This window comes from Lytechinus variegatus, chromosome 17 (genome assembly GCF_018143015.1).
Source record: "Lytechinus variegatus isolate NC3 chromosome 17, Lvar_3.0, whole genome shotgun sequence".
Taxonomy (NCBI): domain Eukaryota; kingdom Metazoa; phylum Echinodermata; class Echinoidea; order Temnopleuroida; family Toxopneustidae; genus Lytechinus; species Lytechinus variegatus.
The window spans coordinates 2,275,998-2,348,086 of record NC_054756.1 but is presented as its reverse complement, the minus strand read 5'-3'; the positions used below and the strand labels follow the sequence as shown (position 1 = coordinate 2,348,086).

Below are 72,089 nucleotides of genomic sequence, written 5' to 3'. Positions count from 1 at the left end.
GCGACTAGTGAAGAGTCTACACACGTCGCTGGTTGCATGCAGCGTGCGACCAAATAGATATGATATCTCCTTGGTGCGACACAGGCGAGTCCACCACCGCATGCAATTTGCACAGTTACTGATCAGAGCACAGAGTTCCTCGGCACTTCATGTACAGAGAGATCTAGAGCGGCAGTCAGAAGTGAAATCCAGTGAAATCCGAACATGCTATTAGATAGATAGATAGAAATAGAGAGAGGGACAGAGAGAGGGAGAGAGGTGGATAGATAGATAGAAAGAGAGAGAAAGGGGAGAGATGGATGAATGGATAGAGAGAGGGGGAGAGACAGAGAGGTCGATATATAGAGGGAGAGGGGGGGGGGGGGGGGGGAGAGATGTTATAGGTAGAAATATGGACGGACAAAGAGAGAGAGAAAAAAGACAGACATATGCTAGAGAAGGAGAGCCTATAGAGAATTTGAGAGACAGATAGTTAGATAGATAGAAAGATAAAGAATGAGAGAGAGAAGATAGACGAATTAACAGATAGATAGATACATAGATATATATATAGAGAAATAGAGAAAGACAGACAGATGGATAGATAGAGGATTTGAGAGATAGATAGATGAGAGATAGCTCAGATGTTAGATAGCCTAAAGAGGGAGAGAGACAAAGAATATTAACAAATTAACAGATAGATAGTTAAAAAATAGATAGATAAATAGATAGAGAGAAATAGAGAAAGACAGACAGATGGATGGATAGATAGAGAGAGTGAGAGAATTTGAGATGTTAGATAAAGAATGAGAGAGAGAGAGAAGATTATTAGATAGATAGATACTGCAGTTGCATAGATAGATAGAGATAGAATTTGAGAGATAGATATATAGACAGAGAGAAAGACAGACATCAGCAAATCGGCAAGGCAAATCAAGGCAAACATTCGTATTGAACCTGGAAAGTATAAAGCTCAGCTGCATTTACGGTATGTTCTGCGGATAACTTCGGTGCGGACTTTGGATCGCGCGCCCAGCTGATAATGTAAACAAACGTAGACGTAGACTCTTCACTAGTCGCTTTTTGGCTACTTTTCAGGAAAATGCCTTCGCCAGGGTGTAAAACGGAAACGCGCTGCCCGCGCCCGCTCATACTCAGCGCAGCACGCTGGCAAATTTCCATGATTGCGTTCAACGAAACCCAAAACTGAGTATGAGTATGTGAGTATTCTGGAAAAATTATCAACATGTATGACGATAGATATTACTTTTATACTATTCTTATACTTATATTTAACAGGGTTTCCATCAATCCCTCATTGTTATGTCATTTTAATTGTATGTTTGTTCAAACTACCAAAATAAAATCATTAATACCATGGGAAATAGGTGGCGATAAGGGGGTTCAATTTCTCTGACTATATTTATAGTTTGAACACGTTTGATTTTTTTTCTTCACAAAATTGCCGGTCAGCATCTTTCGGACTACGTAAAATAGTTAAAGTCACACTTTCTTGGGTCAAGACAGCTGATTAATGCTTAAATCATGCTTTCGTTATGTGCCATTTTTATTTTTGTAATATCTTGATTATTTGGGCTTACTTCTTCATGTAACAACAACAAAGAAACATGAAACAATCTCACCAGTCTTAAAAAATTACAGTGGCTTCCTATCCAATCCCATATGTATATATATATATATATATATATTGTAACAAAATTAAATGTTTATTTAATGTTCAGCGTTTGAAATCGACTATGTAGATATTTTCTTTAAAATGTATATAAGCACTATTAGCTTATGAATAAAGATGCTTACAACTCTATGGTTATGTTCGATATTTATCTTAAATTGTTCTTCACTGATCGGATATAGTAAGTAGTGACAATTACCACTGCTGTTGTTGAATAGATTAATTTCATGACCCTAACTGTTTTCAAAAGAAGATCAAAGCTTACGGCCTTACAATCTCCCTTCTTATTTGTATTAATAATTTTTATTGACAACTTCGGTTCATATACAAATAAAATACATATAAGTAGTAGAAGTTTGATGTCTTTACAAATAGATAAATACCATGACAACTCATAAATTAAACACTATATTTGTTCCTGAAGTAACACTTAAACAACATATCAGACATCTTCCAATACATAGTTATAAATAACATTGATGATAATAATATGCATTAAGAATAAACTTCTACAATAAATTCAACATATTAATTTTCCCCAGTGTCAAATATTAAATTAAAAAAGAGATTTTCCAAATACACAAAAATTAATCATTAATAAAACCTACTAATTGAAGCCATCAGCAGTTTTTGTTGAACATAATCGAGCCCCATGCTCGATTAAAAGCCATGCAATATTCTTGGCAGTTGGTGGTCTGTACAAATTTCTGTCCAATTTTGAATGGAACCTGCTGCGACAGGATAAGCATGGTTTCTTTAGTAAAGTGATGAGAAATTCATACTTTGCCTCCATGCTTGTTCGTTATTTCGTTGAAACATTTTGGGTTTCTCCTCATTGCCATGCGAATCAATTTTCTGTTCCTCCATGAACACTACTGTTACAACATGTTGTGGTTCGTAAAATCTACTGAATGGTACTGGAAGTATACACATTTAAAGGGGAATCCAGCCTTGGCCATAAAATGTTGTGTTGGGAAGGAGAAAAATAAATTGAACTGAATGGTGAAAGTTTGTAAGAAATTGGACAAGCAATAAGAAAGTTATAGCTGCTTTAAAATTGAGATCACTAATACTATGTAGATTTCAAATTGGCAACTGGGTAAGTAAATTATGACAAGGGGCAAGGACAACTTTCCCATAGGCCATGTACTTTATTATCAGGGATTTGTGGTTTTCTCCTAAGTACCCATTCCCCTGGGGCAGTAATCTAAATATAACCCATGTAGTATATTGTTTTATGTCCTCATGAAAGAAAATATAATTTGAAATAAAACTTTTGGGAAAAATGACATTTTAGCCATAATATGTACTGGAGTACATGGAAGAGTAGTCCTTGCCTTACATCACTATGACATCCCATATGTGGCCAATTTGAAATCTCCATGGGTATAGTGATTACCAATATTTACAACTTTTAAAAATTCATATCTTTCTTTTTGTTTGTCCAATATTGTTCAAACTTTCACCTATCAACTTGTCTAATTTTTCTTTTCCTTATAAAAACAAGTTTTTATTTGGGTTGGATTCCCCTTTAAAATGTTTGGCAACATATACTGTCCACTGTGTTGGGTAATGTATATCGGCAAAACAATATTTATATATTTGAGCAATTATTATTCAATTAAGAAAATTTATTACCCAATTATTAGATTTTATTGCCCAATGTGGACAGATGTTAACCAATAGTTATGTCGACATGTTTATGGCTAAACATCGGGCTTTTTTCCCAACCTATTTAAGAGTGTACTAGAAGGTGAAAAGATGTCAAATGATAAACGTATTCAGAATCATATGCAATGAATTAATACCTTCTCATATTTCTTTGATTCCAAACGCGCACTTTTTATCATTCTTTTGTTTATCTGTTTGTTACATATATTATGTTTCTTGCACGCACCTATTACTATGTTATGTTTACATTATGCTTTATGTAACACCTTATCTTGCTTTCTAAGAGTGTTTATTTTTGTTAATATCATTATATGAATTATCAATAAAGAGGGGTTTTATGGGGAAAAAAACAACATGGACAGTAACTATCCCCTTGAAAAACTATAAACTTGAAATATAATAAATTCCCGCCTATTATGCTTGCTTACTACAAATTCTTGTATAAATTTGTACCTGGGGTTCAACTGCCTCCATTTGAACAATGCAAGTGAATTATACAGCTGCGCGTAAGTTTTGAATTCAATAGCACTTTTTCGCCGTCTGTTCATTTGTAACATTGTTTCATATACCGGTAATCGAATATTTGAAGGACGGCCGCTGCATTTGAAACAATAAAACTGTTGTTTTTCATAATGCCAAAGGGTGTCATTTACGTCAACGAAATAGACAAGGAAAAGGGGCGGTCCGGAAGCTGGATGGTTCTGGAACAATCTGAGACGATATTGAATAATTATCATTACTTATTAATTCATAAATGTTGATTTCATTTCTTAACAAAAGAAATACATAGAGCAGAATATAATATAAATACATATGGCCTAAAATTTCCCCCAAAAAACATCTCTTCGACAAAAGTGGATGCATTAAAAGTTGTAATCCAAGAAAACTATTGACATACTTAAATTTACGTTGTCAGAAGTACATTGATTCTGCATTACTACATATATATATATATATATATATATATATATATATATATATATATATATATATATATATATATATATATATATATATGAACACATACACACACACACACACCCACACACACACACACACATATATATATATATATATTGTTCAAAACCCACCTACATCCATCAAAGGAAATTATAATTGGTATAGTGTCGAAAATCTGTCTATCTGACGGTCAATCGGATCGGGGTCGCCCTAGCCACTGACCCGTCTATGTGGTCTAGTGGTTAAAGGACAAGTCCACCCCAATAAAAAGTTGATTTGAATAAAAAGAGAAAAATACAACAAGCATAACACTGAAAATTTCAACAAAATCGGATGTAAAATAAGAGAGTTATGACATTTCAAAGTTTTGCTTTATTTCTCAAGAACAGTTATATGAACGAGCCAGCTACATCAAAATGAGAGAGTCGATGATGTCATTCACTCACTATTTCTTTTGTTTTTTTAATTGTTTGAAATATGAAATATTTTCATTTTCTCGTCATTGCCATGTGAAATGAAGTTTCATTCCTCCCTGAACACGTGGAATTCCATTATTTTTAACATTTTGTGCTTCAGGCAAGGAGGTCCCAATCGTCAAATTCGTAAAAAATGAAATATTGTATAATTCAAACAATAAAAAAAAGAAATAGTGAGTGAGTGACATCATCAACTCTCTCATTTGGATGTAACTGGCTCGTTCATATAACTATTTTGTTAAAAATAAGCGAAACTTTGAAATGTCATAACTTTCTTATTTTACATCCGATTTTAATGAAATCTTCAGCATTGTACTTGTCTGATTTTTCTCTATTGATTCAAATCAACATTTTTTTCTGAGGTGGACTTGACCTTTAAGGCATCACCAATTTTTCCAAAAAGGTAAATAGCTCTGGTGAACCTCGATTTAAGCTATACGCCTACCATTGTTCTCTTCATCCATTTCTTTCTCAAAATATTTGAATAAAAGAGTTGCCAAAGCTGCTGTACATGTATAACTTCACACATTTACATGTATATGAATATATATATATATATATATATATATATATATATATATATATATATATATATATATATATATATATATATATATATACACACACACACACACACACACACAGCAAAAAAGTTCTTGGACACTTATAAAAGTTAAAATATTCCATATAGATATTTGATTAAAGGCAAATTATTGTATGTCAACATGACCAGGCAATATTCCTCTTCCAGTATGACATGACATTTTCATGTGAACAGTCATGCATGGGTGGTTAAATGCTTTCAAAATAGCAATTCCACTGGAATTTTAAGTCAAAGTTAGTCGATGAACAAAATGTCAAATGTCAGTATCTTGGCATAAGCAAAAGAAAACTATCATTATCCTATCTACTGCAGGGGTGGTGGCCCTAAGTAGACCACTCCTAGGACCATCTCTAACTTCATTAGTAGCCAAAGACCGCTGGTTCAAATTTAAAATTGTTGTTGGGGAAACTTGGAAATATCGAGCCACTTGTCTAAATGACTGCCCAGACTGCAACATTCCTATTGCTCTTGCATGCTCTTGGTTGGAAAACTTCATATTGAAAGTGAGTGTCCAAATGATCCATCTCATTATGCAGCTCATGATAAGCATTCAATTCAAATGATAAACGCATGTTGAAATTGCTGAATGTATGCCTACAGGATGGCCATAATTATTAGTATTTGAATAGTCCATTTTTTACATTTTTTTACTGACATTGCTTTTGTTTTAAGCATTTAACCGTTTTATGCATGACTGTTCACATGAAAATGTCATATCATACTGGAAGAGGAATATTTTCTGGTCATGTTGACATACAATAATTTGCCTTTAATCAAAGATCTATATGGAATATTTAAACTTTTATAAGTGCCAAAGATTTTTTTTTGCCGAGTGTATATATATATATATATATATATATACATGTATATATATATATATACAACCTTAACCCTTCTTATCTCTCTCAAAGTGTCAAAGAATTTTTTTTGCCGAGTGTATATATATATATATATATATATATATATATATATATATATATATATATATATATTTATATATATATATACACAACCCTAACCCTTCTTATCTCTCTCAAAGAAATATAAATCTTTACGTGTAGCGTAAGTAGACTTGATATGCGAGTAAGGCATTCATTGACATTATGTTTTTTCTTTCCCCGTCATGGCTGTAAACCTACTAAAAAGATGCGTATTCGTGCGATTGGTGTTTTCATTACTATTTTAAAGAAAAATTTAGGAAACGAAATGGAGGGTGGACATTTATTTTGGAGTCAGTTCAAGGTCTTACATTATGTGAAAATATTAAGATATGAGTTCCACGCCCTATTATTTGACTTTCATAGTTGATTAAGTTGGCATTAGACATGCGGGGTTATTGCCATACCGATGAGGTTTTTCAATAAGAAATGGGGCGTATATACTCTTAAAATGTCGGGCAACATACTGTAAACACATTAATTGGTTGAAAAATTCATCCAACTCATGGTAGTTTTCAACCAATACTGTTTTCACCTAAAGCACACATTATTGGTTAAAAACCACGCAGAATAGGATAAAATTTTAACTAATTGTTGTGTGGACAGTATGTTGCCCAATATTTTTAAGAGTGTATATGTGATCACAATTTTCGACTTCTTTGACGCTTTATCGAACGTATAGCCCTTCTTTTTTAACATCACGTTGAAAGTGACATCTCAGGCACATAGTTATGAGAATGAGATCGTCATTCGATATATTTTTCCTTTGCCTTGTAAAGGAATCACCTTGTTTGCTGTAATAATTCATAATTCTATTTATCTTTCATGTGTTTTTGTCCCTCTTTCACCAACATTTTCCTACCTTATTTTCCTTTCTTTATCTAAACCCTTTTATCAATATGATGAGCTACACCTTCAAGAATAAAAATGATTTGATAAAATTTATGACCCTATTATTTTATCAAACTCCTGTAGATAGCAAACACTATTTATATTGAGCCGTGTTGATATATGGGTTTCTGCATTTGTCGAGATAATTAAAATTACAATATTCCGCTGCTAATCCGAAGTCGAAAGATTACTGTTTTACATAGAAACATTACAGCGGTACCCATACTGATATATGACAGTGGCGGACCGTGACCTCGAGGAGACAAAGCATTGGGGGGGGGGGGCACTGCATTGTTCACAAACAATGAAGTGCCCCCCATGCTTTGTCTTCTCCGGGTCGCGTATTTTTTTATTTACACCACTGCTCCGCCAAAATATTGAAAAACCCCACAGAAACGGCTCGTTCGAGAGTCTAACACGTTGACCACACACGTTTCGAATCGTCGTGCACTGTGACATCTTGATTTCGTTCACAATAACTTATTAGTCATTATTTCAATGTATAGATTTTTTTAAAGCGTTTAGTTTGTTAGGACCTTATCCGATTACATTTCATATCAATTCTACAATTGTGTTGGAATCGTATGAGCATTTTGACTTTTGTTCGTAGTTATTGCACCTCCAGACATTCAGATGTATGAAACAATAGGGTTCTTAGCTGCAGCTAGACTGGATTTCTTTTCTTCGTCTAAAATTTTCACTTCTCTGATCTTCAGCACTCACCTGGCTCTCTCTCTCTCTCGATCTCCTTTCTGTTTCGGGGCGACAGTGGTCTCCGCATTGCTCTCTTGCTTTTTGCTCAACTCAAAAGACCTTTATTTTGTTGTCATTAAATTAGGCACATTTTGTCGATGAATTTTGTCTGTATAGGCCTATTGATATGCACACCTTGATATTTTTGTTTTTCTCTAGCTATTTATTATTAATAACATTATTACTATTATCATTAATATTATTGTTATTATCATTATATCATCATTATTACTATTACTACCATTATTATTATTATTATTATCATCATTATTTTTATTTGGCAAATAAGATCTTCTCTCTATACCTCTCTTTTCTTTCTTTCTTTTTTCTTTCAGATGAGGGAAATCGGACAACTAATGAGAATGTTTTGAATTTTAATGAAATTAATATCACTTGGCAATTGCCAACTTGCCGACATCATATAGGTGCACGACCAACCATTTATTTTATACTACAAAATTTAACTTTTTCCGAAATTTTGATTTCCTCAAAACTTTTTCCATCTAGGATATCTAGATAATAGATATTTTTCATGTTTCCTTTATTACAGACTTTATAGTTCTAGCCCTTATTTAACAACCTTGAAAATATGAATTTATGATTCAATATTTATAATGATTATTGAGTGATTAAAGGTATAAAAATATAGTAAAGCTCAATATTTTGAGTTCATTCGATAGTTTAAGAAGGCCTATGACATAACAATGAAACTTGATTCGAGTCATGTCTGAAACAAAATCATGTGATTGATCAAATAATGATTTTTTTGCAGTATAAATACATTTGTAAACAAAATAAATGGTTAGTGGTGCATCCATGACCTCATAAAATCGGCAATTTATCTTGTGATTTCCCCATTTTTTCATAATTTTATTATGATTAAAATTTCACAACTTTCTTTTCTGAGTTGTCCAACTTTCCTCAAATGTTTTTTATTTTGTTAATCTGATTTTTCTGCTTGGGTAGACTCGATCTTCTTTTATTCTCCCTCTTGCTTAAGGCCCATTTTTTTCTTCACAATATAATTTTTTGTTTCCAAATCAATCTCCTTGTATCTCATTTCACCCTTTCTCTATATTCCTTCAAACTCCTCATCCCCTTCCCCTCTCTTTTCGGGCTCTTTTGAAATTTCTCGGTCATTTATCACAGCTACTACTGAACTTTGTCTAAAAGGTGCACTGCCAAGCAATGCTGCAAATATATACTCTGTGATTTCTAAAGTACTTCAGGTTGGGAAAACCTCAGAACAAGACAATACTAGAAGGCTTATACTGTAGGCAAAATACTATGAATACCCGCACACCTTCTCTCAGCACTTAATAATTGGCTCAATATCAATTCGTATAGACAATATCTTTTACATATTCATTTTCAATACAAAATCGCATATCATCTCTGTAACAAACTCAAATGGTTTTAGAACCCTTTTCCGTAGTATCAACAATAACCCTAAGAAAATAAGGTGGTAACTGGATGACTTCATAACGCGAGAATTCCGAGAGCTTTGCTTGAGCGCGCAGATTAGACTTGCCAGCCAGCCGTTTCTTTCGCATTTCTAGGAACTTTGGCGGAGCAGTGGTGCAAATACAAAATACGCCTCCGGGTCACGGTCCGCTACTGATTGTATTATTTTGACAGCATTACAAGGGGCGACGGATGAGAGAGTTAACGATGCCATATCGTTTCTTACATGTTATCATAGAATATGTATAATATTCAATTCGTTTGCACATTTGATTCCTCTTGATTCAATCGCAAGTTTCTAAGTTACAGCAATGGCAGTTCTCAATGAAAAAAATAGTTTTACATTATAATGAGGAAAAATATATTCAATTTGTTGCAGTATTGGCACTAAAAATCCTCTTGATTTGATCACAATATGTTGTATATAAAGCAATGGTAATTCCACATTTTAAATTGGAGAACAAATCTGTTATGATTAGGAATTAAATAATTTAACAGTATTACAGATTTCATGTATCAAAATACAAAAGAAATAGTGAAATTTGACTTCATTTGCTCCCTTATCTGAATAGCATCTGTGAATATACAGTGCGCCCCACAAATAGGAAACCCATTTTCAGATATACATTTCATACTAAGTATGTTTTACTACAAATTTGATACTTGTGGTAAGAGTGGAATCCTGTCATAAATAAGAGGCCAATATCTTAATAAATCGTTCACACATGCATATTACAAAAACAAAATATTGAGGCATATATATCAGAAACGATCAGCGCAAAAAGTCACACAATCTGATAGTCGGGGAGATATGATCAAAATTATTGCATGACCGTTCAGTTTGGTATGACTGCGAGTTTTTTGCTGGAAGTTGTAGTATGGGGGTGTCTACTTCAAGAATCCGACGAGTGCTACCTGGGCATCTTCGGGCCTTTTTTACGTCATAGCCCACGCCCACCTTTCCACATACCTCTTACTAACCCTGGACAATGCGTAGCGATTTATATTGGATCTTAGTTTGCATTTTATTTGATGTGATTTCAAATATAATATGTTTATTCCACTATATAGAAATATTGAAGTCATATTCGAGAGGAATGTTACTGAAAATTGGTTTGGTTTATGACGTCAGAAAAATAAAATCCATCAAGATGCCAAGGTAGCATCCATCGGGTTCTTGATATCCACACTCTCAAACTTAACCTTTGCAAAAAAAATGCACATGATACCTAACGTGGTTGTATTCTAAGCGTGGTATGTTCCGCATTATATGTCTTACTTACATTTTGTAAGGCAATTTCACCTTAAATGACCTTTAACCCTAATTCTCCCGGGGGGGGGGCATAATGGCCCCCCCAACAATTTTCGCGATATATCTGCTGCGCGAAATTTTTTCACCTCGCAGCTCACTGACTTTTTACATTCAAGTCTCGCGCAAATTTTGAGACCAAAGTTGTGACTCCCGGGTACGCGGTTACGACATTACGCAACATTATGCAAGTGCATGTCAGACCAAAAATTGCTCATAAACGTGATTTCATGTACAAATCCAATGCAAATTGCGTATTTAGCCAAAATTCATAAATGTATCATTATTTCTACTTTTACTGATTAAACTTAATTAATTTTGCCTTGTTTATGATCAGAATTATGTCTGGAACAATTTCCATTGAAAAAACAATAAAAAACAAAAAGTAAAAAAACAAAGAAATACATAAGAAATTCATAAAACAATAAAATACATAAGAAATTTATTTCCAAACCAAAGTTTTTTTTGAATTACGATTGTTAAGAATGCTACAAAGAAAATTTTTACCAAAAATTAGCATTCTAGGAGCTTTATTTAGTGAATTAGAGCAAAAAGTATGATTTATGCATAAATTAGCATAATTAATTCATATAAAATAAAATCTCATTATTTTGGAAAATTTTACCTTACAGCCTTGTAGATTACATCGCACACTACCAGCGTGCAAATTTTTGCGTCGCTCACGCGATCGGCGGCCGAGATCTTAAGGGGGCCATAATGCCCCCCCGGAATGACAAGAATCAAAATACCCCGGGAGATTGAGGGTTAACTGACCTATGCGAGAATTAAATGCCTAGTAATACATTAATTTGCATTTGACTTTTCATTAGCTTAAATTTGATACCAAACATAACATGAAAATCATGTTTAAGAGGTATGTGAAAAAGTGGTCGTGGCCAATGACGGCAATAAAAAAAATATGCCCAAGGGTTCCCGGGTGGCACCCGTCGGATTCTTGGAGTAGACACCCTATACTACAACTCTGAGCAAATAGTTGCAGTCATACCCAACTTAACGGTTATGTTAGGGTTCTACTTGACTATGATTTTACTCTCATTTCAGAGATCAGTCAAAGAAAATTTAACAAAGAATACCAAAAAATGCTAATGAGGCGCGTTCCTCGTATTATCAATCAATCTTGTCCATTTATCTCCGCAACCTGATTGCATGAAGTGTTCCTTTCAATTTATCAAAATATAGAGGAATAATTGTATTACGATGTAAATGAAATGTCCTAATTCATTTGCCCTTGAAGAAAAAAGACATAGGAATCCCGGTTTCTTTTTTTCTGGGATTGCGCTGTACCGTAGGTCCTATATGTATCCCGAGGGGGTCACTTCCATTCACGAGTGGATACCATGCGCGACCATGGGGTCTCGAAAAGCACCCTAAACACGTAATTTCCATATTCTGAAAATGCACCCCTTAACAAGTATTGGCGTGTGAAACCCTACCCTTAACATGTATTGGAAAGAAAACCATACTCTTGGCAAATATTCCCTGAAATGAACCCCTTAACAAGTACAGGAATGTTTTATTGTTACGGGTCCTTTGGTTGTCGGCTTTACCTTTTTGGTTTAGTACGACCCCACCTTCTACACCTCGCGCAAATAGGACTCTAAACACGTAGTGTTGGGGCAAAAAGAACATCCTTTATAAAACATAATTTTGTTTTATCATCCCCGTAAATTCGACCCTAAACACGTAATTTTCCTAGCGAAATAGATACCCTATTTTCATTATTTTTGTGTTTTTGACACCCTTTTCACGTTACGTACGTAACGTGCCCTATCGTGAAAAGGACATCCTTTTTACTTGTATTTTGGGTCGCGCATGGTATCCACTCGTCAATGTAAGTGCCCCCCCCCCCCCCCGGATATGTATCTAGGGGCCCGTAACAAGAAGCATAGCAATCATCGTAGAAAATATCTTTATGATTGATTGCATTGTGTACAATATACAAAATAATTTGTTAAAATCAAGCATACGATCAATCGCTAACCTTAGTTTTACAGGACAGAGAAACTGTTTTGTGAAAATCCGCGAACCTTAATTATGTTTTATCTGAATTTTTTAATGAAATGTTAGCATTGTTTGATTTCTCCTTCAATTGATTCAAATCATTTTAAGGGTGGACTTTCATTTGAAATTTGGTCATTGTTCTTTCATTATTATTATTATTGTTATTATCATTATTATTATCATCATCATTACTATCATTCTTATTATGTGTAACTTTTATCTTTCAGGCCTTGTTTTATTACTCTCATGGACACCAAGGAAACCAAGTCAGGCAAAGATATTCTAGATGCTTTTATAAGGACTAAACTGCATCCTTGGACAGATAATAAAGGGACTTTTCATAAGGTACAGTGGCCGAAATATACTATAAGCGTTTGCCGTATAACCAATCTTGACGGTACATGGTATGTTCTAATAACAAAGAATAAGAGATCTCCAAAGATCCATTCAGAGATCTTGTTGTTTAATGAAACCGAGACGATGGCAATTGATCCAGACATTTCAGAAATAAAGTTTTTTCTAACGTATTCGCCATGTACACAGTGCATCACTGAACTCTTTGGACGCCTACCGGCACTACAACGGAGATTTTCAAAGGCCAAGGTAGTACTTAAATTCAGTGGTCTATATTACATCCGATTACCAAGTTGTGAATGGAAGGTGTGTAGATGCAGAAAAGATAAATATAAAACATCAGAAAAACTGATGGATATGGGTGTCTCACCAATGAAGAAAGAAGACTGGGATGAGTTGATAGAGCTTCTGACCAAGTACGACAAAGAGAAGCAGAAGAAAGACGAAACGCATACCCTGACAGACCTGAACGACATTCGGTATGGAGAGAAGTACGGAGAGTGGCGTGAGTGGGATGAAAAAAGGATGATGGATGGATGGACGGAAATGGAAAAAGAGCTACTACGACACAAAGCGTCGTGTGAAGCTTTAACAAACCTGTTAGAAAAATTATCATTAAAGTAAAGAGGTTCCTGCAGCAGAGTCTCTAGAACACCTGTAATCATACCAGATTGTGTACATCTTAAAGGTGTATAAATGCACAAAATTACACTCACCTTTAGCATCAACTACGGATATTTTTCTCATGAAATTAGCATTAGGAAATATCGTTAAATGGGAAGATTGGAAATTGGAAACAATTTGAATTTGAAAATTGAATAGAGTTTTTGGCTCTTTTTTCAACTTTTGTGTAGTTTTAACTCATGGTGAAACAATTTCCTTGCGTCAGTTGCCTCAAGAGTGTAAAAAATACAATGTACAATTTACTGTCCGTAAAAAATGGGTTCACACAAAATGTGTTAAAATAAGTAATGATTTATATTATGATCCTACTCTATTTTTAGACTGGCAATGTACCAAATGACTTTTAAATTACCATTTTTAACTGGTGAATTTGATAACATTTCTGAATTTGATAACATTTCATGTACCACTAATAGTAATGTGAATGTCAACACCTCGTGCTTATCAGAAATTGCATTTTAAACATTTGCATTATTTCGTAGCCCCCCTCCCCCCCCCCCAGTTGTCCTACCCCAGAAATTTTGCAAACTTAAAAAAAGTGTGTTATAAATGCTGTCACAAGCATCTTGTAAGCTGTAAAGTGCTAAAAACAACATTCGTGTAAGCTGTAAAGTGTAAAAACAGCATTCTTGTAAGCTGTAAAGTGCTAAAAACAACATTTTTCAGTCTTCAGATTTTGAAAAGCTGTAAAGTACTAAAAACAGCATTATTGTAAGCTGTAAAGTGCTAAATACAACATTTTTCAGTCTTCAGATTTTGAAAAAAAAACAAATCTCTCATCCGGTGACGGTAAGCGCCCAACAATATATGAATGAATAAATAAATAAATAGATAAATAAACTGTACATCATGAATACATCCTCGATCATGAATAATCATTTGAATAATTTGTCTGATAAACCATCGAGTCATTTGTGTAAAATAATGAATACTCACTTGATCATATTTGTAAATGATTTGCATAGAATGTAATTGGAATTATTTCGTAAGATAAAGAAAGGTTAACAAGGTCGTAATACCAGCAGGATTTTTATCATGAAAACCGGAAAATACTCCGTGATCCGACCTGGCTTAAATTATTTTCTGTGCGTGATGTTTGATAATATTGCATTGTACTGCAGACAACAGTCTGTAAAATATAATGGTCACATTTCTGATGTCAAGGACTGTAATGCGGGCGTTCCGCAAGGGACAAAGCTCGGCCCTGTGTTGTTCTTGATTATGGTAAATGATGCTTGTAACAATTGTCCCCTACCTTTCTATAAGTATGTGGATGATTTTAACAATTGTAGAAGCTAGAAATCAAAACAAACCTTCTCAGATGCAAAGAGAGATTGACTCTTTGCTTGCTTGGTCTTGGCTAATAACATGAAACTCAATCCTAGTAAATGTGTTTTTATGACTATTTCATTCATGAAACAACCGATACACCAAAATTTCAATATCAACCAAATACCAATGAATGAGACCAGTATTGTTAAAATTTTTGGTGTTTTATTTCAACAAAACCTGAAATGGGATTCTCAAGTTAATGAAATGATAAAAAAATGCAATAGACGACTGTTCATGTTGCGTAAACTTAAACGGTTCAATTTACCCATGTATGATCTTATTACTGTGTATACTGGATACATTAGACCCATTGTGGAATATTGTGCTCCTCTGTTCCACTCCAATCTTACTAAAAATCAAACTGATAACATAGAAAAAATACAAAAACGTGCAATCAAAATCATACTTGGTTCCAGGTACATTGCTTATGAGGAATCACTAGAAATGTGCAATTTATCAACTTTGGAACAAAGGAGGGTTAAGTTATGTTTAGACTTTGCTTTGAATTTAGAGAAACATCCTAGGTACTCATCTTGGTTACCTGTTGCTAGGAATATTGATTTTAACCTAAGACATGTAAAAAAATACTCACAATTACATTGTAAAACTGATAGGTTTCAGAAGAGTGCAATTCCATATTTTATTAATATCCTGAATGAATATCATTCCAAAAACTCTTGACCTGTCCAATTTTAAGTGATTCCTTTGTTCATATGACCAAGAATTCCTTCACTTTGGAATGGAGTGTGAAATGTACACTGCCCATGCAAATTCTTTAGGGCAGCAGTTTGATTTATATTGTGCAATAACAGCTTACACTGTCAGGGAATACCAGTGTGTATGTATAGTTCACATCTCATTCATACATGTATGTCAATTGACATTATGCCATGACTTTGCAGGGATATGTGTCGTGTGGGCGGTAACGGAACGGCGGACGCGACATCGGGACTGGCCCCTATGGTTTCGGAGTGCTGCAGTTTGGGGTGTGTGGTTCCGGACCGCTGTTGCTTGGTTGGACGGGCGCATTAGACTTTTGGTCGCATATCCGATCGGGTTGGGTGGCTGGGAGGAGTGTGTTTCCCTGGGAGTGATGGGTGTGACAAGCTTGTGCCATGCCCATTGCTCCCGGGGGATACATTTCTCTCGGCGCCTTTCTCGTCGTGTGTGCGACTGGCGGTTTTTTCTGCGCCTGTCCAGCTCGGAAGTGGCTGTTTGGGACCGAGCATTTCTGGGCTGTAGCGCTTCGGAGGTGTAGGGGTATGTCTCGGAGTCGCGTCCGTTGCTCTGGGGAGCGTTTCATGAAAGGACTTGTCTGACGTTTTAACCGACAAGTCCCATTTTATCCGACAGTTACTATAGTAACAGTGCCTCTCAGCCAATTAGAACCAAGGAAAGATGTCAGATCTGACAACTTGTCAGACAAAACTGTTGATGAAACGGTCCCCTGGTGTTACCCATTTCCAGACCTGTCCTCAATTTTAATTCTGATTTTAATTTGCATTATATATTTATGAGTTATCTTTTACTATTCCAATTTAATTGGTTTGGAGGCTTATGTTTGTATTTTTATGATTTTTGTATATTGATAGTTTACTTTGAAATGTTCATGTTGTTCAAAATGGTCTTTGTATATATCTAATCTTACATGTAACAAGATCTTTACATTGTAAAACAATGTAAATTTAGCCTTTGGGCTACCATGAATTGTTTTTTAATAAAACCATTTATCCATCTATCTATTTATCTATAAAATTTGAGGGGGAAACCTCGGAGTATGGAAATTGCGCTCACATTAGCGCCAAAAAACCCCGGCCTCGTGCCGGACTCGTCGCCGAATCACGCTTGGCCCCGAGTCTCGAATCTGGTCCCGAGTCCGAGACCAGACTTGAGTCACACATCACTGATCATGTTCTAGGTTTAGAACTGCTTTATAAATATCAAGTCATACCACCCCCGCCCCGAAAAACATATTTCTTGCTCTCGAGCTCAAATTAAAAGCAAATTATATTATTTTTTGTATGTATGACGTGCCACAAACTCATGTTTCCCAACTACCAGATTTTGTACATTATCTACAAATTCTACATAATCTGTCACTGAAGAAAAAGATTGCTTTTACAAAGGCAATAAATGTAAACATGTTGCTCGCGCTTCGTGCTTGTAGTGGTTGTTGAGCGAGATGAATAAAGGATCTGTGCACATGGATGACATGGGGTTTAAGATATCCAGTTTTTGAATCAATATGTGCAAATTATTCTATGCCCGATTCGAGTTTTTATTATTTTAGCGAGATATGCCTCCTTTTTATTTTTTTTACTGCCGAACATTAACACCATTGATTGGGCAACTATATACGTAATCGAAGTCTCGTTAATGTTATTCATTGTCGTTTTATTTTTATATTTCCCCGAGTACTGACGAGGGTAGTTTTCTAATGAAAGAAAAGATTAGTGGGCTTCGCATGTCGGCTGAAACTACGCCATCTACGGTCAAGATATATGAAGAAATAAGCCCAGATGGTATGATGTTGCAAAATGCGTTACAAGACTTTATTAAAAAATGCAAAAAAGGAAAATAAATTTGGAGTTGATCAGCCTTCCCGATACATCAGTGGTACATAAAAAGAAAGAAAAGTTGATGGGCGCTGTCTTGCTGCTGCCACACACACATTTTGCTCCACAAACATCATCTGTTTTTGGCTACTTTTCTGTGTTTTACACTTCTATGTTTGGATCATGTTTAGCTTATGTTGGGGTCCTACCCCTGGACAGGATTGAAGCGACAATATTGTGATCTTCTTCGAGAATTTTACGATGTTTTTTCTTCTACCTGTTTGGATCTATCCTACATGTTATTTGTACACATTTCCATGCATAGTCTCGCTCTGCTTTGAGTTGCTTTGATATGCTAATGAGGATTATCATGGTACATCAGCAGGATACAGTGAACAATGGATGTGGATTGGATGACCGGACACAGTCATTGAAATACAGTAGATCCCGAAGTAAGCGAAAATGAAGTGGAGAATATTATCAAGAGTTCGTCTTCAAAGAGTTGTTCCCTTGACCCACTACCAACATGGCTGTTGAAGAAGCACCTCGGTATTGTACTTCCTGAACTTGTGCACCTTATTGTGTTTTGATCAGTGGTGTGTTTCCTACTGACCTTAAAGAAGCAATAGTGTTGCCAGTCATCAAGAAGGCATCATTAGATAAGAATGCCTTGCAGAGTTATCGCCCAGTCTCTAACATACAGTTTAGGTCGAAGATTATTGAGCGGGTTATGCTCAGACAACTAACAGAGCATATTCAGGACAATGGCCTGGCTGAGCCTCTTCAGTCAGCTTACAAGGAAAATCACAGCACAGAAACAGCACTACTCAAGATCCAGACCGACATCCTTCTAGCTATTGACAACCAGAATGGGGGTAATGATGGTGCTGCTTGACTTATCAGCTGCGTTCGACACAGTTGACCACATAATTCTGCTGAATCGTCTCCAGGAAGACTTTGGAGTTGGAGGAATTGGCCTTGAACTTGTGAAATCTTTTCTGGAGAATCGAAGTAGCCGCGTTCTTGTGTCGGGTCAGTTTTCCAGACCACATACATTGCACTACGGCATTCCGCAAGGTTCCGTCATCGGGCCACTGTTGTTTACACTCTATGTTCATCCAATTGGAGATATCCTTCGATCTCATGATGTTTCCTTCCACATGTATGCAGATGACATTCAGATCTACACCATGTTTGTTCCAACGGATCCAGTGGCAGTTGATACTGCTATTCACAAACTTAGCTGCTGTATCACTGAAATCCGTGACTGGATGAAGGCAAACAAGCTCAAACTCAATGATGCAAAGACTGAATTCTTTGTCTCTGCTTCGCCACATTTATCATCTGATCTCATGAAGGATGTAAGACTGACAATTAACGAGAAATCTATCCAGCCTTGTAAGTCTGTTCGCAATCTTGGTATAACATTTGAGCCTTCTGCAAATCTCAGCCATCAAGGCACCTTGGTCTGCGGAAACGTCAAGTTTCATCTTCGTAACCTCTGGAGAGTGAGACGTTTTATTGACAAGCAATATGTTATGCTGCTGTCCGGGCTCTTGTTCTTTCCAGACTGGACTACTACAATAGTCTCTTCAGCGTTCTTAGCCAGGACTTAGACCGACTTCAGAGAGTACAGAACTCTGCCGCTAGCTTGTCTTCTCTGCTCCCTTCGGACTCGCACAGAACCTCTCCGACTGGAACTCAATTGGTTGCCTGTGAGACAGAGGATAGCCTTCAAAATTTTGCTGCTAGATTTCAAGTCGCTCAACCACAGAAGCCCGGAGTACATCGGTAACAATCTCATTCTTCGTTCTCTAGTCCGTACTACTCGTTAATCTTGGTCAATCTGGCTCACTCAACGCCTTTCCAAGAGACGTGCGGGTGAAACGTCCTTTCCTGTGATTGCTGCAAAACTATGGAATCACCTACCAGCTGCAGTGAAGATGGCCTCCTCTGTTGAACAATTCAAGAAGGCCATAAAATCCCATCTATTCTGCTAAGTGGACAATTAATTGCATTGACTAGACCGATCATTCCGAGGTGTAGAACAGTTGTTTTAGTGGCCAAAACAAATATGGAGTGGTGTGTGTGCAGCGCTTTGTAACCGAAAGGAAAAGGCGTTATATCAAATGACTTTTGGATTGGATTGGATTGGAAAATATTAGAAATACAGCGCTTTGTTCTAAAATGTGGTTGTGTCTGAGATTAAGTATGAAATATTGCCATATCACCCTCAATAATATATAAATATACCTTAATAACCTTCAGAAATTTATGAGTTATAATTCTATATGCGTTATGCTGAATATATAATTATGTGATAAGAATGAACTAGATTTCCTCAGATTTAATTGGGACTAGATCAAAAGTAAAAAATAAAATGATGAATATATATGTGAAAAATGATGCAATTGAAGAAGTTAATGAAATTAAATATCTTGGTTTGATAATAGACCCTTACCTGCGTTGGAGTTGTCATATCAATAATGTGTGCAATCAGTTGTAAATAACTATTGGTATTATACGCCGGATTCGATCTCTTGCGAAGTGAGTTTTATTAATGATGTATCATAACCTTATTTAACTCACATTGATCATAGTAGTGCAATATGTTGTGTAACAAGAGTCCAACGATTAAAAAACCGGTATACAAGGTTAATACTAAACGCAGATTTTTATACCCCTCACTTTTCCATGTTATCTGAACTTTCCTGGCATACAGTTAAACAAAGATATTATGAAATAGCCTTATTTATGTACAAAATCAAAATAATTTAATGCCATCATATTTGAAAAATATTATAATTCCGAGAAAAGTTTCTATTTATACACGATATGCTGCTCAGTCCTCACTCTTTTTAACCAAACCAAGAACTGATTATTTTAAACGCTCGCTACATTATAATGGTTCGTTAACTTGGAACAACTTGCCGTCTGATATCCGTGCAATAACCTCATCAGCTCATGTATTTAAGAGGCATTGAAGGCTTTTTACTCTCAAACCAGCTTGATCTTTCTTGTTGTTTTCTGTTGTTTTTCAATGTAATATATTTATCTTTTTGTAGGCGTGTAGGCCTATGTGGATGTTTATGCGTGAATGTGATTAATATCCGAAGCATGATACTATTTTGTTTTTGTTTATCATTATCATGTATTATGTAAGGTTTTACTTTGTAATTTATTGTGTATGTGTTTAATGTTTTTATCTGTATAGACAGGGCCCCTTGGCAGAACAATACTCGTTATTGAAAGGGCTACCCTGTATAAAGAAGATCTTATAAATAAATAAATAAATTTATTGTAGAAATTATTAAATAACAGTTTGAATTTATTTGAAATATTTATGAATTGTTTAAAGTATAGTAAATGCAATTTCATATGCATATAGATTTTCCGTCTAACACCAAAACAAATCACTATTTGAAATTACTTACATTTTATTCATTTGAAGGAAGTTATACTTGACTGTAAAACTTGTGTATAATGTAAAATAGAAACGATGTTTTATGATCATTGAATACATTTTGAGCCGCTATATATAGGCCCATATATCAATTTGAAATTCTTGTAATGTCGAATAAGCAACAGAATATTTAAAATCCAGATTGCACTACATTATACAAAAGATGAATGTTTACGAGGGCAATGGATAGAGGTAAAAGATGAAATGATCTATTCAACGAGGCCTATAATTGTAAATGTTAATAATGTCGAATAATCAATTACATATTATAAATCTAATTTGTATTATAGCATGAGGTTTCTTCATAGACTTTTCCATATATTATGTTATCCATTAAATGTAAATGAATAAATATTGATGAATTATAGGCATTGTTTGCAGCCATGGCAGCAGAAATAGTTCCATTGCTCATTGCTGTAGCTGAAGAATACAGGTATAGGCCTATTATGTACCAAGGATCCCAATTGCATTACAAATGGACGGTTTGGTATTGTTTTCGTTGGTGTGAATGTATCATTAAAGGGGGATTTTTCCCTGACAAAAACTTTATGGTAAAAATGGCACAAAATATTAAAAAGAATATTGACGAAGGTCTGAGAAAATCCATGAAAGAATTACAAAAAAATAATTATTAGAATTTGTATTATTTGATTAAGGACGTCATAGCGAGCAGCTTTCTTACATATCGTATGGTAAAATATCATACAATGTTATTCTCTCAGAAATCTATGAATGGTTTTCATTGTACTTTGAGTATATCAATAAGAAAATGATGTCACACCCGCCCCTAAATGAAAAAAAACCGTCATCAGGACTAACTGCTCGTTTTTGATGTCACAAATCAAAAACTTGAAATTCTGATAACTTTCTTAATCTTTTACGGACTTTTCTCAAATCTACACCAATGTTTCTTTATCATGTTTTCTGCCATTTTTACAACAAAGTTTATTCATCAAGATGAACTCCCCCTTTAATGGCCTAGTTATCTTGGATACCTGTATGAATACAATTTAGTATGTAAACAAAACATAGATGTGTCCACTGTTTCGTACATGAGGTATATTGCATATTAAAGGGAAGCTTTGAATGATTAGTACGGGATTTTTCGATATAATTGTACAACTTTAAGCTGCACAAATGTTTGCGGTATCATATGTGCGAAATTGAAAATTCATAAAAATTCTTTGAACATTAATTTAGTTCTCTTTTGTATTTTGTTATACCTCAATCACATTTGCTCTACGGCGGTCGTACAGCGAATCAAAAACATTCTTTTGTTCATTTTAATTCAAACCACCTGTATGTAGCCGTATAGCAAATGTGACTGAGGTGTTAGTTGCTGTTTTTAACCGTAATTGAACTGGGGGACACAACTACACTTCTTGATGTTTCAACCCCCCCCCCTTCCTGAAACGCACCATGATAATGCCTTGCCAATGATACAATTTGCAACGCAATCACGCACAACTTTCAAGATTGATTTTATTATATAACTTCACTGCACCAAAGTTATAAATTCAAACTTTTTTTTATCATGTAGAGTATGTCGAGTTTAATCATGTAAAAAATTGAATCAATTACGAATTGTGTTTTAGTCTGCTTTTATTTTTTTTATCAGGAATATAATAAATCTATTAGTACAAAGCGGATATTATTGTATTGTATTATATATCCAAGAAATGTGAAAAGAGGTGTTGTAAAGGTATATGTATTTGCTTAGTTAATACAAATAAAGCTTCTACTGATTAATAGAAGATGTTTCAACAAAGTCCTTATTGTATTTAAGTCAATTAGATGTATACATAGTGCATTTCAGGCTGTATTATAATTAGCTCTTGAGGATGTGAAAATGATTCTGGAAAGAACACAGTGTATTTACATTGTGTTCCAAGATAATTTCAGACTGTGGATACTTTTACATTGTAGGTGTTCGCAGTGTGTTCATGTTGTGATTTCACTGTGTTCTTACCGTATATTCACAGTGTGTTCATAGTGTATTCACAGTGTGTTCATAGTGTGTTCATAGTGAGGTCCAGTGTGTGTAAATAGTGTGTTCATAGTGTGTTCTTAGTGTGTTCATAGTGAGGTCCAGTGTGTTAATAGTGTGTTCACAATGTGTTTACAGTGAGGTCCAGTGTGTCAGTGTGTTCACAGTGTCTTCATATATATATTTATATATATTCACAGTGTGTCATAATGAGGTCCAGTGTGTTAATAGTGTGTTCTTAGTGTGTTCACAGTGTGTTCAAAGTGTGATCACAGTGTGTTCATAGTGTGTTCTCAGTGTGGCTATAGTGTGTTCACAGTGTGTCAATGGTGTGTTCATAGTGTTGTCACAGATTGGTAACGGTGAGCTCATAGCACGTGTTCATAGTCTGTTCACATTATGTTAATAGTGTGGTCCCAGTATTTCGTAGTGCGATCACAGTGTGTTTGTGGTGTGTTCTCTTGTGGCCATGGTGTTTTCACAGTGTGGTCCCAGTGTGTTAATGGTGTGTTCTCATTGTTTTCATAGTGTTGTCACAGACTGATAACGGCGAGTTCATAGTGTGTGTTTACAGTGTGTTCGCAATATGTTCATCGTGTGGTCACAGTGTGGTAACAGTGTACTCATAGTGTGTTAACAAAATATTCACGGACTGTTCATTGTGTATTCATAGTGTGTTCCTAATGTGGTCACAGTTTAGTAACTGAGTTCAAGCAGTGTTAGAATGCCCAGTGTTCAGGTTGGAATATCACAAATTTTGGACTCGCGTTTTTGTGCTCGCATCTAATAATGTTCTGTAAGGTACTCATTCTGTTTCCAGTTTTAAAAAATGCTTGAAATGGAACAGGCTCTTTTTCAAATGAAATGTGCCCTTTTTCATAATGAAATACTAGTTTCAAAGTAAAACATAACACATTTTAAGTGAGAAATCACAAAAATTTTGGCTCGCGCTTGCGCTCACATCAATTAAAATTATGGTTATTAAGGTACTCATTCAGTTCTTGGTTTGAAAAAGTACTTAGAATGTCCAGTTTTCAGGTTGGAATATCACCAATTTAAGCTCGCACTTCGCTCACGCATTATTCGAATCGTGAGATATGTATCCTATTTATGAGACATTAATAGTGTGTTCACAGTGTCTTTATATATATTCACAGTGTGTTCATTATGAGGTCCAGTGTGTTCACATTGTGTTCATAGTGAGGTCCAGTGTGATAACAGTGTGTTCACAGTGTCTTCATATATATATATATATATATATATATATATATATATATATATATATATATATATATATATATATATATATATATATATATATATATAAATTCATATATATATATTCACTGTGTGTTCATAATGAGGTCCAGTGTGTTAATAGTGTGTTCTTAGTATGTTCATAGTGTGTTCAGTGTGTTCATAGTGAGGTCCAGTGTGTTAATAGTGTGTTCTTAGTACGTTCATAGTGTGTTCAGAGTATATTCATAGTGTTTTTACAGTGTGTTCATAGTGTGTTCACAGTGTGTTCAAAGTGTAATCACAGTGTGTTCATATTGTTGTCACATATTGGTAACGGTGAGCTCATAGCACGTGTTCATAGCCTGTTCACATTATGTTAATATTGTGGTCCCAGTGAGTTCATAGTGCGATCACAGTGTGTTCGGGGTGTGTTCTCATTGTGGCCATGGTGTGTTCACAGTGTGGTCCCAGTGTGTTAATGGTGTGTTCTCATTGTTTTCATAGTGTTGTCACAGATTGATAACGGAGAGTTCATAGTGTGTGTTTACAGTGTGTTCGCAGTATGTTCATCGTGTGGTCACAGTGTGGTAACAGTGTACTCATAGTGTGTTAACAGTCTGTTCATTGTGTATTCATAGTGTGTTCCTAATATGGTCACAGTTTAGTAACTGAGTTCATAGTGCGTTCACAGTGTGTTTAGAGTGTGTTTACATTGCTCTTATGTGTTTATAGTGTGCTCATTGTGTGTTCACATTTTACTTATAGTGTGTTCACAGTGTTTTCATAGTGTGCTCTCAGTGTGTTCGCAGTATGTTCATATTGTAGTAAACAGCCTGTTCATAGTGTGTTCATTGTATGTTCACTGTGTGTTCATAATGTGGTCACAGTTTAGTAACAGTGAGTCCTTAGTGTGTTCACAGTCTGCTTAGAGTGTGTTTACAGTGTGTTCACGGTGTACTCATAGTGTGTTCATAGCGTGATCACAGTGTGTTCATAGTGTGTTCTCAGTGTGGCTACAGTGTGTTCACATGTGCTCATAGTGTGTTCACAGGGTTTTCCTAGTGTGTTCATAGTTCGTTTCCAGGATGTTGAGAAATTGTGAAAGAAATAGAAAAAAGGTATGGGTGAGATGAAAACTGAAACGGGATGAGCAAAGAATTCCGTCAACAATCAACATCATCATGGGCAGAAATCCCAGGGGACGCGTCCCTCCTACCAAAAATATCAAAATCCCCTACTATTTGTGGTCTTCGCATACATTCGTAATTCCGAAGCTTCGTAATTCCGAAGGTTCGTTATTCTGAAGGTTCGAAATTCCGAAGGCTCGTTAGTCCAAAAACGAAATGAGGTTCGTAATTCCGAAGGTTCGTTTGTCCGAAAAAGAAATGAAGTTCGTAATTCCTAAGGTTCGTTTGTCCGAAAACTATATGATTAACGAACCTTATTTTGTTTTCGGACTAACGAACCTTATTTCGTTTTCGGATTAAAGAACCTTCGGAACAACGAACCTTATTTCGTTTTCGGATTATCGAACCTTCGGAATAACGCCACAAATGTTCGGATTAACGAACCCTTTTATGTTTTCGGATCAACGAACATCGAGGTATAGGCAATTTACATGTTCGGAAATACGAACCTTCGGAATAAAGAACCTTCGGAATTCCGAAGTGTAACCCGAAATAATACATGTATCTTGGACTAAATGACCTTACATTTTGGGTGAACACCTTTTTTTCTTTTTTTTTTGCTTGTCAATTATTTGGGGGGGGGGTTAAAATGACCATGCATTTTCGGTGCATCATTGTAATATAAAAATAAAGAGAAATTTACCACCAAACGTCCACACGTCCCACAATCTCCTGTGGACGAGTCATGGCTGACTGCTGTTCGTGGGTGGAGAATTTTTAGCATTTTGCACTGGCGCATTAATATAAAAAAGGCTTGCCCCATCGAATTAGGAGCCATGGTCGCCCATCCTTTTAAAAACCTCTGGGAGAAAACGGGAGACGGAGATTCTTTTCTCTCGAGCGTTGAGACTATGCATTTTCCAGGAGATATAAGCGGCGTTTATATTAGGGGCGGTGGAACCGGGGGCACTTGTCCCTTCCCCCCCCCCCCACAAAAAAAATCCCCGTAGAAAAATTCCAAAAATAAAAAATGCCCTTTCTTCAAAATGAAATATGCCCTTGTTCAAAATGAAATACCCTTTTTTAAAGTAAAACATAATACATTTTAAGTTAGGAAAATCACATAATTTTTGGCTCGCGCTTCGCGCTCGCAACAATTAATGTTTTGTCAGGTACGCCTCCTGTTCATGGTTACAAGCATTGTAAGAATGTCCAGTGTTCAGGTTGGATTATCACAAATTTTGGGCTCGCGTTTCGTGCTCGCAAACATAATACATTCTAGGCGCTCGCATGAACTATTGTTCTGTAAGGTACTCACTCTGTTTCTAGTTTAAAAACAATGCTTAGAATGGAAAAGACTCTTTTTAAATTGAAATGTGCCCTTTTTCATAATGAAATACCATTTTCGAAGTACAATACATTTCAGGTGAGAAAATCACAAATTTTTTGGCTCGCGCTTCGCGCGCGTATTATTTGAATCGTGAGATAAGTATCCTATTCATGAGACATTAAATGTTAATTTTCTGGTCAGTATATGAAAAAATATTTAATGTCTTATTACATGAAAGTCCAAAGTTTCAGATCGCGTTTCGCGCGTGCAACATCTCGCAAGGATGCCCTTTTAACGTATTAGCACTATAAAAGGCCAAAGGATAGTTTTACAACCTCAGATTTGATTTTTTTTCCGAAACCACTTGCTCGCTAGTGTATGAGCCATATTACATATCTTTTCAATCGGCAATCACTTCAAAATGACTTTGCCCAACTTATTGTATTACTACAAAACACACATCTACCTCGCGAAGATGATAATCTTATGGTGAAAAATCCGTTTGCACTAAAATGCCTATTTTGACATATAAGTGCCCTTTTTTTCTTTGTCCACCCCTAACGAAATTACGTTCCGCTCCCACCCCTGGCTTATAACTTTTTTTCTGAACCATTTTGCTCATTACAACGTCGACATCGGGTTTGAAGGTAGCCTATAGGTCCTAATTGTAACAGAATGAGGGAATATCAACCATTCAAACACTTCAGAGTTAGGAATGTCGACACAATTGTAACAGAAAGCAACGCATTTTACTCCTTTGAAAAATAATTATTGCTTTTTTGCAATCTTTTTCATTACAAGAATCTCGACAAGAAAATGTATGTCTAGAATTAGACATAAAGAGAATGAAAGCGTGACAGTCCTGGAAAATATCAAAAATAATTATCTACTGTCATAAAACGCGTAAGTGCATGAAAGGACTAGGAGCGGGGGGGGGGGGGGGCAGTGGAGGTTTTGTAGAAGACCCCAACAATTAAGATTGAAAATAAAGGTAAACATAAGTTTTAGGCTTTTTATTGCAAATTTTGTTACTATTGTACTTTGAGTCAATTCTCTACAAGCATGTTTTTTCTTTGTACGTATTATCTATTGCACATGGACACTGTATGACTTTATATTGATATTTCATGGTTGAATAAATTGAAATTTAATTGAGGTTTAACCAAAATGCACCAATTTTCCGCAAAATGATAAGCATAAAATTAACTTTTAATAAGAATTGAATTTCAAGCTTCGATAATCATCGATAAATGTAGGCCCTGTTTGTCAAGCAGAGGTACGAAGTAATTATTAAAAACAAATCAAACAAGTTCGCACTATGGTACTGAAATTAAAATGACAAAGAAACATCAATGTGATGTGGTTTTCATTAAACATTCAGCCAATGTCATGCTAATTTCCAATGACGAAAACGAGGAAATAGTTTTTAAAGCAACTTGTCATCGGAGTACATGCAACTTTACTGAGAGCCCGCCAGTGAACATTATACCTTATCTTACATCACCATGGAGCCAACAGCACATATATCACAACTCATTGCTCTCTAGCTATTATCCCTCTCAACTCTTGCATGGAACATGCCCATTCAGAAATATTCCCGGGTCTACGGCGGATCATGATTCTATGATGTTCACATATAATAGCGGAATAGCTCGTGCAAAACTATAACAAAAAGGCAAGCCCGTGCCCATATTCACGATTTATAATGAAACGAAACAGTCACACCGAGATAAAAAAAAAAAAACGATCAATAGTATGTAACTGGTGATAAAGCGTTGTAGGTTTGGTCGATGTAGAGTCGCTTTGGCTGGTGTTACCGCAGTAGCAAACGTTTAATTGAATATGGTTGGCGGGTGCTGATGATGATCATCACGAGTTCCTTGTCGGCATTGACAATACCAGTATTGCGGCTCTCTGATAAATTACCTGGAGATCAATTACACTTGAGTTGAAACTTTTGGTACACCCATCCTCAGGAAAACACCGAAAGTGAGTATGAAAATGAGAGGAAGAGGAATCTATTTTGCTATTATTCTGTAAGTGATTTATCGGCAAGGAATGAATGAAAATGTCTTACATTTATAAGTCTCGTCAAGCGACTGGAAATCGCAAAGGAAGTTTTCCCATCAATTTCTGGGGTTCGGTTAACTGTATTGTATTCACTGTAAAAAAACAAAATATTGGGCAAACTTTTAACCAGCACGAGGATAATTATGTATCCAACCAATTTGGGGCAGCATTTAATCCAATACGGGAAGCACATTGTCCAGTAAGGTTAAAAATTATGCAGCAATTGCTTTAGAATGAGGAAAGTTTTCATCACACTGGATAAATAAATACGCCCAAAAGAAATGCCCAATGTTGGTTGGATACATATCTACCCTTGTGGATCATTTTTACCCAATATTTTTTAGAGTGTTGGTTTATTTGATATTGTACATTTAATGACCATATTACTACTGTTACAGCTGCTATTCCTCCTCCTTTAATGAAATATGATAAAGGAAAAATAATATAACGCTATTACTACTACTTCTACTACTGCCACCACCACTACTTCTACTACTATTACGGGTGCTACTGCTACTACTACTACTAATACTACTACTACTACCACCACCACCACTACCCTACTACTACTACTACTACTAGTACTACTACTACTACTACTACTACTACTACTACTACTACTACTACTGCTACTACTACTACTACTACTATCACTGCTAATACTACTACTACGACTACTACTACTATTACTACTAGGCCTACGTCTACTTCTACCTCTACTACTACTACTACCACTACTACTATTACTACTACTATACTACTACTACTACTACTACTACTACTACTACTACTACTACTACTACTACTACTACTACTACTACTACTACCACCACCACCACCACCACCACCACTACTACTACTACGACTGCTACTATTACTACTAGGCCTACCCCTACTTCTTTTACTATACTACTACTACTTCTACTACTACTACTACTACTATTAATAATGATAACAATAATATTAATAATAATATCGCAGATTCGTATACCAGGTAAGCTAATACATATTTAAAAGAAATTAAGATAAACAGTTGAATATAATCTTTCTTTTTTCATGTTAAAGTTTCCGAGATTATTTATACCCTTTTTTATTTATATTAGTGCTAAAAGTATAAAAATAACAAACCAAAATTTTGGAATTCGAACGATCAAACATAATTTTTTTTTAGTAAGACACCACGTTATACAAAGGAAACAAATGATTGTCAATAATTTCATGTTGTAAAGAAAAGGAGTTTTTAATCTTTTATTCTAGGTCCTGCAATGGAAATTTTATCGCGAAGATTTGCTCTTTACGTCCTCGTACTCATTGTCCTGATCAGCTCAAATGACGTCGCTAGCAGTAAGTCTTTGTAAATTATTGTCTTTATTAAAAAGAAAATTGAAGGAGAAGAAAAGGAAGAAATTTAGGTAAAAGAAGAAGATGATGATGAAGAAGATGATGATGAAGAAGAAGAAAAAGAAGGAGGGAGGGAGAGGAGGAGAAGAAGAAGATATAGTAGTAGTAGTAGTAGTAGTAGGATGATGATGATGATGATAGTGATAATGATAATGATAATAACAACAACAAGACGGAGAGAGAAAAAAACAAAGAACGAGAAGGCGAAGACGAAGGAGAATGTGAAGATGGAGAAGAAAATAAAAGACAATTGAATAGTGGGAGGAGAAAGATCAATGTGCTAATAACTCGGATTCTTTACTTTGCTGCCTAAAATGTCTAGAGCCACTTCATAAAACTTGATGCTTGACACTATCTAATTAATCAATCTTTACATGTACATGTAGTAATACAGTGAATCCGGCTAGGTTAATTAATAAGAATGCCATCAATTAATATCACTCTTCAATTTATGTCTGGGGATGTTTCATGAAAGAGCTTGTCGGACATTTTATCCGACTATTACCGTAGTAACACTGTTTCTCAGACAATCAGAATGAATAAAAGATGTCATATCTGACAACTTGTCGGAAAAAGAATGTTAATCAAACGGTCTCCTGATACAGCAATTGTCAAAATAAATGGTAATTTTGACACACGGTAACAACGCTGTTTAAGATTTTAAACGTGTTGTTTAAGGTCGTCACTCTAATAACTTTAATAATAATAATAATCCGCTTTTATATAGTGCTTAATCCATCGGAACGACGTATCTAAGCGCTTTACAGATATATTATTACCCCGGTCATCGGATTCAATCAGTCATTCCCGCACACAACGTGTGCACATCCTCCACTCCCTGGGGAGTATTCCAGTCAGTCGCCGGTGAGGCGCACACAGTACTGGACAAGCTACAATGACTTTAACATCCTACCTTTATCCTACTTTATGAAAACACTTTAGGGTTTATTTTAGCTCAACATCTCGGTGGCACTTTTAAGCTTCCCTATAAACAATTTGTTATATCACGTTCATACGAACACCATTCGCAGTGGGAGGGGCTGGTGAAATCGCATCATCTTTGCAAGCATTCGGTTGTTGGTTCGAACAATTCTTGCTGTCCCTTGTCCGTTGTATTCCTAACTTATTTTTGTCCTTTTGCGTAAATATCGCTACATTGTACCGTGAAACCTACTACACTACATAAGGAAATTGAAATGTTACAGACATTACACAGGTTGATGGATAGACGCTAAATGGTAAAAACCCCACAAACGTTGGATAAGTTATTTTTGAAACACAGATCAAATGACCCACTTTAAAGCCTCGTTACTTTCTTAACGGGAGGGGTGGGGGGGGGGGGGGGGAGCTCGCGGGTAAATTTTGGATTGTGACGGTATGAAGTTGAAGGCATGGAGTTGAAAGATGATTTGTCTTCTGCTTTTTTATAACATTTCGAATGAAATTAGATCATATGTGACGTTCTTTTATAATTCACATGAAACTTCAAAATATCAAAATCCGAATTCATAGAAGAGGAAAATGATTTTTATTTCATTTTTGGGGTGGCCTGCTTGAAATGTTTGAACATTGAAGATTATGATAAAGGAACATTGCATGTGTAGTTGACACATGATAGACGATGCACGGCGGTGGTGCGTTGTTTACCAATCAATTATCTATGTGATTCTATTGTGAGTATTCTATAATGCCTTTGTTTGAATAGCAAATATGAAAGGGAGTAAAATGTGAAATAATAAGATATTTGTATGTGCGGGTATTTCCCCTGACGTCAATGAGCTCTCCGTCTACAAGGCTAGATAAATACATTTTTATAGTATGTTCTTTTTTGGGGGGGGCGGGTTGTACAGGGCAGCCGAAAAGCGTTTTGGGATATTTTAAGGCATGGTCACACCGCCCGAGCGATGTTGGAGCGGTCGTGGAGCGGAGAGAAAAAAAAGGATCACTGCTCGCTGCCATTCACCATTTTCGATTTCGATTGTTTTTATTTTGTTTTCGATTTTTGTTTTTGAGTTTTTCCTTCAATTTTGTAAGCGAAATTCGACTCTCTTTCCTTCCGCTCCACGACCGCTCCAACACGCTCAGGCGGTGTGACCAGGCCTTTAGTAACTGATCGGCAACATTTTGACCATGAGAACTTTCATGCGCTGATAAACATTTAACTTGAATTGATATTTGCCTGGGGGGTGTTAAGCAGGGAAGCTGGAAAAAGGAGAATTTTTATTTGGAACTGATAGGCGAAGATATGACCATGAGAATTTCATGCGCTGATAAACATATTACATGGATATCTCTTTAATATTTGCTTTTTTGGGGGGTGTTGTATAGGGAAGCTTAAATGAGGAGATTTTATTGGAACTGATTGGCAAAAATGTATGGAAGCTTAAAAGTGCCACCGAGATGTTGAGATAATTATCTTGGGAAGTCGACATCATGATAGCAAAAGATCAGATGACGAGATCCCGGATTCCATCATGTTGACATCTTTTAGAAGAGATGATCAGATGACAAGATCCCGGATCTCGGCATGTCGACATCTTTTAGAAGAGATGATCAGATGACAAGATCCTGGATCTCTCGTCATATCGACATCTTTTAGAAGAGATGATCAGATGACAAGATCCTGGATCTCGTCATTTCGACATCTTTTAGAAGAGATGATCAGATGACAAGATCCCGGATCTCGTCATGTCGACATCTTGTAGAAGAGATGATTAGATGACAAGATCCCGGATCTCGTCATGTCGACATCCTTTAGAAGAGATGATCAGATCTTCGATCCATGATCATGTCATCTGATCATCTCTTCTGAAAGATGTGGACATGATGAGATCCAGGATCTCGTCATCTGATCTTTTGCTATCATGATGTCGACTTCCCAAGATAATTATCTCAACATCTCGGTGGCACTTTTATAAGCTTCCATAAAAATGTGACCATTGACACTTTTATGCGCTGATAAACATTTAACTTGAATATCTCTTTAATATTTGCTCTTTTTTGTGGGGTGTTGTACCGGGCAGCCGAAAAGAGATTTTTTTGCTGATCGGCAAAAATATGACCATGAGAACTTTCATGCGCTGATAAACATTTAACTTGAATATCTCCTTAACATGTTGATTTGTAAGGTCTGTCTCATGATGTATTAGGAAGTGGTGATTATTTATTTACCTCAAAAGCCTAGTACTAAAAAAAATAAAGGATTTGAGACAAAAAAAAATCATGGACCCATGAATAATTGACCTATGTTTGACCAATAGGTATGACGATACGGACATAAATGTCATGTCCACCCTAACTACAGAAGGGGCTCCCATAGAGAGAGAAAAATCAAACAATCATAGTAATGATAACACTGAGAGTTTTATCAAAATTTGAGAAAAATTTGAAAAAAAAATTGAAAAGGGTAATGACAATTAAATAAAAGTGCATGGATGGCATGCTAATTAGGCTGCCGATGCTGTCAATACTCATATATTTCTCTTATTGTGTAGAATATAATTCATGTATATACATGATTATATATCATATAGAACATGTACAATTGGGGATTTGAAAAAAAGGAAGTTTTTTGATGAGATAATATTAAGTTACAACGATGGCACTTCCACATGTCCAGTAAGGACTCACACGTTTGTTCAATCCGAAGTGAAGAAAAATAAACATAACAAAACACAAATGGGAATAGTGACTGGGTGACGCCATCACTTCCTCATACGACTGCTATCTATGTTTATGTGAAATGATGAAACACTGAAATTTTATGACGTTCTTTTATTCATTTCTATTAATTTACAGCTGTTCACCTATGTGCATTCTCTATTTTACTCTATTTTTCCACTCAACCTGTGAAGGGATCGAATTTCCTTTCTTTATTGATTTCCATTAATTCATTCTTTGATACACAGAGTGACGTAATATGCATAACAACATGCTGTCATTAAATAATAAAACGTATATTTTCTTCTCCCCCCTCTAGCTGATAAATTATTCGTAGCTGATGGGTCTTTGGGTCAGATCTTCTTAGCGGAGACTGATGGAGACTCATTCTTTGCTTCGACTTTTACTCCTCTCAATCTCACCGTCAACTATTCACCGATAGGCATCGATTATGACTATCGATTTGATATGATATACTGGAGTGATCAAACCAACGGTACCATACATCGATCAACCTCCGACGGGTCGTTTGATGAAGTGATAGCGAATGACATCAGTGGTAAGAATGCTTGATTCATGATTATAATTTGAATACTCGGGAAAAAAAGGACCAAATTTGTACATAGAAGCCATGCCTTTCTCGTCGGTTCCCGATGCAATAGTCATATCCCTGTAACCGACTTCTGGGCCTATCTAACTAAGATTTGCAATTGGTCCGATCGACCTTTTAGACGTAAAATTCGTACCGTAATTTGAGTGAAACTTATCTAAAATTCACCTTCAGAGTGGAATTTGAATTCGCGATTTTGATTAGCGTGCGTGATTCTAGTTTGGTTTCACACGTGCTAAAATTAGTCATTAGAATTATTTTTAACAGGAATCATCATTCAAATTACGATTTTAGTACCGTGTGAAAGGCGGGTAGTATCTTCTGCGCATACAATATATTCATATCTAATCACGGAACACTTCTTTTAACTCATGGCCCTATTGACGGCGACCATGATGGGATCATAATATCTAAACATGAAGAGAATGTTATTCAGACGACAATGACAGTCAGATGTTAGTGAATTCATAAACTCTCCGATGAATGTCCAGCTCTCATATGTCGTTGCTTGGAACGAACCGATGATAAGTCAGGCAACATTCATTGAATAGACCAGTTCGTAGTTCCTTCCTGCGCATGATCAAAAGATTCTACGCATGATCAGAGGAAGGTCATTTGTACTAATGCGACATGGTGGTTTAAAATCTAATGAGATAAGCACCAACTTTGATGTCTTGATTATTCATATATTATTTTGAATTGTGGTTTTCATTTACATCAACAAAATACAACGATGCGTCCACGAACGACTGGCATTTCACAGCTTGCCAAGTACATTGTGCAACATGCTATGATATGCATTCAAAGTATGAATACAACAAATACCTTCATAAAGTGTTCATTGGTGTGCTATTCTATCATCTGGTCCATTCAATTTATTCATCATGCTATGTAAGGCATGCTTACGTAATATCTTGCATTGAAATCTGTCTATCATAATGAAAGAAATGAAAGGTCATTTGACCAAAATAGTCGCTGAAGTAACCACGAACTGGTATATTATTTACATTGCAGTTTCGATCTTACTAATGAACTCTCCTATCGTAATGACCCTAGGACATGATATCATAAGCTCACAACATGACCTTACAATAGTATTAATTTGTTCAAATCAAATCGTGTGAGTTATCGAATATTACAAAATGCTACAATATAAATCAATCAACACGAAGGCCATTCATTATACATACAAAAAATAAGTATTATTCTTATCAAACTGAATAACGATCTGATAGCCTCGCTTACACGTAATTATGCATACTATAAATTATGTGAAAAAAATCATTTTCATATCACATTTGTTCAATGGAATGACATTGGATGAGGCAATAAAAAAGGAATCAAAATTACATAACACATGAATTATTGATCGTCTAAGAGCTTAAATATCGTGATTTATAATTTTCTCTAAATAAATTGAAATGCTTATACCGATTTGCAGTTCCTCATGGCATCGCTCTTGATCTGGAAGAGAATAAAGTGTTTTGGTTATCTGCCGGTAACGGTTCTCTCTATCGGTCAGATCTGAACGGTTCTAATCTCCAGATTCTACCTTCTGTATATACCATCCCACGTGGCATCACTATCTCCTACAACAGAAGGTATGAAAAAAATAAGAAGAAAGTCGTAATTATGGGGTAACACGACAATTGATCCAGGCTTTAATTCGTCTAAGACGTAGGCGCAGGGTTGCAACAGGGTTGCATGTTTAGTGTAGATTAAGGTACGGTACAGCGCTAAGTCCAGGGTTGAAGTTGGTCATGCTATTTAACCCTAAATTGACTGGGTTATTTCGACGCCTAAGAAGACTGGGGGGCTGATTCATCCCCCCGTTATGATCTCGGCTTTCGATCGCACGATCGCGACAAAAATTGGCACACGCATTACCCATGGCATTATATACAAAACTATAACATCAAATTCTGCCAAAAATCTCATGTCTCATTAATTGTGCTAATATATGCGTAAAATCATAAGTTTGCTCTAATCAATAAAATAATGCCCCTGAAATGCTTATTTTTGTTTCACATACTCTAGATAGCCATCTGATCAAATTGATTTAAAAAAAATTCAAAATCACATTTATTTTCTTATGTATTCTATTTTCTAAATTTCTTATGTATTTCTTTGTTTTTCGACTTTTAGTTTTTTATTGTTTTTTCAATGGAAATCGTCGGGGACTTTCTTTTGACCATAAAAAAGATAAAATTAATTGATTTTAAGCAGTAAAAGGAAAAATAATGATACATTAATGAATCTTGGCTAAGAACACTATTTGCATTGGATTTGTACACAATTCACGTTTTTGAGTAACTTGGGGTCTACATGCACTTACGAAATGTTGCGTAATTTGGGAACCGCGTACCCAGGGGTCACAATTTTGGTCTCAAAAGTTGCGCGAGACTTGAAAAAAAAAGTCAGCGAGCGACGCGGTCAAAAGAATTCGCGCGGCGGTTTTATCGCGAAAAGTGTCGAGGAGGGGGGGGGGGGGCTGAATCAGCTCCCACTCTCTTTTTAGGGTTGTGTGGAATTTATAACGAAGCGATTGTCGCTGGAGCAATTGTCCGAGAATCAATTAAGGAATATCATGAACAGACTCCACTGTTTCTACAATCATTACTGAGTTTGTTTTCCTTTCTCAAACCATAGTCCGGACTTTTCGCATTTACAAAGGGGAAAGTCTTTACAACGCACCAAGTCCCTTTGAAAATGCAAGTCAAATCACAGTAGTGGACAGCTGTGAGCTTTTGTCGAAAGGTTGTGGATCGGGAGAGCATCTGAATCAATTGACTCTGGACGACGACATATTTGCAATTGTTCGTCCGGTGTAGATCTCTAGATGATCTGCTGTCCCAGTGAAATTTTGAAAATTGCATTTTCAAGCAAATTGATGGGTTGTATACAGAGAGTGTCTCCATGGTAAATGCAAAAGTCCCCATTGACACCAGTGAAACGTATGAGACTCCCATTGTACCAATATTATATAGAACAATTATTTGTTATATAATCATTATTTATTAAATAAAAACTATTATTTAAATATAATTTACATTTTATTTGTAAATAATTATTATTACATAAAATAACATTTCTAATTATTTATATATAATTCCAAGTAATACTTCATTAAATAATGATAGTTCGACATTCCATTATCTATTAATAATGATTATTTGTTTTTCATTATTTATAAATAATGATTATTTGTTTTTCATTATTTATAAATAGGGATTATTTGTTTTTCATTATTTATATATAATGGAGTAACGAATTGCAATTATTTATAAGCAATGAAGTATGCAGTGTCATTATTTATAAATAACGAAAACCCAAAATCATTATTTATAAATAATGAAAAACAAATAATCATTATTTATAAATAATGGAATGTCGCACTATTATTATTTACAAATAATGAAGTATTACTTGGAATTATATATAAATAATAATTATTATTTAATAACTAATGATTATATAACAAATAATTCTAACATTGTTACAATCGTCTCTTAGAAATGTACTTCCTTCAGACCTACCAAAGTACATGTAGGTGATTTCTTTTAATTCGAATCAACAAGCTGCAGAAAGTTCCATCCATCGTCTTGAATGTTGCATGGTTGATGTTCACAACTGGCTGACTTCTCACTCTCTTAAGTTGAATCCAACCAAATGTGAATTTCTTCTTTTTGGCTCCAAAGTACAGCTTAGTAAAATCCACATCGACTCCATTTCATTTTCTGGTCTCACTGTAAATTTGTCAAGTTCTTGTCGCAATCTGGGTATAGTTTTTGATTCTCACATGACAATGTCAAATCACATTTCTTTTATTTGTAGATCAGTTCGCTACCAATTGCGAAATATTGGTTTTATAAGGAATTACTTGTCTCGACCGGCCACAGAAAAATTGGTTCACGCTTTAATTTCGTCCCGTCTTGATTTTGGAAATTCCCTATTGTTCAATCTACCCCAGAATCAGTTAGTGAAAGTTCAGAAGCTTCAAAATGCTGCCGCTCGCATCGTTTCTCTATCCACCAGGCGCACTCACATTACTCCTATTTTAAGATCCTTACATTGGCTCCCTGTAAAACAGCGTATTATGTTCAAGATTTTGTTGTTAACTTTCCATTGTGTTCATGGCTCATCTCCCCAGTACCTTATTTCACTGATCAAAAGTTATACCCCTTCAAGATCCTTACGGTCCTCCCTTTCCAATTCTCTTGTTACCCCCAAAGTTTCCAAAACTTGGGGTGAAAGATCATTTGTTTACTCATCCTCGAAATTATGGAACAGCCTCCCTCATAACATCAAACAGTGCTTGACTTCTGAAACTTTCAAAAATTACCTCAAAACATTTCTGTTCAATTCTTCTTAATTTCTTTTATAATTTCCTAAAAAGCGCCTTGAGCACTCTACAGAGTGGATTTGGCGCGATATAAGTCTTAATTATTATTATTATTATTATATATTTCAAATGACACACTGCCGATCGGTTCTGATTAGATTTTCTTGGTGTGACCATATCCCTGATCTAATGATTGGTTAAGGATTCGGAGAAGTGAAAGATATATTTTTTTTTGGAGGGGGGTGGTCTGATTACCCTACATAATAGTTGATCATTTTGAGAGCTGAAAAGGGAATTCAGTTGGCTTTTTATGTTAGAAACACTACAATATTTATTGATAAATGAAAATATTTTCAGCATTTTAGACTTCTCTAATCCCCACTCCTTCCCCCCATAAACATGCCAGATTTTCCCCCCAAAAAGTGAGAAAAATATGAGTCATATTTACATCTGTCATAAATATATTAAACCATTTCTAAAAGTTGGGTGCAAAGGAAAGTAATTTCAAATAACTCAGATTATGATAACACCTAATATAAATGATTGAATCACAATAAATAATTATATAGGCATGGGTGTCGATCGGTATTCTTGGTTGGGGGAATGATTGGGGGGCAAAATCATGAATCAACTTTCTAAAGGCGCTCTTTCACACAAAACGAAGAAACTCACCCACCCACACATAGGCCTATATATATATATATGACTCATGAGAAAGAGACACATATCTCACCCTCACCAACAATGCAAGCACGAAGTGCGAGCTGAAATTTTTTAGTATGACATGAAAACAGGAAAAGTGTACCTGTTTAGGTTTGTTTGTAGTAACTCATGAGGAGGATATCTCACTAGAGAACGAGCTGAAATTTCTTTATATTTTGACCTGAAAGCTTGACATTCTAAGCATTTTTGGTACCAATGATTGAGATGGTTATCTAGAAGAACAATAGATGCGAGCGTGATAAAGAACAAGATATATATCCAACAAAAGATTGCAAATCGAAGCGGGAGTTCTTTTGAGGTTTAGAACTGTAAACGGGACATTCTATTCACCTATTTAATCATGAAAAGTATGGGGTTTTGGTACAGAAATGATGCGAGCGCGAACTGAAAAGCTTTATATTCCAATCTGAAAAGCAGACATTTTGAGCACGATTTTAAATCAAAATCGAGTTGGTATCTTAATCTCGCTTGCTGATTTAAGTGTAGCATTACAATCTTATTTTTTAGTTGCACATGCGGAATTATTGAGGATCGACGCCTCTGTCTATACAACCCGATTGGCGATATCTTTTTTCTTCCTAATGCATGATGATATAATGCAGATTCTGACCAACGAAGACTAGCACAAACTACAAACTGTGTGGCTTCTCGTGCACCATCGGGCTAACCGTCATTCCTTAGACGATTTATCTTGCCACCATTTTACTCCCGCTTATTTTTCCACCCTTTTGAATTAATTGATTTATTAAAATTAATTTACTCACCACTGGAGGGATGGACACCCTATCAACAAAAGTTGTTTTTCGTTGGGGTCCTTTTATGCCATGTGTTAAAAATATCATATAAATGAACATTTCATTCTTTTTCATCTTGAACCTCCACCCATATGTTTAAAAGTCCTGGAAAACAATATACACAAATTGCGAGGGAAACAAGCTAATTGATGGCATACTATAATCATCATGATCAATCTTTTCATTTTTCTTCATCATTATTATAATTTTTCTACCCTTAATTATTGGGGGATGATAATACAGGCCATCCCCCCACTTGAAATATTGGGGGGATATATCCCCCCCCCCCCGTGATCGACACCCATGTATATAGGATTCGTAGAGCGCACGTATCCACTTTGTTAGGTGCTTAAGACACTCCTGTATTACCCCGGCTAAGCTAGTCTACCAATTCCAGTGCCCACATCCTTTTTGAGAATTACTGCCGGTACCCATTACCTCCTAGGTCGAGTGCAGCACAATTTGGACATTATTAGTTAGTTGTACACATGGGTGTCGATCGGTATTCTTGGTTGGGGGGGATGATTGACACAAATGTTCTTGTGGATGGGGATATTTTAACATTACCCCCTCTAAAATCACAAGTTAGGACATTTGGGAGTGGATGATATGCATGGTGTTCTTGGAAATTCCTTCATTGTTGTAGTGTACTATACTTGTATAATTTTTTTTTGAAATTCAATTTGTGTTACAAGTAAGCCTATTCTAAACTCATACCGAGAAAAAAATGACAAAAATTGACTGGACCATGTACATAGTGATCTGTTTATTGAGCATGATGTATACACAGGGGCGTCGATCCATTTTTCAGACGGGGGAGGGGCCAAATTATGAATCAACGTTCCAAAGGCGCTCGATCACAATATATATATATATATATATATATATATATATATATATATATATATATATATATATATATATATATATATATATATAACTCATGAGAAAGAGACACATATGATATCTCACCTTCACCAACAATGCGAGCGCAAAGCGCGAGCTAAATTTTTTTAGTATGTCGTGAAAACAGGAAAAATGTACCTGTTTAGGTTTGTTTGTAGTAACTCATGAGGAGGGTCGATACATGTATCTCACAAGAGAGCGAGCTGAAATTTCTTTATATTCTGACCTGAAAGCTTGATATTCTAAGCATTTTTGGTACCACTGATTAAGATGGGTATCTAGAAGAACAATAGATGCGAGCGCCAGCTGAAAATTTTGATATTTTGATCTGGAAAAAAGGACACTTTCATGGAAGATATATTATTATATCCAACAAAAGATTATTGCAAAATCAAAGTTCTTTTGAGGTTTAGAATTGAAAACTGGACATTATATTCACCTATATAATCATGAAAAGTATGGGATTTGGTACATGATGCGAGCGCGAAGCGCGAGCTGAAATTTTTATATTCCAGTCTGAAAAGCAGACATTTTGAGCACGATTTTAAATCAAAATCGAGTTGGTATCTCAATCTCGCTTGCTGATTTCAGTGTAGCATTACAATCTTATTTTATTCTTTAGTTGCACATGCGGAATTATTGGGGGGGGGGGCAAAACGATATGTTTGCCCCCCCAATATTTTCATTGGTGGGGCGATCGCCCCCTGCCCCCCCCCCACCCAGGATCGACGCCTCTGTGTATACAACTTCTCTCTTAAATCTAACCTGACTGGCAATATCTTTATTCTTCTTAATGCATGATAATAAAATGCAGATTCGGACCAATTAAGACTAGCACAAATTACAACCTGTGTGGCTTCTCGTGCGCCATCGGGCTTACCGTCATTCCTTTATTTATCTTGCCACCCTTTTACTCCCGTTTATTTTTCCACCCTTTTCAGTTAATGATTTATTTAAAATAATTTATTCACCACTGGTGGGATGGAACACCCTATCAACAAAAGTTGATTTTCGTTGGGGTCCTTTTATGTCATGTGTTAAAAAATATCAGATACATAAACATTTAATTCTTTTTCATCTTGAACCTCCACCAATCTGTTTAATAGTCCTGAAAAAGAATGTTTTCATTTAATAGCAATATACACAAATTGCGAGGGAAACAAACTGATTGATGGCATACTATAATCATCATGATCAAACTTTTCATTTTTTCATCATCATTATTATAATTTTTCTACCCTAAATTATTGGGGGGGATGATAATACAGGCCATCCCCCCCACTTGAAATATTGGGGGGGATATATCCCCCCCATCCCCCCCCCGTGATCGACACCCATGGCTGTACATGTAGGAAAACACGCCATGGCTGGGATTCGATGCCACTTCCCTCAAACTGAAAGACGACAGCCTTAACCACTAGACCACGACGTGGTATATAAGTTCATTTACAGGATACGAATGCATTTTGTCCGCAGTAACCATAACATTGTCATCAATATTTTATCCCGTTTACCAGAAAGCTCTACATTACCACACGTGGCTCTCCAGCTATAAGAAGCGTAAATACAGATGGTACTGATGATGCCATTCTTATCGATACGGACATTGTATCACCAGGCGGTATTGCATTCGATTTCACAGGTTAATAGATTCATGATCGTTTTTTATGTTTTATGAGTGTGTGGGGGTGTGTGAGGATTGTGGGGATGTGCGTGAGGTAGTGTGGGGATGTGTGTGAGGTAGTGTCGGGCGGGGAAGTTTATGCGTGTGGTGTGTGTGTGTGCGTGTGGTGAATGAAGGTTGAGAATTTATTGGTAGATGTGCGGTCAGAAATACCGTAAGTTTTTTCTTTTTTTTCAAAATGATCTTGGCAGGGAGGAAGCGCTGCAAATTCTTTAGAATGTGCAATTTACCCAAATGTGCCGTAACAGGCTGCTTAAATGTCAATATGACTGACTGGTTAAATCCCTAATCTTTAAACTACACCTTTTCATGCTTTGATCGTTTCGATGGATAGGCCTACACTTCAAAATTCCGAAGGTTCGTAATTCCAAAACACGTAAATTGCCCATACCTCGATGTCAGTTAATCCGAACATTTGTAGCGTTATTTCGAAGGTTCGTTAATACGAAAACGAAATAAGGTTCGTTTTTCCGAAGGTTCGTTAGTCCGAAAACGAAATAAGGTTCGTTAATGGGTAATGGGTGTAGTAAATTGGTACCCGGTAAAAAGAAATTCCTTGGAATGCTCGATGCGCCCGATCAGGGTAGCCGTGCTAAAGCCGGGGTAATAGTATGGAGCGCTTAGAAACATATGTATTAAGCGCTATATAAATGTTGCATATTATTATTATTATCAATCATTATGTTTTCGGACTAACGAACCTTCGGAATTACGAACCTTCGGAAATACGAACTTTTGGAATAACGAACCTTCGAAATAACGAAGCTTCGGAATTACGAATATGTGCGGTTTAGATTTTCCAAAGTAATCTGACAGACGAAAAAGGTGAGGAAACACTTTAAAATTGTGCCGCTAAATGCGCTAACCCTTCCGCTCTGACTTTTTGAATCTATAATACAGGATAATTGTATTCATGTCATGTGAAATTGCTGGTAAAGATATTTGTTGAGAACAATCAAAGAATATACTGCACTTAAAAACCTTTGGACGATGAAAATAAAAGAAATACCAATAGGTACCGAGCAAAAAACTTAATTTGATCGGCGCTCAACGAAAAAATGACATGTCAGATGATACTTACATAATGCCAAAAAGTTAATGTATTTGTTTATTATTCAAAACTATGTATGAATCAGGTTAATCATATAACAGACCATTATCATTTTGATGTCTATGGTGTTCTCCATATAAGAGTATTCATTTAATGAATAGATAAGTAAACATGCTAATTGAAATGATAAGTCATCATAGGCAGTCAGATTTATTCTTATATTTATCTTCCACAGAGCAACGTTTATACTGGACAGATGATTATTTGGATAAAGTCGAGTTTGTTAATCCAGATGATACCAGCGACCGGACGATTGTTATTTCCATTACTCCAGGATCGGGGCTTGATCTGTTTCCATACGGCCTTGCCCTTCATTACAACGATATCTACTTCAGTGACGTCACACATAGCGTTATTGTATACTCTGATTCCACCACAGGGACTGTTGATGTGTTGACTTTTGCATTTTCTTTGCCGGCTGAGATTCACATTTTTATGGGTACTCTAGTAATATTGACTTCATTATTTTCTTAACTTCATTTTACATCGCCCACTGTGTGAGAGGGGGGGGGGGGGGTGAATATGTTTGCTAGATTATGAGCCCACAACGATGTAAGACAATTTGACTTTTAGAAAATCTGAGCTAGAAGGTCACACTTTGTCACCTGTGTCTAGGATATGTTACAAAAATGAAGCCCAGAAAAAATTGCGTTCGAAAATAATTATTTAGTGCTTCAAAAATTGAAATATAAAGTGACCGGAAACACCATCTTAATTTCATCCCATACACTTATGTGTACTATTTAGGCGTCTACAAGACGCCTATTTACAAAATCGGGCTTTCCCTTGTAGTTTTAGCTTTTCATTCTCAATAATGGTTGTTTTTAGGGTTTATTAGTTCTAATACATGCACTGATACACAAGTTTCATCTTGGTTTGAGAATTTTTTAAATCGGCTGCTCACAAAGTTAAACAATACCTTTAAAGTTTTAGAACATTGACAGATTTTGCAGTTCAAAATTCCTAGCTGAAAATTTCATGCATTTATCTTCCCTAAAGTCTAAATAATAAAATACTAGGGCTATTAATGTTAGCCCTGATTGGGTTGATTCTCGAAAGGTTATCCCACTTTTACTCTTCTATTGTGTCTATTTTTTTCCGTTTGCCCACTCTTTCATTTATAGATGTATGTGCAAACCGTTGTCTTAATAATGGGAGCTGTGTGAGATCCTTAACATCTGTGAAATGTGAGTGCCCATTTGGATACCTTGGTCAACGTTGTGAATTAGGTTAGTATGAACAGCAGAACATCTTATAATAACATGTGATTGAACATCTTCAGAGATTGTCACTGTATTTTGTGGTTGAAACATGAAAGCATATAAGCGACTTCAACGCTGATAATTGGTAAAATTCCTTCACTAATCATTGGTCATCCGCGATAAAAAGAACATAAGTGTTGCATGCATGCAGAATTTCTTAAAATAAATCAAAATCTCCTAATTAATCTCCTAACTAATTAATATTTTTAATGATTACCATATGTTGGGATGACATTGGCCCAACGTCAAAGACTGATGTTCTGCCAATGTTGGAAATTACGCAGATCCATTATTAAAATCTGATGTTTGTTCAATGTTTAACCATTTATCGTCCATTTTAACATAAGCATAACGTCAATAAATGATGTTGGGCCAATGCTGTAATTATACATAAGCCCAATATTATTTGATATTAGTCCAACGTTTTAAATTGATGTTAGCCTGGTGGACATTTCAACATTCGTCAATAAATGATGGTGGGCCAATGTTGGAATTTTATACGGGTCTAACATTATAATTTGACGTTCCTTCAATGTTTTAAAATTGACCGTTGGCTAGACGGACATTTTAACATTAGCACAACGTCAATAGATGATGCCAATGATTTCATTATGATCGAAATTGAAAGAAATATTACTATTATGATTGGAACAAAACAATTTATATTATTCATATTTGCCCTTCATTTGAAACCAAATGCGAACTAATATGCAACATGAATCATGCAGCGTCATTTAGGAATCTTCCGGAAATTAGACGAAAGATACATTCCTTTACAATTTTTTGCCTTGTTTTTTTTTTATTTCAGATGTTTGCACAGGAAGATGCGTGAACGGTGGGACATGTGTCCCTTTTGAGAGAGGCTCTATCTGCATTTGTCCCGATGGCTTCAGTGGATCAAAGTGTGATTCTAGTAGGTTATTACTATTCTCACTTTTATTATTTTTAATCTCGATCGCATTCAACATTTTTTTTAATTTGAGTAGTGTATAAACTAATCCTCATAAAACGGTATCGATTAAAACATTTGGATATGGCATGTGATAAAAAAATGGCAGATGAAAGACCCAGTTTTTGCATTCTGCTATGTCAGGCATTATTGCATAATTTCTCGTTTTTAAATATGCCAATTGTTTTTTACATAAAAGATTGCAGGAAAAGGCTGGGTCACCATAGCCTCCTTGAATGAATGTCCTTATCCCCTACCACCCATCTCATATATGTCACCCCTCCCCTCTTCTCATTCTAATAAAAGGATCGAAGTATGCACCCCTCATTTTCATCTGTGACGAGGAAGCCGGAACCATCTTAGAGGGCAGTGCAGATACCTTGCAGTTTAGTCCTTTGCCGATCCCCAATGGACACAGACCCGTAGCAGTAGGGTATAGCCCCGAAGAAGACTTCATCTTCTGGGTGGATGCTCGAAACGGCACACTTAATCGAGCTTTCCGAAACGGATCTGATCACGTTGTACTTGGGAATACATTTTCGGGTAAGGATTTCATAGTGGAAATATTACTTTGGTTATAATTTCCTTCATCCAACGATATGAAGATTTTTTGCATTTACTACGGGAAATTCTATACAAACAATCGAATCCTTTGAAATTTCAGTTAAAATCACAATTGAGAGTTGAGAGGCATTTGTCGAAAGTTGGTGGACCGAGCCAACAGATCATCTGCATGAAGACTTCCACTGGACGAACAGTTGCAAGTATGCCGTTATTCATTGTCAAGAGAATCCCATGCTGCCCTGGGGTCCGTTGCAGAAAGAGTTGCGTTTAAACGCAAGTCAAAAATTCAATCGCAACTCCCAAATGCGCGCCGTTGATTGGTTGGAAATCAAGTTACGCATGATTTTTAGAGTTGCGATTGATTGTAACTCTTTCTGCATCGGGCCCCTGGTCCACCAACTTTCGACAAAAGCCTCTCAGCTCTTTATTATGATTTGACTTGCATAATTGGTACGTTGTAGTGTTCCCCGTAGCAAATGCGAAAAGTTCGGAAATCGCAATACATACGGCGGATGAGCTACAGTCGGGGTAATACCAAATACATGGAGTATCAAGCGCAGGAGAGTATATGCATTTAGTAACTGTTCTATATACATAAAAGCATAGTTTATTATTATTACATAGATAATAGCCTCTCAATAGATATAGGAACATTTTTCTTGCAAGGCATAGGGTAGTATATATTTTTTTCTTTGGAATATCAATAGCCTCCAGATATAAATAACCTTCATAATATCATCAACGCTATTTCTCCTTTTCCCTGAAGGTCCGGACAAAATAGTCTTTTTAGAATAGATTGGTTGAATATTTTATTCGTCTTTGATATTTAACAGAGTGGCCCTGTCAGGTGTTACAATACGTTTATCACATATCTTGGCCTGCTACGGGGTCATGCGTCATAAATTCTTAACAATGACAATACACCATGACTTCAATATCCATTCACCAATATCCATTAACTTTCTCATTGGAAAGATCTGACTTCATGAACGTTGCTGATTATGGACACCTCTCATATTTCCTCTAGATATTACCGATCTTACGATCCATCAACATTCTCAAATACTTGGATACATCGTAACACAGACCAATTTAATACTCCAGCAAGGCTTCGATGTAGCTTCTACTAGTAAGACTATCTACAATGGAGTTAGCGATCTGGCGTCTGTGTGCTTTCATCCTAACACGTTAGTATTTATTCCTTTCTGTCATCATTTTCATTTAGATAAAATATTATTGCAGTAAAGATCAATAAACTACGTCATCAGCCAAGATTGGGCTACTATGTCATGATATATAACCAACACTACAAGGAAACAGGGCAAAATTGGATCTTAGGTTTACACCAAATGTGACCCTGATTATGATTGGCTGAGAAGCACTGTTACTATGGTAACTGTCGGATAAAATAGGACTTGCCGGATGAAACGACCGACAAGTCCTTTCACGAAACAATCGCGTGATCTTCTGTTCTAAACTTTTTTCTGTTTCATATTAAACACGGAGGCTTATAAATCTTTCAAATTGTTGATTTTGTTATTTTGATCTTCTAGAGACTTGTATGCATTGGACAATGGACCTGCACCAGCAATATTGAGGATCACAGACAATTTCACTTCTATAGAGAGAATCGGTAAATCGTCTGCAATTAATCTATCGACCATGACATTCGACCGGCATGGTAAGAAAGATTGAATGGTATCTAACCAGACACTAATGAAATTCGGTTACGGGCCTGTACATGTGTATACATAGATGATTGTAAGAATTGGTATATCAGCGCTGTTATAGGTCTATCTGATTGTAATCCATTTTTTGTAGAATGCTAGTGGGGCTTTTTATCCACGATAACATTTCTCAATATGTACTTCATTTTTGTTCCTCTTTCTTATTACTTGTGTATGAGTAAACAATTTTTCTTTGTCAAAAGAAAGCCCAATTTATAACAACAACATGAACATGTACATGACACTGTCTTCCCCAACCTCTTTCTCCAGAAAAGTTACTTCTTTCTCTTTTTATTTTACTCCTAAACTAAAGGATCCCATCTCTTCACGGTGGATGTGGTCAAAGGTACCCTTGAGACCTGCGACCCGATCGGAGAAGACCAAGATGTTCTCTTAACCTACCAGGATACACAGCCAGTTGACATAGAATGGTACCGAGGTTCGCCATTCTGGACGGATGCAGGCTCGTACAAGGGTATCGGATTCATGGCGCAGAGAGGAGGCCCATCCACAGGGGTTACCAACTTACAACAGTTCCAGAGAGGAGCAGGGGTATATGTTTACCATGGTGCGTATAGTACATGTATGCACCATTGAGTGGTTTATTTGGGTGATATGTCCCGTATCATCAGTATTAAATTAAATTAAGAACACCAACCCCTAGATATTGCTGTTTTGATTGAAGGTTTACCTAATCGCGGACAAACAGCCCTTGCTATAAGAATGTGATCCCCTTGACTCTTACTTGTGTTTCGTAATTTATTTGGCTCGGCCAGTACTTTAGGCCTCACATTGTTACAAAAGATCATCCGAACATGGAGCGAGCTACAAATCTGGAATTGTTCAGTAAACCTGGTAAAGGTAAATTCAATAACCATCCCTCCCCACGTCGTGGTTACAAGCCAACGGCCTGATATGGTGGTAGTCTGGGAAGACACGAAGAAAATACTTTTGGTAGAGCTGACAGTCCCATTTGAGACTAATGTTCAGAACGCACATGAAAGAAAGTGCGAACGATACAAAGGTCTGCTATCTGACCTGAACGAAACCGGTTACTCTATTTCTTTTGAAGCCATCGAAATAGGGGCAAGAGGTCATATATCTCATGAGAACATAGCAAGACTTAAGACAGTGATTCGGATGTGTAATTGTACCCTAAGAACAAGGAATTTGACAAAGATCATAAGTAAACATGCCCTAGCATCTTTTGTTATTTTTTACAGTAGGAAGGATCAGCATTGCATGGGATAAGGTACAAATCTTAAGTTGTAACCCCCCATATATCCGTTTTCTTTTATTGAACCTGTTTCTCTCTCTTCTGTCTTCCTTAACATGCTTAATGTAATATACTGCGTTAATATCAAGAATGATTATTGCTACCATAACGGATGTATGGAATGCTCCATTGCTCATGCCATTTTTTTTCTCTCTCTTAGTGCCTTTGCTCATGTAAGCAAGTCTCTTTTCAAAGCTATTTTTTAATGATTAATGCAAATTCACCTACTCAGTTTTAATTCTATGATTGCTTTTTGTTCGCAATCAACATGTTATGCCTTTGTAATTTACTTTTTATGTACATGTTAACCTGCCTTGAACCAGTATAGGTTCATGGACCTGGTTTCGATTGTTACTTTTCATTGTCTCACTTTGTTTATTTGTATTCTACTTTTCTTTGAAATAAAGAAATGATTACAATCAAAAACTCTTCGGGGTTCGTCTTTATCATCTAGTGACCACGAAAGTAAATTGCTGGTTTTATTTCTTTACCATCAGGCATTGCCTATGAACGTCTGGGAGGGGAAGATTGCCTGGAAGATGAATTCCCATGTAACGAAACGCTCTGCATACCAATATCATGGAGATGTGATGACCTTGTTGACTGTGAGGGCGAGATGGATGAAATAGACTGCTATTCTGAATCTGGTCAGTAACATCATTATACTGTTAGAGCAATTAAACTTTGGATGTACGATTCATCTTCTGTGACTTACTTTCATACATGTCTCGATGTAGCTGTCCAAAACAGCTCCTTAGAGGCGGGTAAAGAGGCGCGCACGAAGTTGCGTCACATCATCCAAACCTGCTCATAAAGAAAAAAAAATCGTAATCAGCGATAGCGAGTTCTAACATAAAATGAAAAGTCATTTTTAATGTTTGAAAACTGCGTTGCCATGGCAGAGGCATGTTATTGAAATAATTGATGGGGTAAGATTAAAAAGATTGAAATAGTCGTTGAGTAATGCTCTAGGAATTTGGCACAACTGTGGTCGTTGGATACGAAATGGAAAATGAAATGTTAACGGCAATATTAGATCTTACAGATAATAGATTTTTTTTCTTTTTTTCATGAATATTCAATAGATTTGTTTTATATTAATTTATCAACATTTACCGGTCACATTTCTAGTGTTCATCCAGTCGGAGCTGCTAAAGTGCGACCAATGTGTTATCATCGGGGGGGGGGGGGGGTATTTATATATCAAGTGCATTTGAATTATGATGTGCCAAAAGAGTATCAATAATATCAACAGCGGGACATTTAGAATCAATCATGATCCGTGTCCTTAACATACTTATCATGCCTACTATCACTATGAGTGTTATAATAATGGACATCAACTTATCCCTGCAGATTCCATAGTGTTTGTGAGCGATCTAGACACCAGTGCAATATTCATGGCAACGACTACAAACCTCAGCTTTACAAAACTTCCCCTGATTGATCTACAAACGCCAACAGCCGTTGATTATGACCCGGTCGATAATATGATTTATTGGGCGGATAGTCAAGATGGTTCGATAAGCTCTGCCTACCTCGATGGGACGAATCAACAGAAAATTGTAACAGAGTTAGGAAGTAAGTTTGTCAATTGTTATTTTGATTTGTTGTTACGCCTTCTTGGATTTAAGTGTACTTCATCATGTTTATAAGGTAGTATTTCCTGTCCAAATGAATAAGTATATAAATGGAAATTTACATTTTATATCATAATGAACATTGCATCGGAAATGAACATGTTTACAGAAAAATAAACACTCACGTATAGACAATTACGATATAAGAATATACACTTGCATGGCATTTGAAACAATTAATGTAATGGACATTAAAATTGGGACTGAAACTGAAATTTGCGTGAGGGTGGGTGTGTGGGTATGTTTGTATTGACGTTTACCTGAAATACTTCATCAGTAGGGGAGGGGTCCTCCAATAATAAAGTAGTCAATTAAGATTCGAAACAGTTTGGAAATGAACACAATTATGTGAAATAACTGCATTATTATTTTTCTTTTATTATTTATATTGCAATGAATCAATTGAAATGATAATTGCTGATGGATCCATGTTACATTTGTTTTGTCAAATTAACTGTTGCCACTTTCAGTTGTAGGCCTATACTTTTTAATTCATATGCTTCTTTTTATATTCTTATACTGACCTGGATGGAGGTAAAGGGATGTGGGAAGGAAGACCTGTGGGTCATGGTAATTTAATTAACTATTCACAAACCCAGGCAGCCCCTTCATCTCTATTCCAGGTCCTTTGTACCACGTCATGTATGTCCTATTGTTTATGTAATTTGTATTGCACCTTATTTGAAATGCCTAATAAATATTTCTACAAATGATAACAATACTGATAACAGAAAGTATGGTAAAACGTCACCAACACTTCTCGAGTGTGTCACTGACCAGCTCCCGTAGGACTTTTGCGCCATTTTTTCTGCATTTTTTTATTCACTGAAGTCCAATCTAACATTTTCTTTTGTCAAAAAGGGCCCTATTGAGTGGGTACTCTACCCCCTCCCCCAACCAGGTACGCTAGGTGCCCCAAAAAGAGACGCATATAAAATGATACATGACGAAAGTTATGGTGGGATCAAAGGTACTAAATCTGTTGAGGTGAATCATTACATTGGACATTACGGACCATTTCACAAAAATCTGAATGAATTAATATAGCAACCCGATGTGCCTTATGAAAAAGATGAAAGCAGTCGGCCTTCTTATCATGCTTATCACAAATGCTTAATCGAATGAATCCATACATACGTTTCAGATGCTAAGGATTATTTAATTCGGAACTAGACGACAAGGCAATTCCTTTGAGTTTTTGATAGCTCTCTCTATAAACATAACTGAATAAATTAATGAAATCCCCCCTTTTAAATTTAAATATTTTGCATTAACTATCGGTAATCGAAACGATAAATTGTCATGAACTTGCCTCTTGTACCCCTCTTCGCACCACTCCTACAAAATGATAAATTTAAATTATTTTTTTTTTACAACAGCTTCACTAACTACTGTATGTCTGTATCGATTCTTTTATTCAAGCACCTGATGGACTTTTCTTTGATGTTCAAACAAAGATGATATACTGGACCGATGTAGGTCTTAGCAACTTGGGGTCGATGCATTCAAATGGTACTGGTAGGAGAGAGCTTCTTACTAACCTGGATAAACCGAGGGCGATAATCATCGTATCAATCAACAGGTTTCTATTATTTCTTAATAATAATGACAATAATAAGCATGATGATGATGATGATGATGATGATGAAGATGATGATGATAATAATATGCAATATTTATACAATGATATTGGCGCTACGTATTATATAATACCCCGGGTTTAGCACGGTTACCTTAATCAAGTGTTCGAACGTTCAAGGAATTCTTTCCTAACGGGGGTGTCCTTGAACTTCACCTGGGTGGATAATGGCAAACTAAGATAAACATCTAAGCGGGATTCGATCGAGTGGGATTTGAGCCCCAGACCTTGTGGCTCGAAGTCGGAAGACTTTCCGCTGAGCCATTTCACCTGTCGAGGTTTACGCCCGGGGTGGGGGCACTCGACCAAAAAGTGGTAGGGGTGTGCCGCGGGCGAGACAAAAAACGGGGGCCTTGGAACGGGCTTATTGTAAAAGGGAGGGTCCTCGGAACGGGCTTCGGAACTACAATTTTGTGAAAACGGGGGTCCTTGGAACGGATTGCCATCTTGTGAGTACGTGCGTATGCACCCTATGGAACGGGCATGCGTGCATGATGCAGCTAGCGCGGCCTCCACCTGGTGCGCTCGCGCGGAGACGATGGTCGGACATCGCTCGGCGGCCGCTTTTCACCAAAATTGCAGCAGATCAATGCAACCTGAACGGCTTAACGAAATATATGCGAAGCTTTGGAGAGGATTTCTTTCTTCTTTTTTCTCGATAAGAACAAAATGCTATGCCTTGGAGCGGCTTTCTTTGTTTTTATTCTCAATAAGACAAAAATGCTATGCCTTGGAACGGAAATTTGGGTGTAAAAATGGGGGTCCCCTCCGCGGCACATACCCACTATGCATTATATACTGAGTGCCCCCCCCCCCGGGGGTTTACGATTGACTGCAATTCAAAGTAGATATAATTGATACCTGATTAGATGACAGAACTCTACCAGCTATGATACTAAGATCGAGTCAAGGTATACAGAAAACCATCGAATAAATACGTGATTAATACATGTATAAAGCATACGAAGCGCTGTTTCGTGGGCTTCTGACGGCTGTCAATCTTCCTGGTTTACAGTCTTTTAGCATTCATTTACCATATTTTCAGATAGTTATGCATGGGTCGTTAATAAGGAGCATTATTTATAAATTCACTATGAGCGAAAGACGACAAAAATACAAGAATCCAATGATGAGTACTTTTTGGTCAACGAAATTGTCATGTTATATTGTAGTCAGGCAGCATATGTCATGATTTACCGGCTACTTCGACAAATTGGCTAAGTCTGATTTTTCACTTTTATGTGATTGGTGACATCACAAGGATTAACTTCCAACTTGGTGACAAATTTCTAATGGTCATCTTGACCATGTGAGGGGTCAAAATGGGGTCAATTTTTGGAATTGCCCCGATTGTGTCGAGTTATATATCGAATTGTTTGTCTGGTCATACTGAACAAAAAAGTGTACACAATTATATACTCTTGACCTCCCGTAAAAAAGTTATGACCGGAAATAGCAAAAGGTCAACGAACTTTCGTTACATTGTATATATGGCAAATTACACTGAAGGTGTTAAGAAAGCTATTTTCCGGGGGGTTCTTTCTTTTCTTTTTCATGTTTGTACTTTTTTCATTTTCGATTTTAATAAGTTCACCTTCAGAGGTCCTTATCCAGAAGATATTAGGGTCAAGACAAGGTCAGGGAAAGGTCAAAAGGTCAACATGTAGCTAAAATACACTAAAAGCGACTAGAATCGTAGAAGTCTCATTTTTTATGGGTTCTTTATTTTGAAAAGTCTGTATCTATAACATTGAATAAATTAAGATGCTTATTTAGGAACAAAATAGTTAACAGAGATAGACGTCGAATGCATTTAGTGTGGTATCATCGTATTGCAGGAATACCTTGAAACAACTTGACAAACCCTTATGCCCTTAAAATCTTGTCATCTTCATGATGTAATAAGTGCAACCAGCTCTTTCCGAGTTTCTTTTTTAAGGAAATCAATTTAAGTTCAATTCATTTTCAATTTAGTCTTTGATATGTAAAGAAACATTTCCTTCATTGCTAAGTCAGAATATTTCAATCAACAGAAATTATTGTATTGTAGTAGGGTGTAAGTGTAATACTATGTTAACATAATAAATATCAATTGACCAGTGCCCCAGCTCCTAAGAAAGATGCATAACACTTAAGAATAAGATTATGAGGTTTAGATTGAGGATGATATTATAAGTTGGGCTCCAATTGCTCCTTAATTAATTCAAAATGTGTGACGGTTATATTATTTCTGACAAAGAGGCAAAATCATGCAGGCATGCGTATTGTAGAAGTGTATGTCAATTATGCTGATGTGATATATTCTGACCATTACTCGATCTCTGGAGCCAAGAAGGACTACACAATTCTGGTGTTGTGCTGTTCTAAACTAATCATCGGGGCCGCTTTTGCATATTGTAAAGAGAAATTTATAGATTTCGTGCATACTTTTGGTCAATTATTATGTATCTTTCAGTAAAAAAAATATGCAAGTTTTCACAATTTCTTGGGGCCGCTGCCACCTCCGCCCGCTGCGGCATGGCCGTGGTTTACTTCAATGAAATTTGATGTGATTATTCTTTCTGGCAACATCCAGGTAGTTCACAAAGTAGGAGAAAAAAACGACAAAAGAACAATCAGCATCTATGCATATCACTATCGTGAGAACAGGTATTAAGTTTAGATTCACGTTGTATGCTCTGGAAAAAAAATAATTGATAAACACTTGATAAAATAGTAGGCCTAAAAGCCGTGTTAATGACAGCACAATCAGAAATATTGTGCAGTCCTTTTTGGCTCCAGAAATGGTCAGAATATATCACATCAGCATAATGGACACTAATGACTACAATGAGCATGCCTGTAAAATGTAGCCTCTTTGTTAGAAATAATATAACCGTCACTCGTTCCAATCAATCAAGGAACAATGGGAGCCCAACTTATCATATCATCCTCAATCCTAACCTCATTATCTTATTCGTAAGTTAAGTCAAATAAGATGTTGGGCATCTTTCTTTGGAGTTGGGAGCACTGATCAATCGATGTGTTTATTAGCATAGTATCACACATATACCCCAGTACATTACAATATTTTCTGTTGATTAAAATATTCTGTACAAAGCAAATGGATGAAATGTTTCTTTACATATCAAAGACCGGTAAATTGGAAATGAAAAGAACTTGAATTGAGTTCCTAAATCAAGCAACTCGAAAAGAGCTGGTTGCACTTATAACGTCATGAAGATGATACGATTTTTATAGGTTTTGTCAAGTCGTTTCAAGGTATTCCTGCAATAAACCATGATACCTCACTCAAACTATTCGACGTCTATCACTGTTTATCTATTTTGTTCCTAAATGAGCACATTTAACCCCCTTTTTATCTAATGGATAATGTCTTCTTAGAGACTTTTCAAAATGAAGAACCTACTTCTAAATTCAAACCGCTTTTATAGTGTATTTTGGCTACCAATGAAAGTTTGTTGACCTCTTGACCTTTCCCTGACCTTGTCTTGACCCTTAATATCTTCTGGATAACGACTTCTGAAGATGAACTTATCAAATAAAAAATAAAATAAAAACACATGCAAAACAGAAAAAACCCGAAAATATTAGCTTTTTATCACCTTCAGTGTAATTTGCCATATAATATACAACGTAACGAAAGTTCGTTGACCTCTTGACATTTCCGGGCATAACTTTTTATTGGGAGGTCAAGAGTATATGATTGTGTACACTTTTTTGTTCAGTATAGCCAGACAAACAATTTGATATATGACTCAACACAATCGGGGCAATTCCAAAAATTGACCCCTATTGACCCAATTTTGACCCCTCACATGGTCAAGATGACCATTAGAAATTTGTCACCAAGTTGGAAGTTGTTCCTTATGATGTCACCAATCACATAAAAGTGAAAAATCAGACTTAGCCAATTTTTCGAAGTAGATGACATATGCTGATCTACCTGACTATTGGGACTTATCACCGGTAAATGGATAGAACAGTCCATTAGTAAACCCGGATTGATTATTTGCACGTTAATTATACTGATTATCATGGAAGACAAATGAAATGGAAATAACATAACATCTAAAATAACCCGCATGACTCTGTTTACCAGTGATTTTAGGCTGATGATAAAGTGTGAACTTTGTAACATGTTTCTTTATTTAAGATGTTATGTTCTTTTGATATCATGTCGTTCTCTTGGAAATACTTATTATTATTGTTTCAAATAATTTATTCATATCTACTTTAAGAATGATTTACTGGACGGATTGGGGTGATATTCCTAAAATCGAACTGTGCGACCTCAACGGTGAGAATCGGCAAGTCGTTATCGGCAATGAGCTTGGATGGCCTAATGGACTTACCTATGATAGAATAGGTAAAATATACATGTACATAGTGGTTTAATTATTTCAAATGAAACTATAAGCCAAAGATAAAATCTGAAATTAATTGATTGAGTGTTAGTAGATGGAAATATTGATTTCAAAGCGCATTTCTTTCTTTCTTTTTCCATGTTCATTTTGTCGACCATTGTTGTATTATTGCTTTGTTGTGTTTTTATTTCTGTTGATAGAGGTCTCCTTAGTCGAGCAGTTTTTTTATAACTAAAAGGGCCACTGTTAAAAAAATAGATTTCAGAAATACGAGTGTCATTTGTTGGAAATCATGCAACAAAATCAGTTTTAGAGGCGAATGTATCTTATTTGTTCTCTTAGCTTGCTTTCGTTTTCTACTGCGTTCCAACTAAATTATATCCTATAAATTAAGTGGTTATTACACGGTATATCACAAGTCGTGATATGAACATAACAACACTTGCAAGAATCTTATATAATAGTGATATAGAATAAATAATTCTTTCTACTAGTAATCTTTAGTTGGAAAAATAGTATAGAACTCATATGACAACTATTGACCAATCGCATTTTAAATTCCTCAAACATGTCCAAGATATGTAATTTCCATTTCGTATTTGTCTCCAGATTCACGCCTCTTTTGGTGTGACGCTCTCCTTGATAAGATCGAATCATCTGACCTTTACGGGAATGACCGGAAACTCCTCCTAGATAATTCACACGGTGTTCTACATCCATTTGATATTATCTTCCACCATGGGGCTGTCATGTGGACCGATTGGAACTGTGATTGCATTGGTGTCCGTGAGGGGTCTCCCTATGCATGGCCGAAGACATATCTCCTACCAGGGGGACCCTTTACACGGCCAGGGGGCTTCCATGTCTTTGAAGGTATGTGTGAGTTTATAAAGACCTTCTGAGGACATTCTCTTATATTTCAACTGTTAACCGGAGACATCCTACAATTAATCGGTGACGTCCCTGGCCCTTTAAAAATTATGACAACCGATTCCTCATCTCATTTTTAAACCTGTTTATGTAGTAAACGAATGATTTGTAAAAAGTTCATGTTCGGCCAGTTATTCAAGTCAAGTTTTTTGTATAACTGGTAGGAAATGTCCTCGGAAAGCAAACTTTGTTAGTGTATGAAATGCCACATCTCATTGTTTTCTACCTCAATAACGTACATATTGTCCCAAAACAATTCATACAAATTTATTGTATGCTCGCTCACAAAATATCTTTTCTGAATGAATAACGTACAACTTTTGCCGCATGATACGCAATCTGGCACACCATAAATGTTGGTTTTAGTATTGAGTTAGGGATAAATAAACCATTGCAATGATAAGAGTCATAGCCATTGGTGGAAATCACTTTGATATTGTTCAGATGTTGATCAATTTCACTTCGCTAGACATGATGTTATGTAACAAAGATTGAGTTAAAGAATATCTAGACTACGGGTACGTTTACAAAGAATTACGATACAAATGTTTTTTTTGAAAGCTCGAGCAGAACTCCCATTTGTCTTTTAAGTTTTCTTGAATTATTTATTTATTTTCTTGTTTATTCATTTATTTATGTAGATATTTTGTTGTTTAAATACTTATTTCCTTTTAATCTATTCACAATTAGCAATTGAAATACTGCAATAGTAATGGGCCCTGCATAACATTACATGAATATTAATGTGGTGAATTGCAATTTCATATTGAGATATGAAAAAATATTCTTAGAAAACCGAACTCCAAAACGTATTGTTCAATGTTATTTTTACTGCAGGAAAAGCAACATAAAAGTTACCTGAATTAATACGAGATCTTGCAACATCTTTTTAAATACTTTCTTTCATTGTAAATATTGACTAGTATGAACCATACCCCTGCCATGCCTGTAAGAATGGTTTGATTGATTTATTGAATTTATTTCCGTTAAAAACAATTAATAACACATTTAAAATGATAAACCTGGATTTGATAAATCAAAACGGAATGATGCCGCTACTTACATGACTCAGCAACATGGTGCTGCTGGTCTACAGAGGGGTCCTCATATAACACAAATTACACAACTATAAATTATACACGATATATAAATAACATATCAAAACAAAATAAGTCAAACCAATCAGTCAAAACACCAAGCACCCCCCCCCCCTACGTTAACACATCCTACACTTCAATGTAATAGTTATTGAAAAACAGATAATAATGTAGAGTCAGACCCAACTTAAGAGGTTGTTACGATACTGCAACAAATAAATAAACGATTATCAAAATAACTTTAGTTATATGACGAAAGTCATATTTTGGGGTTGTCTCTCATAATTATATTTTAATTACTCCTAATGTGTTTTTACCCCATGATTGATCGTAACGCTCTATCAATATAAACAATCCATTGTTTCAAATCATAGATATCGATGAATGTGTATCTAAACCCTGTCTGAACGGAGGAAACTGCATGGATGGCATCAATTCTTATACATGCAACTGTATGCAGGGATACAATGGATCGACTTGCGAAATTGGTAGGTCTGCCTTATCTATATCCAATACGATATATTGTAATGTTTAGACATCTGTTAAGAATGCTAAAACCCTTTTTTACGTTAACATATAACACTCGCATTTCCTAAAACCAACCCCTGGGTCAAACATAAATTCTTCGCCCTTACATCAAACTTCAATTCTCCGCCCCTAGGTCTAACATCAAGTCAGCGCCCCTATCACAGACATCAATTCGACGCCCCATTCCCTCCTCTTTTTGGGCCCCCTTTTTGCTTAACCGGGCAGCGAGGTCCCCCCCCCCCTCGGAATACACGCAGGAGTGTCAAGTATGATTATTTTTTTTTGAGGGCTCCTTCAAACTTTTGGCTTGTACTGTATATTTTTTTAGTATTACTGATTTTTGACCTGTTTAGACCTCTATTTCAGTGAAAACAGCAATATGAATAACCCCTTGTTTCAAATCATAGATATCGATGAATGTGTATCTAAACCCTGTCTGAACGGAGGAAACTGTATGGAGGGCATCAACTCTTATACATGCAACTGTAGGCAGGGATACAAAGGATCGACTTGCGAAATTGGTAGGTCTACCTTACCTACTTCAAATACATGTACTTTAATATCTAAACATCTTTAATGAACGCTGAAGGGTCATTCTCAAAAAATGATACAATTCACAGAAAACGTGTCTCGACTATCTTATGGCCGCTAGCTTCACAACCCTGAACATTTTCTACAAAATTTTTATCAAGAAAATGACAATAATAGACTAGCTTCACAAAGCATATGCGACCAGTGATTTAAAACTTATTACAAAAGCCTTTTATTTTTGCTTTTTGTTAGAATAGACACTGTCTCGGGTCAGTTTTAGATTTTACTATCATTATCTTGTATAAGTACTCTGTATATCTTACCTACATTAATGTCTGGTGAGGGCAGCATGGTGTAAACGTCTGACATACTGCACTTATCCTCGTATTTGATGATCACTTTGTGATTAATTTCACTTTTAACTTTGTCCCAAATTTATTTTAACCTCCGTAACGAATACTGCCACACGTTTTTTCTCCCTTTCAAACTGAATTATATTATATGATAATATGTCTGCAAGTAGAGTGATAATCAATAATAAATAATTGATAGGGAATTATCATATGTGTTTCCTGTTTTACAAGAAAATTAAAGACTATTCTTAAAAAATGAAATGTATGACTAAACAGCTTTAACATCCGTAACGCACCTTAAGAAAATGTGCACTTTGGCAGTTCTGTTCAGAATTAAGTATTATATAGAATAAGAGACACCTTTCATAATAAATACAGTTTTCAAAGGTAGGGCTGCTAAATAAGGACCACGTTGGACCTTAAAGCATAAAGACATTAACTTCCGTAACGCATTAACTTCCGTAACATTTTTTCTTGATATAATCTATCTATTACTCTGCCATGTGCCATGTGCTTGTAAAGTGTCTACAAAAAATCTTCTTTTCTAGTCTAAGTCTTCATACTTCACACTTCATATGTTGTGCAGCTAATAGATGCCATCTTTGTGACATCTGTGTTGATATACGCTACTATCAGAATGTAGAAACTTTATGTGTTTTTTTGGTTGGATTCCTCATGGGTCTTGCAAGGAACTTCTTACTACAGTCCCACACCTTGGACTTTTTGTGATACTTGGAGCTAAAAATGTTAGTGAAAGTGAAAGTGGATCAATGTGGAGAAATGTCCTTGAGAAGTTATTAGTTAACATTCCATTCCTGTAAACATAGTCTTCGCTTCAAAACAGAGTACTACTCTATCAATGCTCTTGCTGTTCACATAAACCTGTCCTCTCACTTGGGTCTTTTCCTCCGCTGCAGACTTCACTCACATTATTTTTCAACAATTTGCTTTTTTTTTGGATTATTCCCACCCATTTCTCATTTTAAACCCATATTTTTTAATATGCCAACAAAAAGGGAATCTGACGACATTGCCCAGCTTGTCATCGACAAGCTCGAGAAAAGTAGTCAACTAAAAAAGTTTGTAAAAGATGCGGTGACAGAGGCAATGTCTGCAATCATCACCCGGCTAGAGATGCAGGAGGGCCGGATCATGGATCTTGAGGGGAGGATAAAGGCCCAGGAGTCAGAGATTCAACTACATAAGGAGGCAGAAAAGAAATCAGTGGAAAAGATGGCAGTCTTGGAGCAAAGAATTGATGACCTGGAGCAAAAATCCAGGTCATGCAACATCAGGATCCAAGGAGTTCCCGAGGTGAAAGATGAGGATCCAGAGGAGGCTGTCCTTGACATTGGCAGGAGGATGGGGGTCAACTTGAGTTCATCCGACTTTGTCCGATGTCATCGACTGGGTCCTCTAGTAGACAAAGGAGCAAGAAGAAGTTCTCGTCAACTGCTAGTGGAGTTTTCCAGCCTCCGCACCCGAGCTCGTATTATGGGAGCCAGATCAAAGTTGAAGGGTTCAAAAATCTTTGTTAACGACGATCTGACTCCCACAAGACAGAAGCTACTTTTCAATGTTCGTCACTCACCGAAAGTTGAGCGGTCTTGGAGCAACGACGGAAAAATTTTCGCTGGAATTAAGAACACGGGAGGCGGACTTACGAAAAAACTCATCACATGTGATGATGACATTTTGAAGCTTTGAATTATAATTAATGCCTATTGTAGGATACCATGCTGACCTATATACCCACTTTGAAAAAAGGTTATTTCCTTGCAAGCCAAATCCCATGATAACCCAAAATTACTTTTCTTTTTCCATTCAACTTTTCTTTGTAATTTCCTTTGTGTTTTTTTTTTTCTTTCATTGTTATTTCTATTACAATCTCTAATCATCTTTTTTTTTTTTTTTTTTTTTTTTTTTTTTTTTTTTTTTCATTTGCTTTTGTAATTTATATAATATGTTCATTTTATTTTATATACTTTGTTGTATGTTTTTCTCTTATATATTATGTGTGCATCTTGACAATCTTCCTTTTCATGCTGACATGTTCTTTATGGCGCAAACAGTTAGATTTCACTTGAAATTGTATACTCAACATCCAAATGATTAGTATAGAAGAAGCCATTTGTAGCTCCTTAGAAAATAATTCAAGAATACTAGAGCTTAGTGATACTGATGATTTAGGACATGCTTCTGCAATTAACTGTCAATACTATTCAGAAAATCAGTTTATTAATAGTTTTCAAGACAATCTTGAAATTGCTACTGTCTTGCATTTAAATATGAGAAGTATGCCTAGGAACTTTGATGCATTTAGTACACTAATTGACAAATTTGAAGATAGTAAAACAGTGATTGGAGTCACTGAGACGTGGTTCTCGAGTGAGAATGACTCAAATCTTTATCGTATTCCTGGTCATAATCTTGTGTCTAATCATAGATATGCTAAAAAAGGAGGTGGAGTCGCTTTATATATTCCAGATTCGGTGGACTTTCAATTAAGGGATGAGCTAAATATGATGACTGAGCATATGGAATCAATATTTGCAGAGTGCTTCATTCCAGGAAAAAGAAATGTTTTATTTGGAGTTGTGTATAGACCTCCTCAGAGTAACTTAGAGAGTTTTGTGAACGAAATGCATAGTATTCTTTCAAACCCACTTTTCGTAAACAAAACAATTTTCATAATGGGTGACTATAATATAAACCTCCTTCAGTGTGATGAAAATTATCATTATGATGCATTTCTTAATATGATGCTGTCTTTTTCCTTAATGCCATTAATTATTAAACCAACAAGGGTAACTGAAGCTTCATCTACGCTCATAGATAACATTTTCTGTAATAGACAACCTTTTCCATCCTCAGGGATCATTGTATCAGATATTTCAGATCATTTCCCAATCTTCGCTCGTCTAAACTTGGATAGAGGCTGTAGACAAGAATCCAAATCAATTCGGAAAAACACTTCCGCTAATATCGCAAAGCTGAGAGCAGCATTAATGGAAACTGACTGGAGTGAAGTTCTTAAAGAAAATGATGTGAACATATCGTTTAAAAGGTTCTTACAAAAATTCATGTCTCTGTATAATAAAAATGTACCAGTCGTAAAGCAAAGTAGAAGAAATCGTAAAACTGTTCCTATTATGCCATGGGTTAGTGCTTCATTGTTGAGATCCATTAACAAGAAAAACAAGCTGTATTATTCGTATAAAGTGCGTGGTACTGAATCTTCACGTAAACGTTATGTAAATTATAAAAATACTCTTACTTCAGTTCTTCGTACTGCAAAGAAATCATATTATTGCACTCAATTTCAAGCAACAAGAAACAATATCAAGGGAACTTGGAAAGTGATTAAGAAAGTATTCAAGTCAAAGGAAAAGATATCACATGTAAAGAGTATTGAAATTAACGGTCATGTGGTGGAAGAAAGGAATATTATAGCAGACAACTTTAATGATTACTTTTGCAGCATTGGTCCAAAACTTTCACGGGCAGTGCCACTTTCTCAGCAGACTTACAGAGATTTTATGAAAGAGCGAAATAGTAAAAGTTTATTTTTCTTACCAGTAGTTCGGGAAGAACTGCTTACCATTGTGAAATCTCTTAAAAACGGGAAAAGTCCCGGTTATGATGGGGTTACTAACAACTTAATTAAAGAAATTATCTTAGGAATTATTCAACCCCTACTTCATGTCTTTAATCTATCAATGTCATGTGGGGAAGTTCCTACTGACATGAAAATTGCGAAGGTCGTACCTATTTTTAAGAAAGGGGACCCTCAATATCTGAATAATTACAGACCTATTTCTCTATTGACTGCATTCTCAAAGATTCTTGAGAAAGTGATCTATGTTAGAACTCTGAAATTTTTCAACAAGAGTAATATATTTTCTAAATTTCAGTTTGGCTTTCGTGAGAAACATACCACCACCCATGCCTTGCTACATTTTATTGATAAAGTATCACAATCCATAGACAAAAAGATGCATACAATTGGTATATTTCTTGATTATTCGAAAGCTTTTGACACAGTAGATCATGATATTTTGATTGGCAAGTTATCACATTATGGTATCAGGGGTACAGCATTGGACTGGTTCAAGAGTTACTTAGCTGACAGGAAACAATTTGTCTCGATAAAGGATGCTGAGTCAGGTTTACAGAATGTCACTTGTGGTGTTCCCCAGGGATCCCTCCTTGGTCCGTTATTATTTATTGTGTATATTAATGATTTTCACTATTCCTCTGATATTTTATCATTCATTTTATTTGCAGATGATTCAAGTTTGTATTATTCCCACAGAAATCCTGAGACCCTTTTAAAAACAGTTAATAGTGAACTGAGGAAAGTCACTTTGTGGATTCAAGCAAATAAATTATCTCTAAATTTGCAGAAAACAAATTACATGCTTTTTAGCAACAGGATTAGAGAAGTTCCAGGTGATGTTATATTTAATGATGTGTTAATAGATAGAGTAAAGACGACCAAATTTCTGGGGTTGCATATAGATGAAAAGCTGATTTGGAAAACCCATATAAATCATCTATGTAAGACATTATCAAAAAATTGTGGTGTAATATACAAATTGAAATCCTTTTTCTCTACTGATATTCTTTGTATGATGTATTCAACACTAATTCTCCCTTATCTCAATTACGGTGTTCTTGCATGGGGTAATTCTCTAAAAACTAATCTAGAAAGGGTGTACTTGATTCAGAAAAGAGCTTTAAGAATTGTTTGTAATGTTAACTATCGCTCGCATACTACCCCACTTTTTTATGAGCATAGAATTCTTAAATTACAAGATATCTATGATTTTCAACTTGGTACTCTAATGTATGCATACAATGCAGGCATCATGCCACCAGCTCTGGTCGCAATGTTCATGAAAAATAGTGACATACATAAGTATTATACACGAAATGCTTCTGCATTCCACTTACCAAAGTTACATACAAGTTTTGCTTTTAGGACAGTTGTAAATACAGGACCCAGGTTCTGGAACTCTCTCAATTCAAATATTAAAAAATCTGTAAGCATTTATACTTTTCAGCGTGTACTTAAAGGTTATCTTCTTAATTGTTATTTGTGAGTTGCTTTAGGTTAAGATATGCTTTTATATACTATGTTATTTTTTAATTTTGGAGCCTATAAAAAACTGTATATAAGACTGGAGAATGTTATGATATATCAATATTTATTTATTTTGTATCTTGTCTAACTGGATTCTTCTGCAGAGGGTCAGCCCATGTTTGTTTTGTTTTGTTTTTGTTTTTTTTCTTGTGTATCTTTTACCTTTGTCATGTTTTGTTTTTTTACTTTACTATTTTACATACGATCTTCCTCTTTTTTTCATGCCATATTATCCATACTTATTCCTTGTTCCATCATATATACCTTAATTATATCATATTGTTGTTAGTTTATTAGACTTCATAATTGTACATTCAAGCAATGTATTCTATTTTTTTAGTGTGTTTTTGTCATTGATTAGTTTTAGTTTTTCTTTTTTGTGTGTGTTTTATTGTTGTTGCTTTTTTTAGTTGTTTTGTTTCTCTTGTATTTTTAAGGATATTACATGTACACACTGAATACTATTTAGTCATGTACTTGAAACAAAGGAGACCCTAGCCTTACAAGCCTTGCTTTTTCAGGGGTTCTCCTTGTCTTTCTCTCAATACGTAATTAGTTATTTGCTGTGTTTCTTTTTTTTTTCTCTACTGTAACAATGATTTATGGTTAATTGATTTTCATTTGTAGAATGTGAAATCACACTTGTAAGATAAATGTATGTGCAGACAGAAAGACGAATAAATATCTTATCTTATATCTTATCTTATCTTAGGAATATGCTACAAATTTGTGCTATATTGAATCACTCCAGATCATACAGATATAAATCATATAAGGTACCCTCCACCTACTTACCCATAAAAATGATAGCTATTCATCCTTGTAAAATTATTATTACACACCTTATTTTCAACATCACTTTGTAAAGAGGGAAAATTGCCAGCGAAAATAATTTCCCGAGAATTATATACGATATTTAATGCTTTTGGAATTTTAAATAATTCATACTACAAATGTGGAATATTGGCATCTTCTTTAGAACTTAACATTTCTAACTTCCTTTGCTATATAAAGTGCATGAACTTCAGTAACAATTACTGTTACGGAAGTTAATACACTTCTTTGCTGTACTTTGCTGAGATTGATAGTACGATTCTAGTTCCAGAAAAGGTGACATGGCTTTGTCTAATGCTGAAGTCGGCAGAAACGGTGGAAAGAAAGGGAAGAAGGAGAAACAATTAAGCTTTCATGGACAAGGAAAGAGAAAGGAAAACTATTTGCAATGACTCATGAGGAGGGTTATTTCACCGATCAAAAATGTGAGCGCAAAGCGCGAGCTAAAACTTGTGTATAGTCTAACCTGAAAACTTGAGATTCTAAGCATTTTTTTTTGGGAATAATGATCAGGATGATATTTGAATAAACTATTAATGCGAGTACAAAGTGCTAGCTGTCTTTTTATTTAGTATTCTGACTGAAACCTTGACATTCTAAACAGTGTTTGTACCAAATTACAAAGATGGGTATCTTAATTGATGCGACTGTAAATTTGTTATGTTTTAATCTGAAAACAATCATTTTTGGACGTTTTAATTTGAGAACAAGATATTTGAGAACAAGATATATCTTGTGTGTGTGTGCCATGGCCGAGTGGTCTAAGGCGCCTGGCTATACATGGAAAGTCCGGGGTTCGAGCCCCGGCCGCGGCACTTATGCCCGTGAGCAAAGCATTAAATCTACAATGCTCTTTTATCTTGCTTTCAAATAAATGAAAATGCTATATGCATTATTGGTAACTAGGTGTGCACTTGATTTAAAAAAAAGTTATATATATATATATATATATATATATATATATATATATATATATATATATATATATATATATATCCAATATATATCCAATAAACAATTATTGAAAAGGTAAAACGCGCGCTTTTTGAGGTTTATAACCCAAAACGGGACATTCTATTAACTTTTTGTAATCATAAAAAGATGGGTGTATAAGGAACTGATGCACAGCGAGTGCAAAGCGCGAGCTGAAAATATGTGTCATTCGAATATAAAAACCAGACATTTTAAGCACGCTTTCAAATAAAGAGGATATAAATTGAATAAAAAATAATTTCATGCAATAGAATACAAAAGAACAAGTGGGGGTTACATGTATGTACACCATCAATTAACTTTTTTAATATTCATGAAGATATGCATAGACCAAACTGTTTCACTAAAATAGTGCAAATCTTTAAAATGGCATAACTTCGTTATTCCTTGTTCGATTTTGATCATATATGCAGTATTTTGTTTGTCAGATTATTATCTGTTCAGATCATATTTTCCAGCCTGAATTACCCCTTTAATGTGCATGAAAAGCGCTGAAATATTTGATATAGGTCTACTGACATGAAAACGTAGAAAGTGGTATTCAAACACTCAAGGTTTGTTGGAATTTATTAATGAAATGCGTATTTCGATAATCAAACGTTTTGGCTATTCATCATTTTTGTAAATCACGAACAGGATGCGTAATTGCGTATCTCGATGAAAAAAAATATTGAAACAATATAGATTCCATTGATAATTTACGTATTTATAGCCTCTTGTTTCATTCACCTCACTTTGTTATTATTCGTTTCCCCATGTACTTTTTAGATTTTTTTTCTCTATCTTTTTTGGCCATTGGCAAGCGGCGGGATTCCTCGTAACCCAGAGAACTCATCCTGGTTACGGGACTACGATTGTTATATTTTAAACTTTTTAAGACGAACTGCAATTCTGTGGCCCTGTTATTCGGTTTTCTCATTCCAACTGTGAACAAGAACGACAACAAAAATGACAGTTGCCCGTTACCTGTTCTGTTTTTTTTTAATTTTGTATTGGGGGGGATGGGAACATTAAGAAAAACGTTCCGCATCAATCTTAAAAAAAAAATACGAATACCTTAATATGGATGTTCTATAAGCTAACAAAATAGGTATTGAAACTTGTAACTTAATTTTAACTTCCGTAACGAAGATTGACAAAGTTAAATGCAATCGAGAGGATTTAATGTTAGACTATCTTTGGATTCCCAACAATGGTCATGCATTGCTTAGGATCTCAGGTTATGGATGAAACTTATTTTAAGGTTGCCTCATTCAAATGTTACGATACTGCAACAAATAACAATCACGATGTAATTTAAATTTTCCTTTTTTTTTATTACAGGAAATAATTATACATAAATAAAACAAATAATGATCTTACATAAATCTCTTGAAGTGTCCGATGTAAAATCCCGAAGTGATGATGCTATATCCAAGTATTAATCCAAATGATAAAAATCCCAGTTGACTGGCGAAAATTCACAATGATGGCGATGATGAAACTGATGTTGAAGTCCGATGAATAATAAGAGTCACTGCAACGAGTTGAAATGTCCGTGAAGACGATGTTGATGATGATTAACAGTCAATTTCAGCAATCCATGGGTTGAAGCGTGTTCATTGAACAGGTTGATGATGTTGATGATCTCGATGAGAACTGATAATTTCTCAAAATAACTGCAAACAGTTCATTGATGCATAAACTGCTCTGATCTGATCTGGTGAAGTGATCTCATATGATGTGATGTGATCTCCTGCTCTCATATGATGTGATGGTGTGATCTAATATGATGTGATGATGTGATGATCATCTTGAAAAATCTGCAGCTTTATACTAATTACAAGTGTTCTAGATCATTCTCAAATTTCGACTAATCTACAAGCTTCTAGAATTGTCTTCCAAAAGAACTTTCTCCTTTCAGGAGCAGTCAAAATCCAGAACACTCTTGAATGACCTCATTGAAATCAACAGTGTAAACAAAATACCTAAGCCTATTCATTTCCACTACCAATACAATTCTATTGTTTGGCTTTTCCTTATTCAACAATAAAACTCCTTGGCCTTTAAATAGGCAAGGCCTGCATAATAAAAAGACATCCTGGAATGTTCTTTACAATTCTTGGCTATCCTTAAAGGGAAATAACTAATAGATAAATGTAATTGCTTTTAAAATTCTTTTACAATTATTCATATATGTAACACCTCCCCCACCGGGGAAAAGAAAGCTTTACCGTAGTAAAGGTTTCTTTATGATTATTTTTTCTTTTAACTGTTCAAAGTCATCTTGATAAATCATTTACAGTTATCGTGTACAAAGATATAGTACTTAACGAACATGTTAAAATAAATGAACATCAAAGATGTTTTCTTCAAATGACACACTTGGTCAAAATCATGAATAATTTCACTTTTTATACTCTTGATAGAGCATCAGCAATTACATTATTCTTTCCCTTTATGTGTACAATTTTCAAAGGGAATGGTTGGAGCATTAGGCTCCATCTGTACAGTCTTTGATTCTTTGTTTTGAATTTCTCCAAAAACACAAGAGGATTATGATCTGTATAGACTGTAATCTCTCCATTGGTTAGATACACCTCAAACTGCTGAAGGGCTAGTACGAGACTCAGGGCCTCTTTTTCAATAGTTGAGTATTTCTTTTGAAACCGATTGAGTTTCTTAGAGAAGTAGCACACTGGTTTTTCGATGCCTTCTTCATCTTCTTGGAGCAATACTGCTCCTACTCCAACATCACATGCATCAATTGCTACTTTGAATGGCTTTGTGAAGTTTGGAGCTGCCAAAACAGGCTCATTCACCAAAATGGCCTTTAATTTCTCAAACGATCTTTGACATTCGTCAGACCAAACATACTTCACTTTTGCCTTCAGCAGGTTTGTCAGAGGACTAACCACTGTACTGAAATTTGGAACAAATTTCCTGTAGAAGCCACTCATACCTAAGAATCTGAGCAATTCTTTCTTAGTTGTGGGAATTGGGAAGTCTAAGATAGCTTGTATCTTGGCTTCTCTTGGTAGCACTTGCCCTTGACCAACCACATGACCAAGATATGTGACTTTTGCCTTGGCAAATTCACTCTTCATCAGATTCACTACTAGATTGGCTTTGTCCAGCCTGTCAAACAGTGCTCGCAAATGATTCAGATGATCATTCCAAGTATCACTGTATACTAGGATGTCGTCAATGTATACGACACAATTGTCAAGTCCGGCAATCACTTCATTTGTCAGCCTTTGGAAGGTTGCTGGTGCATTTTTCATTCCAAAAGGCATGACTTTGCATTGAAATAAGCCTTCAGGTGTGACAAAGGCTGATATCTCTTTGGCTCGGTCAGTCAGTGGCACTTGCCAATATCCTTTAAGCAAGTCTATCTTTGTGATATAGGCAGAATTTCCAACTCTATCAATACAATCTTCTAACCTAGGAATTGGATACGAGTCAGTCTTAGTTACTGCATTTACCTTCCGGTAATCAATGCAAAATCTCTGAGAGCCGTCTGGCTTTGGAACCATTACAATGGGAGAACTCCAACTACTCTGACTCGGTTCGATTATGTCATTATCTAACATAAACTGTATTTCCTTATTCACCATTTCCAACTTGCTTGGATTGAGCCTATAAGGATTCTGTTTGATAGGTCTTACATCACCTACGTCTACATCATGTATAGTTAAAGGTGTACGACCTGGTTTGTCTTTACATACATTCTCATATTCTCTTAACAGGCCAGATATATCATTTCTCTGATCTTCAGGCAGGTGTTTTAATGCCTCATCCATATTTCCTAACATCTCTGAGTTAGATAACTTTACACCACATGGTTCGTTCTTAGATACATCTGTATAAGACAATTCATTATCTGTCTTTCCATAGCATTCTTCTTCATGTACATCTACATGTTTTTCTTCTTCTTTGACCTGTGTTGTACCTATTGGCTGACTAGCCTCTCGCTCAAAGTATTCTTTTAACATGTTTACATGACAAACTCTTTGAGACTTTCTTCGATCAGGGGTACTGATCACATAGTTGACATCATTCAATTTCTTTTTGACTATGTAGGGACCACTAAACCTAGCTTTCAAGGGCTCACCTTGCAAAGGCAACAACACTAATACTTT

At 35.8% G+C, this 72,089-nt stretch overlaps 1 protein-coding gene and 1 long non-coding RNA gene across 3 annotated transcripts; both read left to right on the top strand.

Annotated features, from left to right (window-relative positions):
• The first annotated feature begins 46,217 nt into the window (after nt 1-46,217).
• Nucleotides 46,218-48,088, top strand: LOC121431433. The gene is made up of 3 exons (XR_005972122.1): nt 46,218-46,307; nt 46,650-46,886; nt 47,935-48,088. It is a non-coding gene; the product is annotated as an uncharacterized LOC121431433 (long non-coding RNA).
• A 378-nt stretch (nt 48,089-48,466) lies between these two features.
• LOC121431447 (low-density lipoprotein receptor-related protein 4-like) lies at nt 48,467-59,125 on the top strand. Of its 2 annotated transcripts, none has more exons than XM_041629016.1 (7): nt 48,467-48,588; nt 48,948-49,202; nt 50,408-50,557; nt 51,267-51,491; nt 52,973-53,132; nt 57,431-57,558; nt 58,166-59,125. In XM_041629016.1, the coding sequence occupies exons 1-7, from the start codon at nt 48,570-48,572 to the stop codon at nt 58,456-58,458; spliced, it is 1,230 nt and encodes a 409-aa protein (XP_041484950.1). In that variant the 5' UTR covers nt 48,467-48,569; the 3' UTR covers nt 58,459-59,125. The 2 variants fall into 2 exon arrangements, with proteins under 2 accessions (XP_041484950.1, XP_041484949.1); XM_041629015.1 differs by having other exon boundaries at nt 57,422-57,558.
• Nucleotides 59,126-72,089: the final 12,964 nt, after the last annotated feature.

Bases quoted from the DNA above. Each gene is read 5' to 3' on its own strand.
- LOC121431447 (XM_041629015.1), top strand. The intron at 49,203-50,407 runs GTGCGTATAGTA...CTTTACCATCAG, and splicing joins AGGGGTATATGTTTACCATG to GCATTGCCTATGAACGTCTG. The intron at 51,492-52,972 runs GTAAGTTTGTCA...CTTTTATTCAAG, and splicing joins AATTGTAACAGAGTTAGGAA to CACCTGATGGACTTTTCTTT.